The 72,089-nt window shown below is 32.5% G+C and overlaps 1 protein-coding gene across 1 annotated transcript; it reads left to right on the forward strand.

The window, feature by feature from the left end:
• The first annotated feature begins 1,765 nt into the window (after positions 1–1,765).
• Positions 1,766–50,955, forward strand: GABRG1 (gamma-aminobutyric acid type A receptor subunit gamma1). The gene is made up of 7 exons (XM_074227473.1): positions 1,766–1,783; positions 27,313–27,533; positions 32,556–32,638; positions 35,987–36,124; positions 36,375–36,527; positions 42,239–42,450; positions 50,677–50,955. The coding sequence occupies exons 1-7, from the start codon at positions 1,781–1,783 to the stop codon at positions 50,953–50,955; spliced, it is 1,089 nt and encodes a 362-aa protein (XP_074083574.1). The 5' UTR covers positions 1,766–1,780.
• The last annotated feature ends 21,134 nt before the right edge of the window (positions 50,956–72,089 follow it).

Below are 72,089 nucleotides of genomic sequence, written 5' to 3' on the forward strand. Positions count from 1 at the left end.
TGATGGACTCTTTCATTATCAGTCAGAAACCCCTTTTACCATTCTGACTATCTGCATGATGGTAACCACAAGCTCCATTTTAGAATTGTCTCTATATTGTCCAATAAAGTTGTCTTTCCATTTTTCAAGCAATTTCTAATAATTTTGATACATGTATAAAGAATATCAAAGAGATCCCTTTAAGTCAAATCAGTGAATTATATTCCTTTTTATGGCCAAAAAATAAAAACCATAGTCCTATATTTCATGACTTTTAGTTTCTATGCCTTTTAGTCAAATTAATGATATTAAAGATAAATTCTTCTGTATAAACAATCTACAAAAGTCTTCTAATAAATATTTTCATCATTGAAAACAACCTATATGTAGTTTTAAGATCAAGGAGGGCTTCTTGTATTCTAATTCCCTCCATAGAGATCATAACTCATTTGATATTTAAGAAATGAAATAGAGCATAGTCTGAATCCATGAAACTTGATGTTTTGTATAAGGTCTTATAACTACTGAGTTTCCAATGTAGGGTTGGAATTCAACTCCTCTTAACATTTATTCTTACACTCTGTCTCTGTCCTGCTTTTGAAGTTAGATAATTCTATTTTTTTTAAATGTAGAGATAGGAATGTTAGCATATTGATCAGTAACTATGAATATCACTAATCACATTTTTCAGTAACAATAAATTCTGAAGTTTTTGAAGTTGTTTTCCTAAGTCTTCAGCATCTTTCACTTTTTTGCTTACCTTTAGGAGAAATTGATTCTTCAATCTCATTACGATATCATTACTTCTAATCTGAATCTATTCTCTATAGTTCAGTTGTCAAGTCCTTTTGACAATTCCATCTTTGTTTTCTATATTTTTCTACTTCCTCAAGGAAACATATCTAAGTTTGCAACAAAATGTTGTCTACTCTTTATTCAATGGACAAAAATCTTTAATTTAATAATTATTTGACAATTTTTTCATTTATAATGAATAATTTAAGAAAATAGATGTTTTGTGGGGGAAAAGGTAAATTTTTAGCAGAATATTAACACCATTGAATTATTTGAGAGATTGTAATTGAAAAAGAGAATTAGATATACTCCTTTTACTTTTTCTCTCATGGGATCAGAACTAGGATCAGTGAGTTGTAGTTTTCAGCTCCATAGAAGACAAAATTTACTAATAGTTGTCTAGTATTAAGATAGGTTGACTAGACCCAAACAACTCCCTGTCATTGGTTGCATTCAATCAGAGCCTAGATTATCTCCTATCAGAAAGATTGTACTAGTTGTTTCTACATTAAATACATATTAGACTAAGTCACCTCAAGGATCCCTTTCGACACCATTACTATATGAATGTGATACATCCAACAATTTCATTGATTAAAAGTTTCAATTTTGATTTTTAATTTTGCTCTCCTTTTCTGTCAGATTTTCTCCTTTCTTGCAATGTCTCAATTTTCTCCTTACTTCCTTGTATTTCTTCCAAACTTCCCTTACCTTTTCATTATCAAGTTGTACAAGCTTACAATTGGAGATTGTAGAACTGACAGTAAGTGGAAAAGTGTTAAATGATTCCTCAACTAAAGTTAATTTCTGTGGTTGGGTACATAATTTTAATTAAATAATGATGCAATTAAATAATATTATGTAATCAGTTTGAATTTTGTCTTTATATCCTCCCATAGATGATCATCTATGTGACTATTTTTGGTGCTATTATTTTTCAGTGAGACCCACAATAATTGAAACTGATGTTTATGTTAACAGCATTGGACCTGTCGATCCAATCAATATGGTAAGTCATAAATTAATATTAAGAGTGAGAAAGAACTTTCAGTGAAAACTCTTGAATGAAAAAGCTAAAGTAATATATTACTTATTACATATATAATTAATTAATTATCTTACAGTGGAGTAATATAATTAATTTGAAGAAAAACCACTCACAAGTTTGTTTTTTTTTTTTACATTTTCAAGTCCCTTGGTTTTACAAAATGTTTTCAGTACCTTGGTTTTTACAAGAAAAGCTGAATATTGTTTTACTGATTTAGGTAAACATATTTTTAAAAGGTTTTCTTTTATCATTTATATATCAAAACAATTTTTAATTTTTTAAAGTTTTATGCTTCAAATTCTAGCCTTCTGTGACTATCTCCTCTACTCTCTCCTTGAAATGGTAATGTTCAATCATGTAAAATATTTCAACATTAGTAATTTTATACACCAAGATAAAAAAAAGAAAAAGAATAAAAAAGAAAATAAAAAATATCATGTTTCAGTCTATATTCCTTAAGTAATTATTCATAGTTAGAAGACACCTGTGTGATTATTTAGTCCAAGTATTCATCTTCCTGGAGACATCATGGAGCCCAAAAGAGGTTAGGAGACTTGCTAAAGAATACACAAGTAGTAAGTAAGGAATGTGGAACATGATGACAGATCTTCTTATTCCACAAAAGTATTATTTCCATTAAAAAAAAAGTGATGAGGGTGTAGGGGTTTATGAATGACTTTGTTTAAAAAAATTCCTAATATTTATAAAGAAAATCAATAATAGCCAATCAGCAATCATTCAAGCTACTAGAGACAGAAGAATGCTAAATGATGGTTATTATATAACTCAAAAATGGAAAGGGGCAAGAAATGACATCTAATGAAATATATTTTGAAGATTAAAAAGAAAGATAGCAGCAAGTCATTTGCATCTTAATGATCCATAATAATGATGTCATTTTCAATTAAATTTTATGACTACTACATTCCAGAGTGCAATATTTCAAAGGAGACAAAGTTAGTCTTCAGTATCCCATCTTATGTGTCTGTATTAGTAAATTATCTGGGCTTCAGTTTCTTTCATTTTTAAAATGAAGGAGGAAGGACTGATGACCTCTAAATATCCTTCCATTTCTAATGTAATATTGTCTTATACTTACTTTTCATTTTTCTTCCCCAATCTCTCTCTTGGACTAAGTACCTCCTGTTTTTGATTAAAATGTTTCAATTATACTTATAAACTAATGTGATAGTGACAATGTGATATTCATCAAGGTGATATTTTCCTTAAAACTTATATTAAAAGAACCAATAAGAGAGGCCATTATAAAAATCAAATATGAATTCCACAAATTTATAACCACATTGAAATCATGATTCAGGTAATCACTATATTTTAAAATGCATTGTCATTTCTTTTTTAGGTTTTTTGCAAGGTAAACAGGGTTAAGTGGCTTGCCCAAGGCCACACAGCTAGGTAATTATTAAGTGTCTGAGACTGGATTTGAACCCAGGTACTCCTGACTTCAGGGCCAGTGCTTTATCCACTACACCACCTAGTCACCCCTTGCATTGTCATTTTAAAAAAAAATAATGTATAGTGTTTCAAAATACATGATATCTCTTCCTCTTTTTACTATTTCCAATATAAATACTTTTAATGCTTTATAGTAAACACAGTAAGGAGAAAATTTATAAATGTTTCTCTCATGACTATCTATAAAATAGCAGTCATTAATATTGTATTCAGTAGGTAATAGAAAGATGAAATCTATTTTTTTCAAATTCTCAACTTTTCTATGTCTTTACAAAATACTACTATTCCTAATCAGTCTCAATAACTATAGTTATCATCTTTCTTATGCTAAGTACATATAACCTTGAATAAGACTATGACATCAGGGAGGCAAAGTGGATAGATAGAGTTCTGACCTTGGAGTCAGGAGGACAGGAATCCGGATACAGTCTCAGAGACTTGACACTAACTTAGCTGGGTGACCCAGGGTCATCTCTAGACATCTTGATTCATAACTGGCTACTGGACCTAGAAAAATACTCTGGAGGAGAAAGTGAGACTGGTAATTTAGCACAACACTGCCTCACTCAAATCCAATTCATATGCTTGTCATGGCATCACCTCCCTGATGTCATTGTTTTCAAGAATGAAGGAAAAACATTACTTAATCCATTGCTCAAACCAGTCTTTGCTTCTTCACTTGTGTTTTTTAAGTTGACTCTTTTTTCCTGAAGTCAGACATCAGACTAATTCGTAAGAGGTCTTGGTGGTACTTCATATTCATCTTTATCTTCTTGTTCCACCAATATCCCACTACTCTATTCTCTTTCATTGCCTTTTCCACAATATGCTTGCAAAGATTGATGAAAATTTGTGATTATATCTTTGATAAATGACTGATATCATTGATCTCCTAATGACCTTGTTAAACTCTAACAAAGTATATAGATATGTGTATATACAAATACATTTTATATAATGTTTATATCATGTAGACATATGTTTATATTACTTATATAAACATTTATCTGTATGTACAGACTACATATATATATATATATATATATATATATATATATATATATATATATATATATATATATATATATATATTGGTGTTTGTTCAAGAATAAAAATAATTTAATGTGTCTCTTGTCATGATTTTTTTTGCTGTACCTAAGTTCATATCAAGTCCTAGAACTGGAATGGGATATCCCGTTCAAATGTTCCACTGGCTAAAACTTAACTAAACTAACATAATTCTCTTTTATCTTTCCGCCTAAAGCTATTCCTCATTATGACCTCACTCTCTGTCTATAGCACCACCATTATTCACCTAGCTTTCCATTTTTAAACTTCAAGTTGTCTTTGACTCTTGCTCTTACCACACACTTGCTATCTAATTAGTAATCCCCAATTTTTTCACCTCTATAACACTTATATCTTCCTCTCTCTTAACATTCCTATAACACTATTGCAGGTCCTCATTACCATCTATTGTAATGATTACAAGAGTTTCTGCTCATATCTATCTTTAGTTTTCCTGTGACCACTAACTCTCACCTTACTAAACCAAGTCACACTTCATAAGACTGTTAGAATAATTTATATATATATATATATATATATATATATATATATATATATATATATATATATATATAAATTACATCAGTCTGCCTCTCCTGACCTTACTGATTCCCAGTTTCATTTCAAGGAAAATCCAAAGAAAAATCTTTCCTGGTCATATTGTTTTGCATCCATAGCATCTTTTCTATATGTTCTTTCCACTCTACACATTGCCTTCCATTTGGAATGTTGAAATGCCTTCTAATTGGTCTTCCTGCTTCAAGTTTCTTTCTACTATAATCTTTCACCCAGTTATCAAAGTAATTTTTCTGAAATTTAGCCTTTATCATCACCTTCCAACCCAACCAAAAATGCAATGCTGACTTATTATCTACATGATCAAATATACAGTTCTTTGGAACCTGGCATTTTCTGAGTTTTTTCTTATTTTTATACTTCTTCATTATGTTCTATTATATATACTGGCCTAAAGATATTACTTGCTTCCATGTCTATATCTTTTTAATGAAATTTTTAAATACCATATTTAATTTTATTTTTCCTGGTTCTACATCAAAACAAGTTTTAACATCATTTCTAAAACCCTTCACAGTCTCTCACTGAGAAAGCAAGTTATATAGGTTAAAAATGTGTAGTCATGCAAAACATTTTCATAATAGTCATGTTGTGAAAGCAAATATAGACTTTCCCAGAAAAAAAGAAACCTTGAGAAAAATAAAGTTTAAAAAAAAGTATGCTTCAATCTATATTCAGGCACTATAAACCTCTGTTTTTGAGGGTGAATGGAATTCTTTTTCATAAGTCCTTCAGAGTTGTCTTAGATAATAGCATTGCTGAGAAAAGGTAAGTTATTCATTGCTGATCATTCTGCAATGTTGCTGTTACTTTGACATGTCCCATTGAATCTGTTCATTTAAGTCCAGGTTTTTCTGAGAGAATCCTGCTCATTTTTATAGCCAAATGGCCTTCCATCTTAATCACATGTCACAATTGTTTAGTCAGTCCCCAACTGATGGACATCTCAATTTCCATTTCCTTGCCAGAGAAGAACTGCTACAAATATGCTTATTCATCTAGGTCCTTTGCCTTTTTTTTATCTCATCTGTAAAATAGACCTAGAAGCTAGAACTGACATTGCACCTCAAAGTGTATGAATAGTTTTATAGTTCTTTAGGTATAATTCCAAAATGCTCTAAAGAATTGTTGAGTCATTTCACAACTCCTCCAACAGTGCATTAACGATTAATTTTCTCTTCATCCCCTCAACACTTGTAATTTTTTAGCCAATCCAGTAAGAAAAAGTTAATATCTCAAAATTTTTCTGATTTTCATTTATCCTATCAATAATGAGTTAGGAGATTTGTTTTTAATATAACCATAATTAACACTGATAACCTTATCTGAAAAATATTCATATCTTTTGATGATTTATCAATCAGAGAATAGCTTTTATTTTATTTTTTTATAAATTTGACGTAGTCCTCTATTTGAGAAATAAGGTCTTTATCAGGGAAACTTGTTTCAATTTATTTTCCTATAACTGCTATTTCTAACTGTATTTTTCTCCATCCAATTCCATCCAACTCCCATTTATTCTATTCTCTCTCTCTCCTTTCACCCTGTTCCTCCTCAAAAGTTTTTTTTAATCTGTCTATCCCCTCCCACATACTTTCCTCCCTTCTATCACCTGCCCCACGACTCCCATCTCTTCCTATTTTCCTCTGTAGTAAATGGATTTTATACACAAATAAATTTGTATGTTATTCCCTCTCTGAGCCAACTTCTCTGAGAACAGCTCTCTCACTCCTCTGCAAGTCCTTCCTTTCTCTCTATGCTGTAAATTTTTTTTCTTACCTCTTTTGTGTCAAATTACTCCCTTCTACGTTACCCTTTCCCTTTCTCCCTTGCTCTCTCACCTCTTAAATCCCTTTTTTTGAAATATTGTCCCTTCATGTTCAACTCATTCCTGTGCCTTCTATATATATCTTCCTTCTAACTTCCCTCATGAATAAAATACTTCAAATGAAATATCAGCATCATCTTTCCATGCAAGAATAGAAACAGTTCAACATCATTAAATACCTTATGATTAGCTTTTCCAGATTACCTTTGAATGCTTCACTTGAGTCTTATATTTGAAGATTAAATTTTCTGTTCAGCTCTAGTCTTTTTTTCATCAGGAAATTTTGAAAGTCCACTATTTCATTGAATGTTCATCTTTTCCTCTAAAAGAGTTTGCTCAATTTTGCTGGATCATTGATTCTTTAGTAAAAAAAATTAATTTATTAAACACAATGGAGTTTTGAGTGACTTGCCCAAGGTCACACAGCTAGGCAATTATTTAATGTCTAAAGTTAGATTTGTACTCAAGTCCTCCTGACTCCAGGGCTGGTGCTCTATCCACTGAACCACCAAGCTGCCCCTGGGTCATTGATTCTTTTTTGCAATCCAAGCTCTTTTGCCTTCTGAAATATCATATTCCAATCCCTACAGTCCTTTATTGTAGATTCTGCTAAATTTTGTGTTATCCTGATTGTGGCTCCAAAGTAATTGAATTATTTCTTTGTAGCTGCTTACAAAATTAATCCATGACCTGGGAGCTCTGAAATTTGGCTATGATATTACTGGCATTTTTCATTTTGGTAATCTCTATTAGGAGGTGGTTAGTGAGTTCTCGCTATTTCTATTTTGCTCATTGCATCTAGAATATTAGGAAGATTTTCCTTGAGAATTTCTTGAAATTCTTTGTGAATTTCTCTTTTAATCATGACTTTTAAGTCTTCTAGTAAATTTTAAATTATTTCTCCTGGATATATTTTTCTAGATTAATTGTTTTTTTTCCAATGAGATATTTTGAGTTTTCTTTTTATTGATATTTTATTTTTTACAAATACATATTGTATAAGTTTTTCTTCAACATTCATCCATATGAACTTATATATTTTAAGTTATAAAATTTCCTTCTACCCTCCTTCCCAAACCCCTCCACTCAACATTGAACATTGTGCATACACATTCATGATAAATAGGTTTACAGATTAGTCATTTTTGGTATGAGGAATTAAGCTTAAGGGATACATGAGATATGTTTTATAAAGTGTTCATCAGATTTGGCAGGTTGTTTTTTTTTAAATTTGTTTTGTTTTCTTTTATCTATCTTGTTTTCCTCCCTCTGAATGGGGATTACATTGACCATAGCCAGTCTAATGCATTTGTCCTAGCTCTCTGAATTGCTGAAAGGAGCTGCTTCCGTCAAGGTTCATCACCTCACAGTGTTGTAGTTAATGTGTGCATTGGTCTCTTGGTTCTACTCACTTCACACAAAATCAGACCCTATAACTCATTCCATGCTTCTCTATTGTCCCACCATTTATGGTGTCTTATAGAATAAGAGTATTCCATTGTATTCATGTACCATAACTTGTTTAGCCGTTCCTCAATTGATGGGCATGCCCTCAATTTCCATTTTTTTGATACTACATAAAGAACTTATTTGAATATTTTGGAGAACGTGGGACTTTTCCCATTTTTTATGATTTCTTCTGGATATAGGCCTAGAATTGGAATTTCTAGGTCAAAGGGAAGGAACAGTTTTATCATTCTTTGTGTATAGTTCCATATTCCTCTCCAGACAGATCAGTTCTCAACACCACCAGCCATCCATTAAAGTCCCAGTCTTCCCACAATCTCTCCAACATTGATCATTTTCCCTTTTATGTCATTTTAGCTAATCTGATAGAGGTTAGGTGATACCTCATAGTTCTTTTAATTTGCATTTCTTTAATTAATAATGAATTAGAGTATTTTTCACATGATTACATATAGCTTTAATTTCTTGCATTGAAAACTATCTATTCATATCCTTTGACCATCTCTCAGTTGGGGAATGACATATAACCATATAAATTTGTTGCAATTCTCTATATTTTTAAAAAATGAGACTTTTATAAGGACTTCTAGTTGTGAAGATTGTTTCCCAGCCTTCTGCTTTTCCTCTAATTTTGACGGAATTAGTTTTATTAGTGCAAAAGCTTTTTTAATTTAATATAGTCTAAATCATTCAATTTGTAGTTTATAGTGTATTTTTTTCTTGTATGATCATAAATTTATTCCCTTTCTACAGATCTGATAGATAGAGTATTTCTTGGTCTATTAATTTATCTATGGTACATCCTTTATGTCTATGTATAAGGTGTGAGATCGGGGTCATGCCTAGGTTTTTGCCACTCAGTTTTCATGTTTTCCCCCAAATTTTTGTCAAATAGTGAGTTCTTATCCCAGAAACTGATTGATTTTGTGAAACAGTATATTACTGTAGTCATTGACTGCAGGTTCTTTTGAACCTATCCTAATTTACCAATCCATGATTCTACTTCTTAACCAGTACCAGGCAGTTTTGATGATTCCTACATTATAGTATAGTTTTAGATCTTGTGGAGCTAGACCATTTTCCTTTATTTTTTTTCATTAGGTCCCTTGCTGTTCTTAACCTTTTGTTGCTCCAGATGAATTTTGTTACTACTTTTTCTCACTCAGTAAAATAATTATTTGATAGTTTTTTAGTATGGCATATTTTAATTTTCTCCTTTTCATTTTATTTAATTGTTTCATGATTTTTCACAAAGTCCTAGACTTCCCCTTGCTCAATTCTATATTTTAAGGAATTATTTTCTTCAGGGAGCTTTGTAACTCCTTTTCCACTTGATCAATTTTTTTAAAAGTCAATGGGTTTAAGTGAACTTGCCCCAGAATCAAACAACTATGTAATTATTGTCTGATGCCAGATTTTATCTCAGGTCCCCCTGACTCCAAGGCCAGTAGTCTATTCACTAGGCCACCTAGCTGCTCCAGTTTCTTCTTTTTAAGTCATTCACTGACTTTTTGTATCTAATTTTTCCTTTTTTGGCACAATCTTGTTTTTGTGATATTATTTTCTTTTCAGTATTTTTTTGTGTCTCCACTAAGCTACTAGCTTAGTTTCATGATTTTTCCATATCATTCTCATTTTTCTTCTCAATTTTTCTTCCACCTCCATTACTTGATTTTCAAAATCTTTTTTGAGCTCTGTCACGGCCTGAGACTAATACATATTTTTCTTGGAGTCATTGGATATAGGAGCTTTGATTTTGTTATCTTCCTATGAGTGTGTTTTGATTTTCTTTATCACCATAGTAACTTTATATGAACAAATTTGTCTTTTTCTTCTGTTTTTTTTTTTGCTCATTTCCCTAGCCTATGATTTAATTTTAACTCTTTAAGAGGTTGAGGGTATACTTTCCCAAACTTCTGGGATTTTTGCAGCTGTTTTCAGAGGTACTTCCTGGGGTTCTGCAATTCTTTCAAGTTGATATGATCTAAGGAGAGGTATTTACTAGTGTCCTAGTTTTGCTCTAGTCTGTGGGTGCCCACAGCCATTCTTTTCTACACTGGAACTAAAGAGAGTACCCCAGCAAACATTGTTGTGCTGATTCTCATCTTCTTTCTGGGACTATGATGCTAGGACAAATCAGAGTATGGATGTAGCAAGGGAGTCCTGCCTCAGTGATGATCTCATTCTGACCCCCCCATCTGAAGTCCTAGAACTCCTGAAGAAGCTGCTACTGCTGATTAAATGACTCCTGAGGACAGGTCCTACTTGATTGTGGCTAGGTCTATCCTTCTGGGGTCTGAGCTGGACTACCTCTCACCCTCACTCAGCAGAATTTTTCTGCTGACCTTCCAAGTTGTCCTTGGCAGTTTCTGAATTGAGTGGTCTAGATACAATCACTGCCACTCTAGAATTTGTGTAGAGTCGATATTTAAAGGTATTTGTAGTAGTTTGAGAGAGAAATCCACAGAGTCCCTATCTTTAATTTCATCATCTTGGCTCTACTTCCCTTGATAATGTCTTGTCATTAAGTCCCTAAAATTTTCTCCCTACTCACTTTTTTTCTCTTGGCTTCTCTGATTTACTTCATCCCTCCTTTCTTGACTCTCCCACCAGCCCCATAGAGTTAGTGAAACTACCTAATAAGTTTACATAAAACTTCATTTTTTTGGAGTCCTCTATATTGTGTTATTTTTTCCCATTTGGCCTATAAACTCCTTGAGGGGAAGTGGTCAGGTCTTAACAAAACATTATAACTCATTTTTGATATGAATATGGTAGGTTGATAATTATGAATCATTTTTTTTTTGTTTTAATTGGGAGAAAATAAAAGAAAGGTTCAGTTTTTTTCCTTTATATTGTATACTCTAGTTCTTGAAGTTCTGCAGGATTGTTATGATAAGAGAAGTAAAGAAAAGAAAACTGGGGGTGGTAGGTGGGTAATTCAGCTGAAATAATGAATTGTCAGTCCTTCATTTGTTGAAATGCTTTATAGATTTGGTTCACTTTATTGCGCATCAAATAAGATTTTATAGCTGTCTATTCAGATTATATACAGTTGTGAAAGAGACAGTAGGATCTAACAGAAAGAATCCTTGCCTAAGAGTCAACAAACCAGTGTCTTAGACCTGGCTGTGACACTAAATTGTGTGACTGTAGTCAAAGTTAAAAAATTTCTAAGCAGTTCTATTTCATCTGCAAAATAAATTGATCAGAACAGTCTAAAGTAAATTCAGTTTCTATACTCTATGTGCCCAGTTATTTCATAGGATTCTTCTGAGAATATTTGGAGTAAGTAAATGAGAAACTTTTGAAATGTGTGTGTGTGTGTGTGTGTGTGTGTGTGTGTGTGTGTGTTTGTGTGCACAAGGTACTGTGTTTCCTAATGGGAAAACAATATGTCTAAAGCATATAACTTCATTATATCATTTTTTTTTTTTTGCCCACACAGCTAGGTAATTATTAAGTGCCTAAGACTAGATTTGAACTCAGGTCCTCCTGACTCCAGGATTAGTCCTCTACTGGGCCACATAGCTGCCTCTTCATTAATATTAATTAGCAGAAGCTGACCTTTTTTATTCAATTTTGTTTTACAATCCAGTTAATAAACTTTCTTTAATTTGTCTAGTATATCTTCTATTTTAAACTTTTGTTTTTTTGGAAATTATAATAATATACTGCTCTTATGAACTAGTGTATAATTTTTGTTATATGCAATAGGCAATAGATAATATTTTCATTTAATACTAAAAAGATGGTGGCAGATTTTTAAGGAAAAAATGATTTAAAAGAGTAATAGACTTTTGGCAGGAATAAGTATAGATCATCACCTTTGTGTTTTATGCTTTGCAAAATATTTATAGAACAACAAGGTAGATAATATAGTTATCAGTATTCCTATTTAAAAATAAAGGAAACTGAAAGTGAGAGAGATAATATATATTTGGGCAAAAATTTGTATCTAAGCTACCCAATTCTAAACTAAACACATTATCTGCCATATCACATTGCCTTATTTATGACTTTCAGAAAAATTCCAAACTTATCTGCCAGATGAAAGATTCAGCCTATTCAATCCCTTTCCCTACTGTGGAAACTCTGTTTATTTTTTAAATTCTACACCTCTCACTAATAAAGGATAATTTTTAAAAAATTATAATTAATTAAAATGTAATTGGAGATAAATAGTAAAATTGTATAGATATGCAAACAGTGAATTCAAATTATTTTAAATGCTTTCCAAAGCAAATTAATACGAACCATAAAGCAGAGAATATCATGTAATCACTAGGTTTGAATTGATTTCAATAATATGAAAGTTTTTTGAGACCCAGTATTAGGGTCAGTGATTAAATCTTCAAATAAAACAAGATCTTTTATACTCAGAGGATTCTTACTCTGTGTGTGTATGTGTACAGATACACATATATGTCTAGGTTATTAAACTATGTTTATGCATAAATATTGCAAATATACTCATATGTACATATATTTGTATATACCATATACATATAGATGCACATAATACATATGCACATACATAAATATTACCTAATTACCATTGAATATTTAAGAAATATTATAAAATTCAAATATCACTCAAAATTCTAAAACAATTAGCTTAATTTTTATTTAAGGAAAAGAATATTTAGCTAATTCCAGAAAAATATATTAACTATGTAATCCTGGGCAAATCACTTACCCTCTCACACTTAGCTTCTTTATCTATAAAATGGGAATAACAATGCACAGTTTTTAAAAGAGTATTATTGAAGAGAGAATCAGATAAGATGATGAATATACATTTTTTTCCCAATCTTAATGTTTCCTCATAAATATATTGGGTGACTTTTGCCAAATATTCTTACAATTTTATTTGTATATTATTTTCCTTAGTTACAAATAAAACAATTTTTAGATTTGTTTTTAAAACTTTGGATTCCAAATTCTCTCTACTCCTCCCTTTGTACTCCCCTCCTTGAGAAAGCAAGTATGGAGTCATGGAAAAAATTTATATAATACTCAGGTTCTGAAAGAAAATATAGATCAAAAGAGCACTCAAGAAAAAAAAAGAAAAAAATATGCTTCAATTTGCATTCAGACACCATAAATAGCATTTTGCATCATAAGTCCTTCAGAATTGTTGCATTGATGTTATTAGCTAAGTCATTTGCAGCAAATCAACTTAAATATTGTTGTTAATTTGCACACATTACATTTCACATTGCACCTGCTCGTGTAAGTCTTTCCAGGCTTTGTTGAACATATCCTCCTCATCAATTTCTTATAGCACAATATCATTTCATCCCAATAACATACCACAATTTGTTCAGACATTCTCTAATTAATGAATGTCCTTCAATTTCTAATCCTTTGCTAACAGATAGTGGCTACTACAAATATGTTTATACATACATATTCTTTTCTTCCTCTCTCTCTCTCTCTCTCTTTTAGGATATATATCTAATAGTTATTTTTCTAACTCAAAGAGTATGTATAGTTTTATCATTAAGTAATATGAGGAATTATTAAGGGAAATTAACTACTTTTCTTTGATTAAAAAGAAACAAAAAAGAAACCATTTGATTTAATTAATGAAAAGTAGTTTGCTAAATAAGTTGATGCTTCTTTTAATGTTTTCTCATTTGGTGTGATGTACAGGGCAGCCCTTATATGTCACCTACTACTGTCTATGTAATGATGTGTAGATGGCCCCGGGACTGGTTTTATTCCTTCAAACATCTTTGTCTAAAATGCCATGATTTGAGGGTTGTTCTTTTGAGTTTCAAGGCCTGATTCTCTTTCATCTCTCTCATCCTTCCCCATTCAATCTGTTCCCAACTCCTAGCGATTCTATTTTCACAACATCTCTCCTATATAGTTCCTTATCTCCTTTGGTTCTGAAACACCTTTGTGCAGTCCCTTATCACTTCATTCTGGATTTCTTTGCAAAAAGCTTTCTGGTTAATTTTCCTATCTCTCATCTCTCCCTATTCCACTCTATTTTGCAATCATGTATTAACATAGTCTTGCTTTATTGAATGTCTAACTATAAATAAACTCTAGTAGCTCCCTATTATGTCCAGGATCAAATATAAAATCCTCTGTTTGACTGTTAAAGCCTTTCAGAAGTTGTATACTTTCTGCCTTTCCAATCTTCTTATATGGTACTACTTTCTCTCTTCCTCTATGCATTCTAACATGCAGTTACTCCAATTCCCTAACTGTTTCTCACACTCCCTCTGACAACTCCTTTTTTCCCTTAATTAAGCCCCATTTCTGGAGTTTTCTCTCCCTTTATCTCTAACTCCTGGCTTCCTTGGATTCTGCTAAGTCTCAGTTCACAAACTACTTTCTTTAAGAAGCATACATACATAATATCTGTTATACATATGTTTTATATATATATGGACACACACATATGTATATATGTGTGTGTATGTGTGTGTGTGGGAATACACACATGTATTATTTGGGAGCTCCTTGAAGGCAGTACTGTTTTTGTCATTCTTTTTTATCCCCAGCACTTAGTACAAAGTACTACAAACTTCACTCTCAGTTTTGGACCTCAAAGACCTTTTGTTTCTCTCCAGTGTTCTATTAAAATGTGAATATCTCTGGGGGGCAGTCAGGTGGTGCAATGCATAGAGCACAGGCTCTGGAATTCGGAGGACCTGAGTTCAAATCCCACCTCATATATTTAATAGCTCTGTGACTTTGGACAATTCACTTAACCCTATTGCCACAAACAGACACACAAAATCAAAAAACAAAACAAAACAAACAAAATATGAACATCTTGGGTGAACATCTTCATTATTATAATTATTATATTATAATTATATTATGTTATATTATAATTATATTATCATATTATATTATATTATATTATATTATATTATATTATATTATATTATATTGTATTGTATTATATTATCATTATTATCATTATTATTTAGAATTTCTATTATACCTACTGTAGTTCTAGCTTAATACTGAAGGCTTTTCAAATATTTAATTTGATCTTCTTAACAACCCTCAGAAATAGATGTTACTATTTTCACCATTTTGCAACTGAGAAAACCAAAACTACAGAGAGACTTAGAGTTGAACAGGTAGTAAACTTCTGAGGTCAGATTTAAACTCAGTTTTTCCTATGCACTGTATCACTTTGCCATGTCTAAACAGATGGATAGATCAATAGATTGCTAGATCAATCAATGGATAGATAGATCAATACTAGATTAAGTAATTTAAATATTTACTAGCAGTTTATTAAAAAAAAAAACTATGGTCTTTAATAGATTGGAAATACATTATAATTTCAGAATGTGATTAAGACGTAACATATTGTCCAATGTTAGGTATCCAATGGTCCATCTGTACTTTGTCCTGGATAGACATTTTCTAGACCTGGATAGACATTTTCCAGATTTTTGTGGTCAGTGTAAGGGGTGAAATGTTAGGAAAGATTTGCAAGGCTAAAGTGTCTTCAGGGAAAGAAAACCAGCATAGTTTAGGTTCTTAAAGATGGTATACTGGAGGATAGATTGATGGAAGATTAATGGACATCCAGGAGAAAAGAAGACAGAAGAGTCCCTGTTAACTCTCTTCAATTTTTTTTGAAATAAAATTTACGGAAAATCAATAATATTGCTTAGTGTCATCCTAGTTGGAAGATGGGAAGCAGTGATTATCAGTTTGTAAGAGGTAAGTTTAGGATTTCATTTAAAGAGCCTATGAAGTTTTAATAAGGAAAGCAAGATTAAAACAGGACAGTTTATCTCAAAAATAAATGGGTTCCCTCATCATTAGAGGGCTTTAACAAAAAGTAGATAACTTCTTGTTAAATATATATTGTGAAAGGAATTTGTCTTTTTTTTTGAAGTATGGGTTGAATGAGATGAACTTGAGATCCCATTCAACTTGGAAAGTCTTGACTCCTGTGTTTCTCTGTGATTACATGACAATTGAAGAAGAAAAAGATGTGTGCCTAGAGGCATGAAGATGGGTATATGGGCAATGGAGGACAAGGATGGGAAAGAGAAGACAAACTTTGTCGACTTTACACTCTTTTTTTTCTAATGACTGACCCTGTTCCTGTATATAACATTAAAAATAAATTCATTCCCCAGCCAGTGATACTGTAACACCATTCCCCTGCATAAAACATTTAAACCTTGACTGTATGAAAATTTAAAGATGTGTCAAAAAAGATTGGTGTTTAGTAAAAAAAATGTTTCATGAAAGAGCACATTTTCAAGTTCCATTGTGCTCTTATATATAATACTTGTTTAAAGTTACTCAGTTCAATATTAAATTTGTAAGTTTTTGTAGATTGAGTAATTGTTTTTAATGCAGTGTTTCCACTTCCTCCATGGTGGATTTCAACTGTTGTCTTTTCTTTGGAACTTAAATCAATTTGGAAGTCACACTCATTTTTGAATGAAGAATAAATAAGTCTGGTGCTGGAAATAATTTTCAAAGTTCATTATAATGCAAATTGTGTAACAATCCTGAGAATTCTTCAGTTAGAGAAAAAAGAAAACACAGCAAGGACTGTGGTTGTAGATTTAGAAATCAACTTAATCATGTACAAATGTGATATGATCACTCCCCCCAAAGAATGCATGTTACCTTTCTAATAGCCCAGTGAAAGCATTTTATGATTGAAAATACTTTAATTTTCTGCATGAGGAAGATGGATAGGAGGATATTTTTCTCATAGGATTTTAATAACATAAATAAATATAAACATCAGACCATGCAATGTAGACTCTACTGCCAATTTATTTTCATTCATTCATTCATTTATTTATTTATTTGGAGATTTGGGCTTTATCATGCTTCGGCAGGCAGTCTAATTGAGCTAGCAAGGATTGTACTTTGAGTATCATGTCAAAGATACGAAGAAATAGCTGGCCAAGCTTCTTTTGAAACCCAACAGCTATATTAAGATAAATTCAGAAATTATAAAGGTCACATCCACTTAGTTATTGGTATTTTACACAGGCTTTACTGTCTTAGACTGAAAACTTCTTTTGGGTAAAGACTTTTCCTGTGGTGAGTACAGAAAGCTCTTTAGAAAGTAAGATTATTATGATCTAATATATCTGTATATTTTGACTTCATGTAAGAAAATGAATTCATATGCATAGCATTGCATATGAATATTGAAAAGGCATGCTGGAAAATTTAAACCTTGTAAGGTTAATTAAGTGAAATATGGGGGCAGCTAAGTGGCATAGTGGATAGACAACTGGCCCTGGAGTTAGGAGGACCTAAGTTCAAATCTAAACTCGGGCATTTAATACTTGCTAAGCTGTGTGACCTTGTACAAGTCACTTAACTCCATTGTATTGCCAAAAAAGGTAAAATATGGTTATACTTCTAAGTGTTGGGAAAGAAATACGATCTGAGTCTATATCTATGGGCACCTTGATACAAACTAATTAATTTTTTTTTCAGATTCTATGATAAATGTCAAATTAATGGAGTCAGTTTGCAATCTTCATTTCACTAGACAAAGCTAATGTTTTTATTATGAGCATAATTTTGTTATTGGTGTTATTGTTTTAGTTCTTTGTAAGTAAGTCATCAAGATACCCATTTTGATATTATTTTGTTATGTTGTATAATTTTTTTGGTCCAGAAGCATAACTTAATCTAGTAGCTAATTTAGATGCCCAACTTTTTTTTTTAATAATTTAGAGATTGACCTGATATATCCAATGTTTCAAGTTGGGGTCTAGGTTTTATAGTAGTCACAATGTGGTTTAGACTCACTTCCTTCTTTTGGCATGTCAGCCAATAACAGAGAGGACTATCATGTAAACTAAGCATCATATACCTGCCATACATATGTGATCATACTCTGCTTCCATCAGCTTCTTTCTCAGTGGTGAGCTTTTCTTAACTCTATGTGTTGGAATTTCCACATATCAGATCAATGAGGAAACATCTTGCTCCAGGTCCCCCATGAAACAATTTTTAAATGGTTAAAGACTTTCTGGGTAATACATTCATTTTGTTAATGAGGCCAAGAAGCTATTTAAAGAATAGTCATTTTGACTAACTCTCTTAGACCAAAGGCAATCATAGGAGCAAACACAATTTATATAACCTTCAAAACAGTAGAAGGTCCATCAAAGAGCAATCAAATATGATTGATTAATGTGATTTGGAGGTGGGGTATATTAAAATGAAGGACTGAGTATCTCTTGATAGGAAAAGAATCTCTATACCAGACCAGGCATAGCTTTAGGCTTTCTCTTCAAATAAATATATCAGAACCAATTCTGAACAGGAAATAATAGCTTCTACCGGGGTGGGTCCTTGAACATAAGAGAGGAGGGATCATGCCAATTCATGATCAGCAACAAACTTCTGAAGAAAAAGATTGAACTCTTAAATGACTTTAGAAGAAGCGGAGAGCTATGAATCATCAACCAAATTATTGGATATTAATAATCTTTTCTCACACCCATTTGTCCTCTCACACCTATTTGCTATATAGCAAGATAAGTATGGAACTTAAAGAGACACCAAAAGGTATTTAAACTTAGATCTTTTTCCGCTTGAGGAAAATGAGTCAAACAGTGATCACCAAAAAAAGAACTTGAATGAACAGCTACTATTACAGGGCCTGGGTTATTCCACTACCATATGCTGCTGATCATAAAATTTTCTTTGTAATAATAGAAATCCATCTAACTAGATGCTGTGTACAGCTGTTGTGCACTTCTGACTTCAATTGCCTGCATTTGGTGCTCAGAAAATTAGAACAGTCTAAGGTTAGAAGACTTAAGGACCCTGGATCTCCTAGAATGGAGAAGGGGAGATTTTTATCATGATTTTTTTTCATTTTTTTTAAAAAACTCTTTTTATTTGGTTTTCCATTCAAACAGAGACATCATTATAGATCAGCTTATCTATTGCTTTGTAGGCCCAGAATAAATGCTAAGCATTAAGCATGTTCTCAGGTATATGTGATCTGAATCCTGCTTTTCTCATTACTAGTACATTTAGCTCCATTTGAACCCCTTGAATACTGATCACCTGGTAATATAAAGCATTCCACCCTAAAGTCCTTTCTTGAATTGAATTCCCAAGCATTCAAGTTGTACCACAGAGAGAGCAACTCAGATGGGATGGGCTAGACTTATTGTTTAAATACAAAAAATCTGGTCCTATTGTTTTACCTAAAATATTATTTAATGAAGACCACACTTAAGGCAAACACATGGAGGTTAGAAGAAGCAATACAAGAATACTCTAGTCTAAAATTATCTCTAAAGAAGTTTGGTATCAATTGTGATATGTAGGAGACACTGGAATACCACCATGCCTATTTCTTTTTTCAATTAATATTTTATTTTTCCAAATATTTTCCAAATATTCATCAATATGCATATGTATATTTTTAAGTTGCAAAATTTCCTTCTACTCTCTCTTCTCACTTTCTCCCTTCAGTGGAAAACAAATAGGTTAATATTGTACAATTGTTTTAAATATGTTTGCACATTAGTCATTTTCAGAATGAGGAGTTAGGATTAAGGGAAAGAAATAGATGAGATATTTTTTTAAAAAGTGAATGTAGTGGAGTGGTTAGATGGCACAGTGGATAAAGCACCAGCCACGGAGTCAGGAGGACACTCCATACACTAACCCTAAAACACTGACATTTTGGTTATGAAGAAAAGGAACTAATGCTGCATAAGTCAAAGCAAATCCCTCCCAGTCCATAATGGAGATTATTCTGATTATCATCTTCCAGCCCAGAGAGTAGCAAGAAGAAAGGCACAAATTAAATTGACATTTGACAATTATCATTCTCTACATTCAGAACCCATCCATTAAAAACAAACCAAAAAACAAAAACCCAAGCAGGAATATCCACAACAATAAAGCACCTTTCCTTTCCCCTAGACCTTTTCTGTTAACACATAAAATGAGAGACTCTTGTGTTATTTGCCCTCATTCTTTATGAGTCAGTGATGTTAAATTTGCAACCGAAACATTAGAAATGTCTTTGCTACTCTGATTTTCATGAAGAGAAAGTTTCAGTCCATTGAAGCACTACATTATCTTTCTGTCTACTAGTCTTTGATATATTCCCTTACTACAATATCAACATTCAGAAAATTCATCCTGCTTTTATCTCATACTGACCTCCATCTCTGTAATAAATGACTTTTACTTACCATTTATTTTTACCTTTTTTGTGCCTTTCCTAACAGCTTAGGTGGAATTTTGTTCCACGAAACCTATTCTAAGGAGGATATAATCGCTTCAGATTTCCCTTTATCCATTTCTGATAATACTTTGTGTATAACTCCCTTATATATTTATGGTACTTATAGTTAACTTGTATTTCTAATCTTCTAAAGATATCTGGGACTCCATGTTCTCATTATTAAGACTACAAATCCTCTAAGGCAGGGACTCTGCCGTATTTTTTTTTCTTTTAGTGTCTACTCCACAGTAGACTCTTGAGAAATATTTATTGAATTGAATTGAGCATAATTTTCATATGAACTTCAAAAAAATTAAAGACCAGAAATTCTGCCTGTAAGATTTAGCAAATGATTATAAATAGGGAATAACAATGTCTCCAAATTCTATTTTGCAAAATGAAATAATTGAATTAATAGCATAAAGTAAGTTTAAGAAGAATTAGTAATCAAATAAAAATAATATAAGTAAATGGAACCTTTGCTATGCAAATTTTTGAAAGTGTTATTGCTATTGCTCTTTTGCTACTTATGTTAGTACAAATTCAATATACAATTCCTATATGCTAGACATTATGCTAAGCACTGTGGAGCAAACAAAATTATTTGGTTTTTTAGAGGCAGCCAGGTGATCCAGTGGAAAAATTGCTGGGATTGTAGCCAGGAAGATATGAGTTCATATTTGAGCAAAGACACTTTCTAGTTTTATGAAGTGGGCAAGTTACTATGTCTGCATCAATTCCTTAAATCTGAAATGGAGATAAGGATAGCATCTACTTCCTCAAGTACTTATGCAGTTCAAATGAAATAATATTTGTAAAGCACATATCACAGTAACCGGCTAACAGTGGCGGCTTAAGAAATGCTTCATTCCTTCTTCCCTTTCAATTTGATCAAGAAAATATCAGACCCCAAATTAATGTAGTACACAAGATGTTGCAAGATAAAAGAAAATTGCTAGTAGAAAAACAATAATCTAAAAAACCTTTCAGCACAGGTTAAAGACCTGAAGACAATATAATTTCTTCAATTAGATATGTCAGATAACTGAGTAGATGAATGATTCAATATCTTGAACAGCATCTACACTGAGTTTATCTCCTTACTGAGAGAACCATGATATTCTTTTATTCTGCATGGATTTATGTTAATAGATATTTGAAAAGAGAAACAGAGAGAGAGATAGAGAGATTTGGGGTTTCCTGATTTTTAGGAGTTAGAGTTCCTAAAACCAGATTTCATTTATTTAGAACATAATCTGCAAAAAGGCAGTTTCATGTATAGGAAAGAGCCCTGGCTTTGTAATCTAAAAACCAGGTTTTGAATCCTAGATCACTAACTAATTGTGTGATAGCCAGGAAGTCACATAACATTCATGGGCATCATTTTCCTCACTATCAAAAGTTATTGTGAAGATTAAATAAAATAATGCAAAAAATAATACTTTTCAAAAAAAGTTGATCACATATAACTTTTAGCATATATGATTATTATCAATAGTTTAATAATATTTTCTATTATTGTTATTGCCATCATTATCATTGCTGTGCTCTAGACACTGGTGAAGAAAATATGATGCAACCATATTTTCTCAGTATAAATAAAGATGCATTAACTGAGGAAGATTGACAAAATCCATCATGTAAGTCCCTTTTCTAGCAAGGAAGCAATTTATATCTCCTGAATGATAAACAGACTATTATATACATTGAATATAACCAGCTAGATTCTACTGAATAGTAAATTATCTTTGGGGAAAAGAATGAAGGAATTCTATTAATACCAGAACCAGTGAGTGAAGGGGGTGGAATGGTCTGCAGGTGTATTTGAGGGGGAAAACATTAGCGCAGAAAAATTGTTGCAAAGCAGATTGCTACAATAGATAAAGTAAATGAGAATGGTGCAAGCAGGATTGCTTTTTGCTTCATCAGCTTCAAATGAAGAAATTCTTAATGTACATTTGAATTGAATTACATAAGGCTAAACAAAACAATTCTGTTATCACAAGAGGTGCTTCCCCCAATAGAGGTAGCACTTTTATATGTATAACTCCTATTACTGAGAGAAATTCTTGTGGCTTATAAAATGTTCACATCTGATTGCGATATTTTTTTTTCATGAAAAGTCTTATCAACATAACTGCTCCACTGACTTGTGTATTTTAATTTAAAATGTATTCTCTCAACAGTTCTAAAACTCAATAACAAGTCAATGTTATTTGGACAGATTGATTTTAATCCAACATTGAAATTTTAGTTTAAGGGACAAAGAGTAGATCTGGAATAACACTATAGCAATAAAACTATAGGATATTATTTGACTATGAAAAATAATTAATAATTATAATTCAATCATGAGATATTTGATATATTATTTATTTTATGCCTCTCTATGAGTTTGTTTGTGAGTTTGTATGTGTTTGTGTGTTTGTGTGTGAGTGTGTGTGTGTGTGTGTTTAGGGAAAAGGAAAAAGAATGGACCTAGTTAACTCCAATAGTTAACTCAAAAATTAAAAAAAAAACACCTTTCTCTACTGAGTCAGACTGGCTTGGCACCTTTACACTTTGCTGTCTTGGGATTTGTTTAGGGCCTCAGAGCTTAAATTATTTGTTCAGGTTTACAAAACCAGTTGTTATATGGCAGAGGTATGACAAGAAGGAGAATGATACCATTGGAAATCAAGTCATCCTCAAGGTCATCTCTCTATCTAATACACAATATTGCTTCTCAGATATGCAAAGTACATATTATTTGTATAGGATTCATATCTGTACTATACACACTTAAAGTAGCAAGGCTGAGTGCATAGAGAGGTGGCTACAGAGTCAGGAGCACAGAATTTAATGTAGGCTCTTCTTAAATACAAATATACTAGACTGATGAAGCTGGACAAGTGTTTTAACATCTTAGAGCGCTAGGCTTGCTCTCTAAGGACTTTAGATAACTTTAAATCAAAGTGTATTGATTTAGATAGAACAAGGGCTATAATCCTGGCTTTGTCATATGCTCTCCTGATGACCTTGAATAATTTATTTTTCTGAACTGCTTTTTTTCATGAAATTCGAGGAGTTAGAGCTAAGTCCTCCCCATTCCCCAGCCCTAATTCTAGCTCTAAACATCTTATCCCATAATCCTTTGAAGATTGTGTGAAATATGGTCTATAGGATATACAGGAGAAGGGAAGAATCAGGTAACACTTAATGGACAAAGAAATATTTACATTACACTTTAAAGGATGAGTAAGAGTTCATTATGAAAAACTAGGGAATTGAGCTATACCAGGCACAAGAAAGGACAGGAGTTAACTAAAGATCTATAAAAGCTGAGAGTTTGAATAGGAGATGGTGAGTAATACAATTTCCTTGAGTAGTCACTTTGTAATTGCCTTTCAGAACATTCATTTTCTAGTATCATCGTTAGAAAAAACAAGTACTCATTAATTGATCCAAAATCAGTGTGATAGTCCAAAAACATACAAGATGTAAATTAGGCAATTATATGATCTTATCCATGATTGATTGTAGAACAAAAGTTTCAAATGGAATGTAAGTGGTCTAAAACACTCTTGGGTGGGGCACAAACAAGAATAATATGCAATTGCTTTTTGATTTTTAATATGTTGCCATATAACATTAAAAGAAATAAATATATATGGGATTGCAAAATTTTTACATTAATATGCAGCCGCAAGGATTTTTATTCATAATTTAGTGTCTCTAATTTCTTTTTTCTTATTTTTTTAACAAATTTTATTTATTTAAGGCAATGGGGTTAAGTGACTTGCCCAACCCTAGGCAATTATTAAGTGTCTGAGTCTGGATTTGAACTCAGGTATTCCTAACTTCAAGGCCAGGACTCTATCTACTGTGCCACTTTTGCTGCTCCCAGTGTCTCTTATTTCTATTTGAGTTTGACACCACTACTATTTTGCTATTATTTGCTTTTTCAATATTCATATATATATTAGAAATGATATCACAGAATAATATCTCAAAGTTTTAAGTAATCCCAGAGATTAGAAATCAAATAAATATTAACATATATCATAAATACTAACCTGACAATGTCATTATTCAGCTTTTAAAGTTCCCCAATTTAGAAGAGTTCGCTAGGACATAATATCAATGTCCATTATAGGAATTTTTAGCCATAATAACAAAACACAAGATGCCCTATATTTTTTTTTACTTGATTCTTTGGATACATAAGTCTCCAGGAGGTATTTTAAGGAGTATTTAAAGAATTATGATTTTCATAGTGTAGAGTTTCCTTCCACTGATTCTAAGTCAACTGCTCCGTGTTTTAGCAAGTTTTACAAATTACCTTGAGTGTGTTGGGAGAGAGAGAGGGGAGATTACTCTTCATAACTGGGTAGATGACATATCTACAACATATCACCAGGTCTCAATTCCACGCATTTTTAGTTTCAAAGGACCTAATCTGTTGCTAGCATTCTGTTGCATAGCCATTAAGAATACAAAGCCATAGCCAAGTCTTGATAAAGCATCCAAGCAGGATTTCAGTGGAGAAAGTAGGAACATAGAGTGTAAAGATTTTATTACCATGTTAATAAATTGTGTTCAATAAAGAGGATAACTTAATATTTTTTCTATTACATTTGAAATTGAACAAACTAGCCTCCTTAATTCAATGAACCATTAAATAGGGAATACTAATTAGAGAACAAAGAATATGTCTTCTTTGTAGAAATAGCATTCTATGTCCAAGGCTTTTTAAAATGTATTTAAATCACTTTTAAAAATCATACAAATTCATCATAGCTAAATGTTTTCTGTTTCCATTGTAACTATAATTATTTCTTACACGAGACTTAAGAGACATAGTAGAGGTAATACTGGAATAGAAGTCAGGGGCATAACATTGAAATCCTACTTCCAAGTCATACTAAATCTATGATGCTTGACAGATAGTTTAAAATCTCTGTCCCTCATATAATTCCCTAAGACATATATCTTATATTGTAATCAAATTGTTTGTATTAGTAGAGGGAATTCCCTCACTGGAAATTCCTCAAACTGAAAAAAACCTGATTATTCGTATTTAAAATATAATTATCCTACTTTTATCTTACTCTTAGTTCCTTGGTGTGTATTTCTAGTTCTTAGCTTATTTAATGGGAAAGTTGGGTAATACATTGTGGTTTATATAAAATATATGCATATATTCATATAACATTTATATATACATATATATTTATATACACATATAAAAAGTGACAGTGACAAAGAGAGGTAAAGGAGAGAGATTTATAGGTGATGAATATGTGAAAAAAAATTTAATAGCCAGAGGTAATGGAGAATTAGATTCAATATTTTAATCAGATAGCATACATGCTAATTGCTACTAAAATTGACAACAACTCTGAACATTAAATTAAATATGATAGACGGAAGGAGAATCAAGGATTTTTACCCTATATCATGTAGCATTTTTTCATGAAAAACACAAATTTTGGAAATAAACATTTCTTTGAGATAAGGGAATGATATTGGTCATTTCTTGCAATAGATGCTGTTATTTGTAAGAACTTTATGGTTCTGTAATGGAAAGGGAAATAATTTGCTTTAGTTTATAATATTATATACATATTAAGAGACTATATGCAAAGTTTGACATTAGACCAGGATCTTTTAATCTGGATCCACTATGGATTTTTGGTTTGTTAGCTTCTATGGTTGCTTTCATCCTGACATCTACTTCAAAGGGGTCCATGACTCAAAAATTGGACAGGAATTCTAGATCCTAAAAAGGAACGTGGTCAATGTTGGAGGTGATGTGGGAAAACAGGAACATCTAATGCATTGCTGGTGGCATTGTGAATTGATCCAATCTTTCTGCAGAGCAATTTGTAATTGTGCCCAAAGTGCAATAAAACTGTATATACCCTTTGAACCAGCAGTACCACTACTGATTCTTTATCCTGAAGAGATCATGAAAAAAGGTAAAAATCCCACATGTATGATTCATACTAGCTCATTTTTATAGTGACAGAGAATTGAATATTGAGTGAATGTCCATAAATTGGGGAATGGTTGAACAAATTGTGGAATACGTATGTGATGGTACACTATTGTTCTATAAAAAAAAGTCATGAGGGACAGGATTTCAGAAAAGCCTAAGAAGACTTGATTAAATTGATGCTGGGTGAAATAAGCAGGACCAGAAGAATATTGTAAGAACAACATTGAGTGATGTTCAAACACGATGGATATGTTCATTTCAGCAGTACAATAATCAAAGTCAATTTTAAAATACTTATGATGGTAAATAACACGCGAATCCAGGGAAGTAATCTTAGAATTTGAATGAAAATCAAACTTTTTAAAAGTTGTCTTGTGAATTATGTCTGTTTTTCTAATGTTCTCTTTCTTCCATTTAGATTGAGTATTCTCTTCAAACATGATCAATATGGACCCATTTTTAACATAGTCATAAATGTAGAACCTTTATCAGATTGCTTTCTGTCAAGCAGAGGGGGGAGGGAATGGTGGGAGGGAGAAAAATATAAAACTCAAAACCCTTTAATAAATAAATGATTGGTGAAAGCTAGCATTGCATGTAGCAGTTGAAAAAAGCAAATAAAATACTTTTTAAAAAAAAGAACTCTAGATCCTTGGTAAGGTAGAAAATTCTAATAAGCTTTAGTCAATAAAAAATCACTAAGTGGTTCCTGTGCTAAGCATTAACGTATTCACCATTGTGGCATTAGCTTACAGATTGATAGGACAGCTTGGCATCCATGTAAATGAAAAGAAAATGAAAGCTACAATTGTCAAATATAAAAAAATCATAGTATGCCAATATATTTCTGGTTTTCTTTTCAGGAATATACCATAGATATAATTTTTGCCCAAACTTGGTTTGATAGTCGTTTAAGATTTAATAGCACAATGAAAGTATTGATGCTTAATAGCAACATGGTTGGGAAAATTTGGATCCCTGATACTTTCTTCAGAAACTCAAGAAAATCAGATGCTCATTGGATAACAACTCCCAACCGTCTGCTTCGAATATGGAGTGATGGAAGAGTTCTTTATACCTTAAGGTAATATTTTTGTTGTTTTTTTAAAATAGAAAGATATTTATCTTTGTCTCTTTATTAATAGTGATGTTCTAAAATCTATTTTTTCCAAAGACAAACCTATGTTTTGTTTGAGCACATAGGTAATACAATGTATAGAGGGTGGGGCTTTTAGTCAAAAATATTTTTTTTTCTATTGAAATCTGGATTCCGATACTCATTGTGTGACTTTGGGCAAATCACTTAATTTTGTTTGCCTCCATTAACCTGTAAAATGAGCCAATCAAGGAAATGGCAAACCTCTTAAAAGTTCATTTGCCAAGTAAACTCAAAATAGGGTAACAAAGAGTCAGAAATGACTGAACAAAAACATGGTGTTTAATTGGTGCTTGGGAAATGATGTGAACTTTGTCTGTATAATACCTTGCTTTTTGTCCATCATTTATAAAGATTATATACTCAAAGACTGCTTATATCATGTATTCTTGTATCCATGAATGCCTTTCTAAACATTCTGAAAATCCCTTTCTTTCATGAATTTGCATTGCATGGAAACTTTGCTAGAAATATGATGTTTAGAAAAATCATATTTGCACTTTTCATTTAAAAAAATAATGGATTTATGTTTCAGCAAATTTGCATAACTCTTCTCCATCACTCTAATATCTTCCCTCCAGACCACCTACCCCCCTGCTTATCAAGTTCTGTACTTTGTTCATATTAGGCCCTATTTGTAGAATATTTCTTCTACCCCAACTATTGAATATCTATATACCTTTCAACTACTAATCAAATATTACTTCTGAATACTACCCTTTCCTTTTCCATTAAACCTCACATAGTATTTTATTTTATGTCTCTTTGATGTATTTAAAAAGTGAACCTATTGAGTTTCCTTCTCTCTAAAATGGAGGTGAAGTAAATGATCTATACGGTCCCTTTCCATTGGAAAGACATTGCCTCGTCTCATACATATACACAAAATATTCCTTAATATATATATATATATATATATATATATATATATAAATATAAAATATACATATATATATAAATATAAAAACTAATCATTTATATGTCCTTTAACACTATTGCTCTCCAATCTCAACTCTACATATCTTATAAATGGTCTGTTAAAGTATCTCTCTGCCTGTATTACCCATATCCCCTTATAGTCACTAAATTCAACTCCCAGGATATGGCAAGATAATCATAAATGCCAGGCTGAAATTAAAGTGCTAATAACCTCTTGCTCTTTTTAGATGTATATATGTCTATATGTCTTTGTCTATGTATCATTTAATTATGAGCATAAGTCAAGGAGATTTTCAATAGCTTATTCCGACTCTATTGCAAAATTCTAATTCTTAAACCTTGAAAATAATCTACTTCTAGAGGCATGTCTAGCTATAGATAGATTGTTGTAAATCCTTCCCAATGTGTAACCTGTACTTTCTTTGGCAACAAATAATATATTTTACATATTATACATGTCACACATGTTTTTATTTGTAACCTAAAATATTAATAATATATTACACATAGATTTATGATTATGTGGAAGTATGATTAATATATTTTAAGACTTAGTTTTTAAATAATTTCTTCTTCTGGAAACCTAGTAAAACCAGCAGAACCTATGCTCCAAGATATATTTTTAAATGATTTCAACGTCCTTATGAGTCCTATAATTTTCTTAGTTTGTAAAATTATAACATCAAATGTGTATATAATATGTATGGCTTGTTATTCCATGATGATTTCTATCTATTTTCTCCAGAAATGCCCTTCTCATACTTTGCAGGTAGTGCTTGGCACCTCAGAGGTCTTTGATTCACTTGTTTGAGAAGAAATTATTAAAATACTTGAAAATGCCACTTCAAAATGATTCTGGTATCAATTTCAGATCAACTGATAAGGAAAGTTGTTCAATGAACCTTTATAATCAAATAACAAAAGCCTTAAATAGGGTGGTATTTTCCTATTAAATCAAAATAAATTAGCACATTTTGAATATTATGGTTTGAGATAAAATATGCTAAATGTATACTGGGAAGTAATTCTTTATAAGTTCCTGAAAAGTTTTACTTATATTTAATTGAATTTCTTCTAAATTTCCATTTTAACAAATAGAATCCATAAGTTGGATTAAAAGACATTTTAAAAGATAACAGTTAATTCTGGATACATTTTCTGGTCTGCCATTACCAGATATAAGTGGCTGATAATTGTCAGCTGCTGAAAATTTTTTTGTTGTATTTAATTTGTGAAATATACTAAATCTTAAATGTCACCAGTATCAAATAATGTCACTAGTATCAAAGTTGTCAAGTATCTAAACTTCCATTGAACACACAAACCAATTTCAAATCATTTTTAAGATCTATTTCATCTATCTAAAAGTCATAAGATGTCCTTTAAAGTACTTTATACCCATTTGCACCTCAGTTTCTTTAAAAAAGTGACTTTAGGGTGATGCTAGTGTTTAAATTGAGTCTTCTGCTCTTCCCAGTGGAGATAACACCAGTATTGAACACTATTTTAATGGAAATATGGTACTATTGTTAAATCCCTAGATCTGAGGAGGCAGAAAAATAAACTACCTATTAAAGCTAACTAGATATTACAATAGGATTGTTGGCTGATTCACAAAACTACTGATAGCCTGGAGGCTTTTTATTCAGAACACAGGATTTGAACCTCTTCTGGGTTTAGTTCAGTTAAGTGAAGTGAATTCTAACAAAGAGTACAGGTGGGTGTCCAGTTGCTTCCAGCCAATCCTCCCAAGTGTTTTGGATGTTTGAATATCTATCCATTGCAGTTTTCAAACTTTTTGTCTGCCTTACATCACTCATCCTTCCCAGAAACAATTGGGTTTAGATAAAAGTGAAATTGCATATGCTTTTGAACTAAATTACAATTCAGTTCTTTTTAAAAAAAATAATTAATTCAAGGCAGTGAGAACTCAGTGACTTGCCCAAGGTCACACAACTAGGCAATTATTAAGTGTTTGATACCGGATTTGAACTCAGGTCCTCCTGCTAACAGGGCTGGTGTTCTATCCACTGTGCCACCTAGCAGCCCCTGTAACTCATTTCTTAGAAAATAATACATTTTCATTTTTAATACCTCTAATGCATGTAATAATTTGCCATTGGTGTCTAATAAAATGATCTGGTCCTTCAATAGACCTAGTATTATTAACAAAATGAGAAAGTCTCCCAGGAATGATTAATCCATATGTCACTGCTCATCATTTCTGATTCTTATCCATATCTTTTCAAATATTCTTAACAGTCTACCTCAGGTCATTTTCCCATGATCTTTGACATTGTTCTACTAGTAAGGGAGCAAGAGGATCGTCATCAATTATCCTATGTATCACCACCACTCTCCACTCATCCTAGTCATATTTCTTACTGCTGTCATTCTTTGAACTTCTAAGCAGTTCTTTGTTGGTAATAAGGAGTAGTTTGCTCACAACCAACTATTAATCTTTGGATTCATAGAAACTTTAAATTTATGCATATAAAAGTACTTTTCAAACCACAAAGAATTGTTTTGTTTTGTTTTTAGGCAAGTCAATGAGGTTAAATGACTTGCCCAAGGTCACACAGCTAGGTAATTATTAAGTGTCTGAGTCATGATTTGAACTCAGCTTCTCCTGACTCAGGACTGGTGCTCTATCCAATGTGTCACCTAGCTGCCCCAACCTATAAAGAATTGTAAGGTTCACTACTACTACTACTACCATCACTACCTACAACTACCACCACCAATCTTCCTCCTCCTTCTTATCTCTACTCTATTACTATTGTTGTTATTGTCAGCTCATTGTAATCTCCCCGGTAAATATACTTGAATGGTTTGCTATTTTCTTCTTCAGGTCATTTTACAGAGGAGGAAACTGAGGCAAAGTGAGTTAAGTGATTTGCTTATGATCAAACAACTAGTAAATGTCTGGGGTTAAGATGTAAACTCAGGAAGATCAAACTTCCTGACTTTAAACCCATACTATCCTTTGTGTCTTCTAGCAAACATACATCATCATTTACTATACCAATTTCAGATGATTTCTTCTTTGAGATGTTAAGATAGAGAAGAAATGTATTCATTACCATATTACAGTTAGAGAAATTGAGACACAGAACAGTTTCATGATTAATCCAGTGGCAGAACTGGAACTAAAATTCTGATCCACTGTATATATAATCCCCCTTACTCTCCATTAGTGCAATCACCCACCAAATAAACTCTCCGAGGTAGAAGGGAATACCTAAAACTTGAAAATACAGTGCAATAAAAAAAAAAAAACTTTTTTTTTCTTTCATAAGCCCTAAGCAACAGTGGGTAGCATTCACTTTCTTCTTTTCTAAAATAAGACTTTTGGTAGATGATCTTGAATGTATCTTGCTGACTTTGAAACTTTATGATTACATGATTTTCAGTATTGTGATCAAGTTATCCAAAAAGGAAACCAAATGTAGATATAATTCAGAAACCTAAATTTCTTAAATTCATTATCTTTGACCCGGAAAATTAAGAACAAACACTTTGCCTCTGTTATATATTTCCTTTAATACTGTGCTTCATTGAAAACCAGTTTTGAAAATTTATTTTAAAAGCATAGGAAAACTACCTAGGAAAAATACTGGTTAGATAGATAGATAGATAGATAGATAGATAGATAGATAGATAGATATGTATATTATTTCTAAATATTTCTATTTCTAAATATAGAGAGATATCTATATTTCTCTATATCTATATATAATTTTTTTTCCTATGAAGTCTGACTCTACAGTAGAGTATGCACATTAATACTGTATAGTTATTTCCTGAAGGCTTATGGGTAATTATGTCACAATTTGCCAAATGTAAAAATTAATGAGCTTGTTTAGAAAGGCTATAATCTAAATATTGTATTTTATTATATATACCTGCTTATCCAGTGTTAATTTTAATGTAAAAAACATTATATCTCATAAATATTTCAATGTTTAGATTTTGTTTGTTACTTATCAGCTCTTTACTTCTTTGAATTAGGTTGACAATTAATGCTGAATGCTATCTTCAGCTACATAACTTCCCTATGGATGAACATTCCTGTCCACTGGAGTTTTCCAGCTGTAGGTGGTAAAATGCTTCATAACTTTATCTAATTTTAAATTTAGAGATTTTTCATTTAATTATTCCAAAGAGGAAATTATGATCTTTGAGTTCCATAAATGCATGTTGTTTTTCTACTTTAGCTCAAACTATATAAAATACATTAACTACTTAGTCTTTTTTTAATTTTAAAAAATACACGAATTAAAGCTAAATTGAACATCTCAATCATCATACATTGTAAACATAATAAATATTTAGGTATCAACTATTCTGACACAGTTGGACAATGTTTCAGAATTTGTAATGTGATATCTCAATAACATAAAAAGATACAAATGTCAAATCCATGGTCAAACTTTCTTACAAAGTTTTAGAGAACTTTATTAGAAACGTCTACATTTTGAAAAAAGCAAGATTTGACTCTATTACTAGGATTTGTATAAAGAACACAATTCAACAATCTCTTTTAAGACTATTTATATGGAACATATTGTATTATAATTGATTATACAGATACTAGGATCTCAAAGAGTTTATATTTTAATGTATAACATCAACCTTTTCCTAATAATCATTTTGGAGTGACTTTAGGGAGATTGTAATTTAGGAATTATTTTTTAATTAAAACTTAATAAGTTAAATTAGAAAAGACAGAAAATGTGTGTGGGGGTCAGTTATTTTTGTTAATAAAGAATGAGAAAAATGAGAAGTTAAAATTAAATGATATAGATATCATTTTTAAAAATCTATATACTCAGCTGTGCATGTTATTTATTCAGAAGACTACAAAATCCCTGAAGGTTGGTTCTATGTTGACTCTGATCCTGTCCCCATACAATGTATATATATATATATATATATATATATATATATATATATATATATATTCATTACTTAATAAGTATTTAAATTCACTGATAACTGCAGCTATGAAAATGTAACACAATTATTTACTATATTTCTTCCCAGAAACTCAGTTTATATTTGCATTTATATTTTCATTTATAATCATTTTAATATAAATGTTTTATTTTGTTGATTTACTAATAATAAGGAATTATTTACATAGAATTTTCATTCTTTACATTTTCATTGTTTTTCAATTATTTTTTTCATCAAGCACCTTTCAGGATCTGTTTTTTATTACCAAATTAATCATCATAAATACTATCCAATCTAAGAAAAATTATAATACATTTATCATTAAGTAAAATTTTAGTTTATAGGGATGATCAAGAAAGATATGATATGTAAACATGGTAAAAGTTATATTTAATGTGTTTATGAAATACCTACTCTATGTAGTAGACTAAGACAGATGTGTATTTGTGTATGTCTGTGAGAGTCAAAAAGAAACAAAATGAGAAAGATAATTAGAGTGAGAGAGAGAGAGAGAGAGAATTGGAGAGGGGGGTAGAGCGAGGGAGAGGGAGAGAGGGAGAGGAGGGAGAGGGAGAGGGAGAAGAGAGGGAGAGAGAGAACAAATACCTATCTCTGCTTTTAATAAGCTTTTTCATCCTATTAGGGAAATGGCACATATCCAGATGTGATTATATTGTAAAACCAGACAAGATTTCCTTTGAGCTAAAAAATTAGGTAAATTCAGGTAGATTTCATTGAGGAGCTAAATATTTTGGGGGGCCTGAATGGAAGGAAATAATTTCAAGAAGTGAATATTTGAAACAGATGGGGAAATATTGGTGAAAGCACAACAAAAGCAAATTACATAAATATATATTTATATGTGTGTATGTATGCATGTGTGCATGTGTCTTTGTGTATGAGTGTAAAGAAGATTTATAGCTCTTTGGGAAGGTACCTAATTGCATCTCATAGAGTACATATTTCATAAATGTATCTAGTGTGACATTATGATATTTTGTAGCATGCTTGAGAAAATCATGAAACTGTGCTGACTCCAGCCACTAAAAATTTGTGTCACAAAACTTCAAGTGAACCCTCACTGATGCAAGGAGATCATTTTACTTCCCTCATCAATCAGTTCATTATCTTACTCTTCAAAAATGGATTTTTATATCCTTCCTCAAATCTCTCATAGGATCACTTCCCTCATCCTTTCAGCTGAAAACCTTGCATTTTATTTCATAAAAAAGAGACAGTTTATTGAAAATTCACTGTAAGTCTCTTTATCTAAGAGGATACAAATATCTTCCCTTACTATCTTTTTCTCCCCTGTCTCCCATGAAAAGGTCCTTCTTCTCTTCACTAAAAAGACCACTTAAAATATACTCTCAATTTCATTCCATTCATCTTTTGCATCATATTGCCTTCTCCTTCATTTTCACTCTCTTAATACTCATCTCTCCCTGACTAGTTGCTACTTCCCTGATCCTAAAAACAAACTCATGCCTCCCCCATTCTAGGAAGCTTGTTGGGGTGATGGAGTCAGGAAGACTTGATTTCTAATCCAACCTGAAACATTTTTGAGTACTGTAACAGTAATCAAGTCACCTCATCTCTCTCAGGTTCAGTTAGCTTATGTATAAATTGAACTTAATTATAGCACTTAACTCACAAGTTTGTCATGGGGACATATGGAAAGCTTCACAAATTTCAAATCACTATATAAATGTCATTATTATTGTTATCTTTTTAAAGGGTAATACTTGCTTGATGTGACCATTTTCACTAACATGTTAGAGGAATGATCAGTGTTCTATATTAGCTTTTAAAGGAATGAGTATGTGAGTGATAGGAATATGAGACAAATCCACGTAATTGAATTAATACCCATTTGTGAAGATCATAAATACTGACTTAATGGGTTAGGGATTTATTGATTAGGCAATAAAAATTCCTTTTAGATGGTTTTTGTTCTTGTTCCCATAGGATTTTATCATCAGATTTAGATATTTGAAATGAGGATGTATTAGATATGGGTAGCCATATAAGCATCAGAATTGCTAAGAACATATTAAAATAATTTAGGTGAAAAGCTATTATGATCTAATTCTTAGAGTGAAAGAGGAAAGAAAGAGAAGATGGGGTAGATCTTAAGCAAGAACCAACAGAAAATGGTTTGTTCTTGGATGTGGGAAGAGATTGGAATAAGTGATTGATAATGCATGTTAGAGATTTAAAAGTTTGAAGTCCCTCAAACATCAGGAAATTCTTATAATATTACTTTCTAGTTTAAGGCAGCATTAAAAAAAGAAAAAAGTCAAAAGTGAGAAAACTGATATGGGTGGAAAAGAGGGAAAATACGGGGAGGATAGGAAATAGAGACAGACACAGAGAAAAGAAAAATAGGTAACATTTTCTGCTACAGGTCATTTTTTTTTTTACACAAAGTTATGGGCTACTGGGACAATTTGATTACATATATTTCTATGATTTTTTTTCAGATGGATACCCTAGAAATGAAATAGAATATAAATGGAAGAAAACCTCTGTGGAAGTAGCAGATCCTAAATATTGGAGATTGTACCAGTTTGCTTTTGTGGGGCTACGGAACTCAACAGAAATCTCACATACACTATCTGGTAGGAAAAAAGTAAAAATAACCAAAAAACAGACATCAGTCATACATTTAAAAATTGGGTTATCTTTGAATTTTTCAAACACTTTATGCAATTTTTAACTGTAAAAATAAATATGCTGCTTTGGACATGCATTACAAAGGGATTTCTTGTAAAGGAATAGTTTGGTATTAGGTCTTTCAGGGGTCCCTCTCAATTCTGTCTTTTTGTAATATTGTGACTAAAATATTCCTTTTTTTCCCTTTTCTTTTAGGGGATTATATCATCATGACAATATTTTTTGATCTGAGTAGACGTATGGGATATTTTACCATTCAGACATATATCCCATGCATATTAACAGTTGTCCTTTCTTGGGTGTCATTCTGGATTAACAAAGATGCAGTGCCTGCAAGGACATCATTAGGTATGAAATATTAAAATATATTGTGCTGCAATATGTCTTTTTATGAATGTATCACTGAATATATTATAGTCTATGCCATTTGGACCTAAATCCATAGCATCTCAAAGCACCCTTTTGCGGTATTTTGATTAAAGGGGCATGAGGAAAAAATAGATTTCAAAGTGATTAAATTTTAAGCAATTTCATACTGATTTGTGTAAATGAGGACAAAGGAGAATAGAACCAAAAGAAGGTTAGGTAAATGAAATTCTCCAATTCCTAAACCTCATTTTATTTCATAATTTCTGACATTTTTTCTAATAAATCTTTTACCATAGTTACAAAGAATAAAATGACTGCCTTGTTTGTTGTTAGTTGTGGTTGTAATGATAAGCAATAGGTCTAAGAGGCAGGGAAATGGAGAAAGAAAGATGAGAAGCCAGGATTAAATAATATATAAATTGAGTAATCAGTCAAGGGGGACATTGAGTGTGTCTGGACAGAAACAATGATTAAAAATGTGAATTGTTATTCACAGTTGATATATTTGTTTTTTGCCATTATTTTATGTTAACTTTTTTATTTATAAATCAGTCATTTACCAATAAACAGTTATCTTCCTCACAAAATATCTTCTACTGAAACAGTTAACACCAACAATGTATTTAGTATTAATTTTAACTGCCATTTTTGCATTTTACTGATCCTTAACAGAAAGGATGCATCTTTGAACATTGATAGCAATAAAACAGCCCTGACTTTTGTATAAGTTCTACTTCTTTTTTGGAGACTGTTTATTTACAAAGTTGTAGTCATTGTTATTTTGTTTTTATTATCTTCTTATCATTTTTAAATAATTCTTCTAATGTTCACTGATTTTGTCCTGTTCACTAGTCACAGCACAAGGATGTTATTTTATATTAATGTCTCACAATTTCTCCAATAATATCACAATCATTGAACACACATTATGATTCCATCTTTTGTTATCATAAAAAAACTACTTTTGTAAAAAATTTGTGTACAGGGGGTCTTCTATTGCTTTCAATAATTTTTACTGTATATTTTATAGGCAGAATAAAACTATTTTGAAAATGAAACAATTATTCTTTTAAAGTCACATAGAAACTACCTCCATTTGTACAATTCATTTACAAAGATAGCTTATTGCTCAATTGATTCACTGCAATAAAAAGTATAGTTCTCTGACTCCTGATATTCATTTCGTAAAGAGACATAAAAACCTAAAGGCAGAATTTCTATTTTTAATCACAAAGGGCTTCATGTGGTTGCCTGAGATGACTGGTGAAGATCTCTTTTTAATAATGTATAGTAAAATGTAAATCACTTGGAACCATCAATATTAAAGCTCAAGGCATTCCATTCTGCAGCTTGAAAAGAAATTGCCTTGAGAGTCTGACAAAGATGTAGATGTTGCTAATAGATTTTATTCTTTACCTATCTTTACTTGCTTTTCCGTGATGATTATTCCTTTAACATGAAATTCATTGATGTTTCCAATATACATAGTATTTTACATTTTTTTGTATTATTGGGTTTGCTATTACTCAAAAAAAATATAACCAACATGATAATATGAATTTTAAATGGTACTGATAATTTATTATTTTTCTTGAGTTATTATATGAGAAAAAGAGTATGAGAATTGGAAGCTTCAATAATCTGGATTAAAATCTCACTTTTAATTAATAATATGGTAATTTTATAAGTCAGTTAGCCTTGAAAATCCTCAGCTTTGCCTTATGTAAAGTGGGGGAAGTAGTGTTGAGTTTACATGGCAGTAATATGGAACAAATGACAAAATAATTCCAAAGCAATATTTTGTAATCCTTAAAGCCTTCCATAAGTGCTGAAATAGATACTGTCTTTGGAGGACATCAAAGCCTTTGGAGGTCTTCCTAGGAGTTGAGTGTGAAGAGAGACATGTCTCCTATATTCATGGCAAAGTGCAGTTTCTATAAAGTGTCCCTGGAAAACTGGTCCATGGAGAGGTATGGAAGTTAGATGTGGAGCTTAAAATGATTGACGTTTATGGAAGAATCTATTTCTATCAGATGTGATTTGATTCAGATTATGCAAGGTATAAGACTTATCCAAAGAAGGAAATTCCAGAGGACAGAAGATGAAGTTATGTATAATCAGTGCCCATCTATGTGGAATGAGACAAGAGGAAATCCCCAAAATGATCAAGCATCTGGATAAGCTAGATGACAAAATAGGCTATGGCAAGGTGTGGCAATGAAAAATTGTCTTCAATACAGGGTGATAATCTTGAAGATAAACAGGGGAGAAGGGAATGAGGGATATAAGAAAAGATTTTCTTTGCCTTGAGGTAGCCTAATATAATGGAGAGAAAGAGCTGGTCTTGGAGCCACCCTGGCCTGAACTATCTGACTCTGATAGATAAAGACTCTAAGGACAAGTTACTGAGAAGACATTGATTTGTGAAGATTTAAGGAAGTTTCCTCATCTGGAAGCTCAGTTTAGAAAGCAACTAAGTGACATAGTGAATAGAATACTAGTCTTATAGCCAGGAGGATCTGAGTTCATATTCTGCCTCAGACACAATTTGTATGATACTGGTCAAGTTACTTAATCTTGATTGCCTCCAAAGGAGAAAAGAAGAAATAAAAATGCAGGATAAGTACCTATGCCTAACTTTATCTTAGATCTGAAGGAAAACCAGAAAAAGGAATGTAGAACTCTGCTTTTCCTGAACATCCCATACTTTTTCACTAATATATTCACAACCTAATTAATAGAAAGGAAGAGGAAGGCTAACAGAGACCTAAGAAACCGAAAAACATTAAATGCACTTAGGGAATTGCCACAGCAAATGTCAATGCAGTAATCTGCTTCTTGAAGTCTCAATTGCTTTCAAGTTATCCCTAAGATCATATGACACAAATATATCTGGAATGTTTCCCTCTTTTCTCAATTCTCTCTGTTTCTCTTTAGATAGATAGATATGGATGGACAATATATATCTATATCTACATATATGTATTTATACACACACACGCACATGCACACACAAAGAGATAGACAGGAGAGATACACCAGTAGATAAACGAGACTGAGCTACTTGAGAATCCAGGCCTCTGAGTTTTGTTTTTATTTTTATTTTTGTCTTTGTATTCCCAGGGCTTAATATAATTCCTAGAACATAGTAGACACTATACTCTTTTTTAAGGTTTTTGCAAGGCAAATGGGGTCAAGTGGCTTGCCCAAGGCCACACAGCTAGGTAATTATTAAGTGTCTGAGACTGGATTTGAACTCAGGTATTCCTGACTTCAGGGACAGTGCTTTATCCACTACACCACTACGCCACCCCTGACACTATACTCTTGTTGACTGACTGCAATACTTTTTTTCACCCTTTATCATCCCCTGCTTTCATGTTAGCTTTCAAAAGACCTCATTTTAAAAGACCTGTAAAATTTTGTTTACATTATGAATTTCTTTGTATATTTCTTTCTGCAAAAATCATTAGATTATTCTATATTTGTTTACATATGTATTTTGCATTATGAAATAGCAAATATGAATTATGGAAACATATTATGTGAATATTTGATATTTGGAAATATTTAAGCACAAATGTAATTTTTCAAAGAATTTATATTCAAAATATAGGCTGAAGTAATATTTTCTGGCAGAAAATCTTCAGATAATAAGAATGTGATTGGACTATCCATTGGACAACATGGTGTTACCTAGTTTTGAGGCCCACCTGCAACACATATTCATTGTCTTACCCTATGCAAATTGTTTAACTGTGCAACATAACTTTGTATTTCCCACATCAATGGCAGTGCCTCAAAAATTGAAGCTGTATAATGAATACTTCCGAAATAAAAATAAAAATTTATCCTTCCCAATCTTGATTTTTCAGTATGGGTCTCATAAAGATGAAGTTTTATTTTTGCCCACTGAATAAATTATCATTTGATTAACACAAAATGTGTTTTATGGAAGATAATTCTTTCCTGTAAAAGATCTGGGTTCAAGTTCTATCTTTGACAACTATTTGGCATCTCAGTTAAACTTTTAGTGCTCCAAATAGCTCTCCAAAAACAAAGTCTTGAGAAGAATTGCTGTTCTTTATTGGTAAATGGATTTTCTTAAGAGGGTGATGACCAATGAAATCACAGGTCCAAACAAAACAAAACAAAATTTTGAACATTACATTCTTTTTTAATATATACAAATTAGAGCAAACTCTTTTGTTAAAATACAAACAGGATTTAATTAGATTGTGGTTGATATCAAGGTAGTGATCTGAGTAATCTTCCTTTGAATGCCCTAGGTTGACTTATAAAGAACATATTTAATTTATTAATAAATAATTAAACTAGATAAGCCTTTGCCTTTCTTTTTTTAAGTTCTAGAGGATGATGGAAAGTACTACATAATAACTGAGACTTAATATCTTGGTAGTATCAAAAGGAGATTTGTTTATCTGTCCAAATTTTTGAAAATATGGAACAATAATTATATAGATAGATATTTCTATCCATGTTATTATATATGCTTATTTGTTCAAATGTAAATATGTATCATATGTAATAATTGGTTCTTAATAAACAAATCAGTGTTACCAATATAACATGTATAATCATTCACTCAACTATTTTTAATTTAACTTTTTATTTTACATTAAGTATGAAAAGATCATGTAGATCATGGAAGGACAATTTGGCATGTGGTTAGAAGATTTAGAATGCTGGCATTCACATAAGAAAGACCTGGATTACATCTTGATTGACATTCATAAGTGATCATGGGCAAGTCACCTAACTCATCTTCAGCTGAAAGTTAACTGTTATTGATAACATTCATTTTTCTGTCACAGATTGTTATGGAGGCTCCTGTGATAGTGTATATTCACCTCTGTTGTAAAAGTTTTTTATGGGTATATATATGTATATGTGTTACATGTATATGTGTACATGTATGCGTATTGTGTGTATATAATTATATAAGTATAATCTACACATATTGGGCTATGAGCAAGTTTTTAATAAGCACTTATTATATATCAGACAGTGTGCTTAAATCTTTATAAATATCTCATTTGATCCTCACAGAAAGCCTGTGAGATAGATGTTATTATTATCCTCATTTTATAATTGAAGAAATTATACTTAATGATATTCACAGGATAACATAGTTGCATACAATATTCCTCAGTCTTTGGGTGCTCCACATTTTTTTGAGTGAAACAATTTGTTATCTACTATTCCACATTGCTTTTCAAAGATCAATCAATATAAGTTGATTTTTATTTTTTTCAAGCTTTTGAGATATCATCACATGTAATAAATAGCATAAACAATTTGAATTTCAATAATATTATAAAAATGGCACCTATAAGCATATGCATCAATGAGGTATCAAAATGACTAAATGTGTAGTAATGTTACAATTATATTATTAGGATATTAATTTTACTTATTTTAAAATAATTTTTGCTATATTAATGGTAGGCATAATGTGGTCTAAACACTTTTAAAGACTTTACAAAATTGGACCATGTTATAATTTTAATTGTGACTGGCTGTTCCTCAAAATAAGCATGATAATCAGAGTAATTTTATTGAATTTTTTATTGATTCATTCCTAGAATATGTCTTTAAATAAAAAAAAAAGAGTGGTCTATTAAATGACCTGACAACTTTTCCTTCTCTTCCTATTTGTCTGAATGTAGGTATAACCACAGTGCTGACCATGACAACACTGAGTACTATTGCCAGGAAATCCCTCCCTAAGGTTTCTTATGTGACAGCTATGGATCTCTTTGTTTCTGTTTGCTTCATCTTTGTTTTTGCGGCCTTGATGGAATATGGAGCCCTACATTATTTCACTAGCAACAAAAAGGGGAAGAAACCTAAAGATAGGAAGTCCAAAAATAAGACTAGGGTATGTTGAAATTTGCATTTTTGTCACTCCCAAATACGCCAATATATAGATACAGTGTTAAGTTATATAGATACATTATTAAGAAGCATATCTATATTATTTTGTTTATAATAAAATGATTTCTGAGGTGTGGGATATAATAGAGGCTGACCTGAGAATGAAAGGAGATGAAAAATACCAGTAAGCAGTCCTCTAATGAAAAATTATTTTGGAAGACCATCCTATACAGGTATATATTTCATCTTTTAATTTAGTACATCTGATCTTCTGAACCTTTTTTAATGCTAAGATTTTACCTTTTCTATTTGAAATTTGTTGTGAGATTGCAGGTTCTATCTGAACTTGATGCACTCTACTAAATGGACTTTTCCAGTGAAGCATGTGTTGTTTTGTTGGGTTTTTTTTTAAGATTTTATGTATTTTGCATTTTACAATTTCCCCCAATCTTGCTTCCCTTACCCCCCCACAAAATGTAGTCTGTTAGTTGCAGCATGTTTTTTAAAAGATGTGATGCTACTTAGTTTTCATTTGAAAAAATAAGATAAAATTTTATTATTCCTTTCTCACCAACTCCCCTTTCTACAACATACTTTCTTTTGTTTGGCATGAAATGAGAAAGTTGAAGCAAATAACTTCAAAACTACAGATATTGATATTTTTGATGAGATTTAGAATTATAACCCTCATTTTTTGTTGTTTTCCCCTATGCCTTTTTTCAAATACTCATCTCTAATAAATATTTAAGAAGTAAGACAATATTTACTAAATGATAATTAAAAGGGGGAAAAGTCTATAAGAAATTGTGCAAATGTCCTCACTTCCTGAAACAAGGAGATTGAAATCCCAGATCATCATCCTCTTCCTCCTTAAAATGCTTCTTTTTGGGGGTTTTTTCCTCACCTCACTTTGCCTCTTTCCTCTTTTCCTTTCCACTCTCATTTACTTCTGGGATATTTTGTAATTCATTTAAATGAAAAACCATTTATACGAATCTCAGTGCAGGAGTCTGATTGCTTTGTATTCTTTCATGGGCATACAGATTTATGCAATTGTCTTACTAGATCCCTTGGGAATCAATGAGATCTTCCCACTGAAAATAAGAGATACATCCCAAGAGAATGAAGCCCATTATCCCTCATGCAGCCAAGTAAATTTGCATTTCAGAATTAGCTTCTGACTCTGCCTTTACTTGAGATTATTTTAGTTTATCTCTCATAAAAAACATAGTCAATAAATGAAACAGCTCCATAGAGAGCTTGCAGGGCATGCAAACCATTCCCAACTACATTTTGAATGGAACAAAAGCAACTTTACCACACTTTTTTTAATAACTCAAGTTAAAACTTCCCTTCAATGTCAATTTTCCCCATATTTTCATCAGTAGCCACATTCAATTGCTCTTTGAAAAACCAATATGTAACAAGGTTCTTTTTAATGGGAAGATTTATCTAATATTTCTCGACATTACAATTGAAAGAACTTAAAAACTGAAAAAGTTCATTTTAAACGGGCAGTATCTGTCAATGATATTGATCTATATGAATGGGGAAAAAACACATAATTATATCCTAAGACATGTTATCAAAGAATTTACAAATGAGAATCAATATGCAGAATACAGAGGCATTTTGGTGATAGAGATCTAACCTGAGAGTTTGTGAGATGTCATTGTGAAATTCTCTTACTTTCCCAATTCCTCCATGCAACTGTCTAATACTAATACTCTCATATACTAAATTGACATTCAGGAACTGATGTGGACTATTCTAGGGAGTTTCCCCATTAGGAAATGAGGTGAAAGATAAAGAAAAAGAGGGAATTTGGCATAGGGCACAAAGTGAGTTCCAGAAAACTTTGATTCCATTTCGGCCTGTGATACTTATTGGTTGTAGGATCATGGACACATCATTTATCTTTCTGGTACCTATGAAAACACTAAGAGTTAAGTATTCAGGTATAAGTGCGTTCTGAATAGCTGTACTGATGGGTATCATCAGTATATGGAGATGGCAAGGTTTAAAAGTTAAAGGTATAAAATTTCAGCTATATGATTTTATTTTAAGGTGCCTTTGGAGCACCCTATTATAAATGTCAAATTTGGTATCTCTAATTTTATTTTGTGCTCTTATTGGGGATTTAAAAAATGTGAAAATAAAAAAAAATGATTTCCTTTAGCACCTTCTAAAAACTGAGAGTAGGGGCGGCTAGATGGCTCAGTGGATAAAGCACTGACCCTGGAGTCAGTACCTGGGTTCAAATCTGCTCTCTGACACTTAATAATTACCTAGCTGTGTGGCCTTGGGCAAGATACTTAACCCCATTTGCCTTGCAAAAGCCTTAAAAGAAAAACTGAGACTACCTAAAGAGATCAGTCATTTTTGGTTTTTTCTTAGTTTGGTCCCTTACCAATTCTTTCAACCCTAGATGGCAAACTGAGTGAAAAACTGAGATCAGTGATCAAATCTGACCCCCCCTCCCCATGGTTCATTGTTCAGCCATATGGTCTTCTTAATCAGGTGGATTGTAGCATATTTCCAAGGTGTACAGACAGCTGTGCATACTGCTGTCTGCAAATCATATATTTGAAATCCTTGTGGAATCTCTGTCTCCTTTCTGTTCCAAAGTAAGCAATCAAACAATAAGCTCAGTGCCAGAAAAATCCTCCCTTTATCTGGCCATCACATCTATTCATTCTGTTGTCTTTCATACATTTCCCCCTAAAACATGGACTTTTAAAAACCTAATTTCATTCATATACACATATGTGTACATATATATTTATATACATAAATTCACACACATTATATACATACCTATTTACACTCATATGGATACACATACATATACATATATAAACATAAACATATACACATACATATACATACACATAATTATAGGGATAGATAGATAGATAAATAGATAGATAAATAGATAGATATTATTTTTCTCATTTCTTCATGGCAATACTAGAGCCTGAAGCCACAGTTGTTGGGTCAGAGCAACTCAGAGATCAGGAGATCTTCCTTGAAGCACAGAAAACATATTATATAACACATTTAGTGGAAAAATAGCAACCTCTACTCCTTGGATTCTTTGCTTAAGGAATAACCAAATCTTTAAAATATTTGTTTATCGCTGCAGTGAGACCTGACAAGATATATTTTTTCAAGCGGTCAGTTTCTCAGAGAGTAGGAAAAGAATTGTTCATTTATAGTAATTCTTTTGAGCCACACATATGATTACACTTATATAATTACAGTGTCATTTCCACTGTTCCCTAATTTTTATTTTAAATATTGGGTTTTCTTTATTTAAGGAAACTCTATATGAATTAAATAAAGCATGTTGAACCTAAATAAAAAGATATCTGTATGGTGCAGTCAAAAGCTATTGGGAAACAACTGCAGATAGTCATCAGTAGGTTTCTTTAAAAGGGGATTCTCACCTACAATTACCAAGTAAATTCCCCCCAATTTTTTTTATTCCACATCTATCTAATTTCCACTACCGAGTTATGTATCTAGCAAAGACCCAAAGAAAATGGTCAATAATAATCAAGGGGATCAGGAAACTTTCATGGAAGAGGTAGCATTTCTAACTTTAAAAGAAAAGTAGAAATTCTACTGGAAAATCAATTACACTATGACTTGAATGGTTCATGGAATACTGGAAGGTTACAACATGAAATAAGGGCAGAAAGGTAAAACAATCACAAATTTTGGATATCTGTGAGTCTTTTTAACTTGGTAGGTAGCAAATAAACTGTCACCAAAGATTTGTAGATGGGACAATGTGGAATTGAATTAATGAATAATGAAGATTTTTCTTGGAAAAATAAAAAAAATGATAGTTCAGAGGGCAAGAAATTAAAATAAAAAGAGGAAATTATTTCAAGTTTCTAACACATACTGTAATAAGGGTCTTTATTACCATGATACTAGTAGGAAGAAGAGAAGGGGATGAGTAGGAAAGATGATCTATCAGTAGAATTGATAGATGGATTCCTGATTATGGGAAGTAGAAAAAGAGAGGGAAGAATCAAAGATAAAATTAAGTTTTTTGAAAATAGGAAATTTAATAAAGTGATGTCACTCAGGGAATTAATTAAATAAAAAGTAGGAGTAAAATAAGCAGTAAATATAATAAGCCAAGTTTTGAATATATTGATTTTGAAGTTATTAAGGAGCACCCAGGTAGAAAGGTCTTGTAGGGGTGAAGTCTTACATCAGAAAAGAGAACGAGGAAGATCTTGACATGGAGGTTATCTTCATGGAAGGAATGAGTAATTTTAGTAATTTCTCTAATATTCACTTTTTATCTACTCTAAAATAAAGAGACTGAAAAAGAGAAACTCAAAAATCTTGAATCATTTTGTCTTGAATCATTGTATTGTTAAGACTATCTAAGCTGGTACCAGCTGCTTATCATAAAATAATGCTGTTACTGTATGCAATCTCCTTCTGTTTCTGCTCCTTTCATTTTGCATCAGTTTATGTAAGCCTTTTCAGGTTTTTCTGAGAGCTTCCTGCTCATTATTTCTTATAACCCCAAAGTATTCCATCATAACCGTGTATCATAACTTATAAAGACATGCCCCCCAAAAGACATTCCCCAATTGATGGGCATCCCTTCATGCTCTATTTGTTTGCTACTCCAAAAAGAACTGTTATATTTTTGTAAAAGTAGGTCTGTTTCCTTTTGTTTTGTTTTGTTTTTCTCTCTTGTGAATATAAACCTAATAGTGGTTTTGCTTGGTCAAAGCTTTGTATGATTTTAAAACCCTTTGCGAATGGGTCCAAATTATTCTACAGACTGGTTAAATCAGTTCACAAATTCACCAACTGTGCATTAATGTCTCAATTTTCTCACATCCCCTCCAACATTTATTATTTTATTTTTCTGTCATATTAGTCAATATGATAGTTCAGAATTGCTTTAAATTGCATTTCTTTAAACCAGTCATGATTTAGTGTATTTTATATGTCTATAGATAACTTTGATTATTTCTTCTGTAAAGTGCTTGTTCACATCCTATGACCATTTATCTCTTGGAAAATGGCTCTTATTTCTATAAATTTGACTTAGTTCTCTATATAATTGAGAAGTGAGGTCTTTATAAGAGAAACTGCTATATTTTTTATAATTAATATATATTTCCCTTCATCCATTTTCCTTCCTATTTATTCTACTCTCTACTTTCCTCCTGTTCAATATCAAAAGTGTTTTCCCTCCAATTTACCTCCACAAATCTGCCCTCCCTGCTATCAACCCTACTGTACCCTCTTCTGTTATCTCCTTTCCCTCCTACTTTTCTGTATGGTAAGATACATTTCTATTTCTAACTGAATTTATATATTATTCATTCGTTGAACAAATTCTGCTGAGAGTACAAGTCATACACTTCCCCATTTTCTCCAACTCGATGAAATTTAAAGGAAATATCTTTAAAGGGAAAATTAGTGGACCATGAAGAGAGGATAAGGGAGACCTACCTTAAGAATTTAGAAAGAGAACAATGTAGCAGCAAAAGGGAAAAAGGAGGATTTATAAGAAAAGTAGAAAAATATTTTATCTTTTGATTCAAGGGAGCAAAGAAAATCATTCATTTCAGGCATAGATAAAAATATAGAAATATGAAGAGTTCAAGCAGAAGGAAGAGTAAGAAAAGAAGCTTGGATTTGGTGATTAATTTATTAAAAGTTTCTTTTGAGATAGCAATCTTTTTTTTTTTTGCAAGGCAAATGGGGTTAAGTGGCTTGCCCAAGGCCACACAACTAGGTAATTAATTAAGTGTCTGAGACCAGATTTGAACCCAGGTATTCCTTACTCCAGGGTCGGTACTTTATCTACTGCGCCACCTAGCGGCCCCGAGATAGCAGTCTTGAATGATGAATTAGAAACTAGGTTTCAGCAGGTTAAGCAGAGTATGGATGGCAAGGAAATGGAGGATCGATTATAAATAAATTATTCCCAAATTGTGACCATGAAAAATAGGAGGAATGAGATAGATTATGAATTAGAAAGAAATATATTTTTTAATGACTGAGGAAAACATGAAAGTATTTGTTGGCATATGAAAATGAAGAAATGATGACAGTAATTGAGGAAACTGATGGACTTATCAGATTAGTCATCTATCCTATAAAATGTTCCCCTGAAGGATCTCTGTGCCTAGTCATACTGCCATTGCCAAAGCTTTATGACAGAAAGTCATCAAAGTTTTATCTTCTCAGTGTTCTCTATGTCCAAGATCACATCTCTCTCTCTCTCCATATATATGGAGAGAGAGAGAGAGAGAGAGAGAGAGAGAGAGAGAGAGAGAGAGAGAGAGAATATTTTCAGAAACTCTCCATCTCTCTTAGGAAGACAACTCTCAAGCAAGGGGTGGAGGGTCCTAGAGAGTAATTGAGACATTGCCATATTCTTTTCATGAAGAAGAATATTAACCTTGAATAGAAATTTCAGGCATTTCGAAAGTTTCCATGCCAATAACATTTGGTGAATATCCCAGGAAAGATTACGTAACAGTGGCAGTAGCAAGTTGCTTATTTTATTAGTTATGAAGCTTCAGGGTACTGACTATAAAATTAATATATTTTATAGTTACTATTTTGTAAGACTATAGTCCATTACTCTAAGGTCTGTTCTGTTACTCTAATGTCTGTTCCACAGGTTAAGCAGTTGCCAGAAATTATTTTTAAAGTGATAATTAAATAGCACTTGGGATGTGATTTTCATTTCAGGTTCAAAGAGACTCATTTCTGAGCACAAGTTTCCTACTGCTATCAGGAAATGTTTTTTAGCCATAAAAGTTGTTATTGTTATTGCAAGGTAAAAAAAAAAGTAATAGAAATCCTGAGTTCCACTCCTTTCCACCCTTTCCACAGTATTAAAGCATTCATATGAAATTCTCTCTCTCTCTCTCTCTCTCTCTCTCTCTCTCTCTCTCTCTCTCTCTCTCTCTCTCTCTCTCTCTCTCCCCCTCCCTCCCTCCCTCCCTCCCTCCCTCTGTCATTATTAAGTGTGGCTAAGCTTAAGAGAATTTTCAAAGTGCATCTTTCTTGCTTGCAGCTGAGATAAGCAAATTTCCATGGGGCACATTTCTCTGCTTAATACTTTCAGTAGTTTCCAAGATATAAATCAATAACTCTCCAATACTCTATTCTTTTGCTGGAATGTCAGCTATTGGTCAGTTAGGTAACTATGTTTAAATATGTATATTAAAATTAGCACCATTATTTGAAACATGCATTTTATTTTCCCTTTTCAAATTATTTAGTATTTACCAGTTATATTAAAATGTTTTATAATTATCATATAATAGTCATAATAAAAAACTTTTATATCTTCTAGGTAGATGCTTTGTAAAATTTTGCTGCAAAAATATGATATCCTTAAGGGGAAATCATAGAAAACCACTTCCACTTAAAAGACTTTCAAAACACTTACTTATGGTCCTCCACTTCATATTTCTATACTTTTACAATGATCATGCCCCAGACCAGGAATCCTCACTTCTACCTAATATAATATCCCAAAATCCTCAAAGACCACTTTTCTCCAGTTGCTTTTCTAATCCTGCAAATAATTGATACCTCCTCTCACCAACTACCTTTTCTTTAGTTACCCTATATATATCAAATTTATTCCATGTATATTTATTGAATTTAAAATTTTATATGCACATGTCTTTCCCCATGCAATAAAAGCTCCTTAAGAAGAGAAATTATTTCATCTTTTGTTTTTGTATATATTTAGTACTTATCAAAGTGTCTCACATAGAGGTTCTTAATAAATACTTGTGGACTGGTTGATTATTCATTTGAATCTTACAGAAAGTCTATGAAGTACCTACTATTTATAAAACACTATTTCTAATACAATTTGAGCTCTAAAACTGCAAAGAATCTTGGATTGTCGAATATTTCCCATATCTATATCTATATCTATATCTATATCTATATCTATATCTATATCTATCTATCTATCTATATCTATCTATCTATCTGTATCTATCTATCTATATGTGTATATATATATATATATATATATATCTGGATTCCAGAAATAAATTATGCAAAAAGAAAAAAATATCACGTACAAATATATCTTTATTTGGGGGGTGAAATAAGGTAATATTTTTAAACTTTAAAATACTACACAAATGTCAATTGTTACAATAATTATTAATGTAATAAGAAAAAATCAATATATATTTTTATTCAGAAATCACCTGCAGTTGCAGTACGCCCTGGTTCTACATTGATTCCAATGAACAGTATTTCTCATCCACAACAACGAGATGATGATTATGGATATCAGTGCTTGGAAGGAAAAGACTGTGCTAGCTTTTTCTGTTGTTTTGAAGACTGCCGGACAGGATCTTGGAGGGAAGGAAGAATACACATCCGTATTGCCAAAATTGATTCGTATTCTCGTATATTTTTCCCAACAGCTTTTGCTCTATTTAATCTTGTTTACTGGATTGGTTACCTTTACTTATAACTTCCCATTGCTCCCAAAATTGACAAAGTCAAACTAAATATAGATATTGTTCGATGTAACAGCATCATGAACTTTATTTATTTATTTTTTAACCAATGCAGAAAAACAGTGTTACCTCGAACATTCCATCACCACCTTTCTGAAGCTTCTGGAGTTGGAGTATTTAGACCAAAGTTAGTTAAGCACATATAAATTACAGCTGATGATACCATTAGCCCTTACTAAAAAAGAATATCAAGATGCATTTATTTTACTTACACACTTATTTTTTAAATTAATTTACTTTCTAAAAGCATAATTTCAAAGATGTAAGCACTCTCTTGTGTTTGATGTTTTGCTGAAAAAATGTATTAACAATTTTTGTCTAAAATCAAATTCTAGAAAAGTAAAATGATCATCCTTTTTTCTAACCATTTCTTCAAGGTTGGAGGGGTTATTCTCCTAAATTTACTGAATGTATTGAATGTAATGAATTTGATCAATTCCAAGAATTTAGTTTTTCTTACATCTACCCACTTCACTGAAAAAAAAAGTTGATAATCCTTAAAACAATATGCATAGTCAAAATTTTTAAAAAATCTTTATTTTGGGGGCAGGAATATGTTGGAGAGAGAGAGATACAGTAATGATCGAATACCATTTTTCTTTGTACATCATCTATGTGGATTATTTAAAGAACTTTATGAAAACAAAATTAAATTAATTATCTTTCTAACATGACCTGGGTTCTTAAAGTCTAAGCCAACTGAGAATAATCTCTAACAGGTTTTACCTAGCTTCAAGTTAGGAAAGTTTTGAGTACAGGCCTAACAACACACTATTTCTCTGAGCACCGGCTTAAAAAATTTAGATTTATCTTTCATGACTGAATTGGCTTATTTGTTTATAATTGTAATATATGTACATGTATATTTACACATAAACCAACCTGTATGTTTATGTGTATACATATATGTGTATATATGCATATGTGACTCACAAATTAGGTAATGTGTATATAGTGCTGTTTATAAACTGTGAAATACTGTATGTCTTTGAGGAAAAAGTTCATTTTCATTCACTGTTTACTATGTGATGGAATCAATCTCTTCATGACAACAAGCCTCTGAAGGGCCAAATTCTAACTTCTAAAGAATGATAGAAAATTATAACTGTGCCTTTGTAGATCACAGAGCATGATACCCTTCTGACCTGAATATTGTCATATTATGCTTTTGTGTGAGTGGAAACCAGGAATAAATCCATTGGAGGATTATTTTTTTGGTAAAAGCAAATTTAAAGGGTATAAGTCTAAAACCATTACATCTTACAAAAAATGAGTATGTTAACATATAAATATTGAAATCATTAACCATGGAAATAAATGTAAAAAAGGTAGCAAATATCTTTACATTACATAAATTTGATGTTAAATTTTTCTCAAAACTAAGAAACTGCTTCTAACTTAGCAACTGTATGTACTTATTCATCTATTTCCTTGATTCTCAAAATGTGTCTACAATATTCTGAGTGATGAGTAAAATGTCTTTTATTTGTATAGGTTATTTAATTTATTAAAAAAAATAAGAACAAAGATCTTGTATGTGTAGAATTATATTGTCTCAATTTTTTTGTGGCAGAAAGGGTATGTATTACTATTCTCATTTAATAAATAAGGAAACCAAGTCACTGAGGTCTTGAGTGGATTGCTCAAAATTGCTTAGAGAGTTGATAGCTGAATTGTTACTGAACATTATTTTGTTTCATTTCCATTAGCCAATTATGCTGACCTAATGAGATTTTGAATATTAAAACATTTAAGGGTTCCTTATGTAACTCAAGTCAATGAGATTTAGGAAATACTTTTTTCAGTATCCTAATTTTACTTTATTCTCTGCTTAATCCTAATCTCCCCTACATATAAATTAAGGGAAAATATTCAAATGATTGGGTGAATCCAATTATACCACAACCTTGCTAGCATTTCAGGTGGATCTAGAAAGAAGACTTTCATTTAAGTAGGAAATTTTGTGGAATTGCAAAATTTTTCATTTTTAGAGACCACAGATAATTATTAATTTCCTAGGAGATGCAAGGCAGTGTCTCTAGGGCATAAATTTTACTGAGTGCACATAATGGAGTTTGTTTGTTAAGTGGCATCTACATGAATAATAATTTATTATAGTATATTACAAGCTTGAATGGTATATATGTTGACTTTGATAACTGCCATTTTGATATCTCATACTCTTGGGGCCCATTATTTTGATTTCTATTACAAGAAGTCTTTCATGAATTGGATTTTACTGGAAGCAATATTATTAAGTAGAAAAGCCATTCTGGATTTCTAAGATCATGGATTTCTCAATGCAACTACTTCAGTATCATTTAAATCTTCAAAGGAAGAAGTCTTTAAAATGGTGAATCCTGAAAACTAGACCAACATTTTTTTTAGGTTTTTTTGCTAGGCAAATAGGGTTAAGTGGCTTGCCCAAGGCCAAACAGCTAGGTAATTATTAGGTGTCTGAGACCGGATTTGAACCCAGGTGCTCCTGACTCCAGGGCCACTGCTTTATCCACTATGCCACCTAGCCACCCCAAGACCAACATTTTTTGAAGTACTTTTTCCCTTGTAATATTTTTAAAAGAATTGATACTCCAGTAATATTCTACTTATGGATTTAAAACAAAAATCAAAGAAATAATAGTTTAAAAAACAATTCTTCGATAGCATTTATATTCTGCTACAAGGAAAAACACAGGGGGTTGGGTTTTTTTAATGGTTAGTAAGTAAATATAGTTTGAAATTATCCTTAAAAATGTTTGATTTCTCTCTTGGTAACCCAGCATTCAGCCTAGTGTATTATATGGATAATGTTTAACGAATGTTTGTTGATTGATTATGAGAAATGAATATGAGCAACATGGGTTTTCACTACTGTCTAATTTTGGCCAGGTGAAAAAGAATATATTTTTCATTTGTTGACATCATTTTTAACCACCATAATCATAGAATTGAATCAGAATGGACCTTCAAGGTGATCTAGTTCCATCTCATAATTTTATAGAAGAGGAATTAAAAATTAAGAAAGAGTAAATGATTATTCAAGATTACTCAGCTAGCAAAGATGGAATTTGGACCAACTTATTGTTGCTTTTAATTTGTTAAAAATTAATTTGTTAAAAAAGCATTTCTTTGTAATAAAATATTAAATTCAGGAGGACTCTGTAAAATCTATATTTGTTACTTTGTAGTAATGACATTTCCATTAATAGTCTTTAACAATATGTTTATTAATATTTTCATAAGATTTGAGGTTTAAGAGATTTTAAAGTGATCTTAGAGATCATTTTTCATTTTATCAATGAGGAAACCAAGATAGAACAAGGTGAAAGTTTCACCCAAATTCAGCTGGATATAATAGAATTAACCTGGAATTCAAACCTAGGTCCTCTTATTTCAGGGAAGGAATATCACATGTATTGACTTAATGATTGTAAACCATTAATATTTTATTTCAAATACTTTTTATATTATTTCCCTGCCAAAACGTTATCTGGTTCAAAGAAGTGCAATTGATTTTGGATTATTTTGTTCCCTAACCAGAATTAAAACAAATAAATATTGCTGGTAATATTAGTATTTTAGTATTTTTTAAATTTTTTTGGGGGGGTGAGGGTGAAACTATGTTCTCATTGTTATAATGAACTATGGGCCTGAAAACTCCCTCCAGAGGTACATATTAGAAACACATCTCTCATGGATAGTCTTTGAATGAAACCTTGGTCACTATTACTTTCAATGAAATGACTTGGATTTATCAGAAAGAGGTTTTGAATCTAGTTCTTCCCTGACACTGTTACATTTTCTATACATCATGCTTACACAAATATATAAGCACAAACACACTCAATTTTAGAAGTAATATTTTAGAAGGAAAATTCATAATGTTTTGGTTGCATATCAAATGGCAAAACTGGTAATCATTTATGAATATGATATTTAAAAGAATAATCATATCATTTACTCAGTTTTTGCTTCACTCATTCCATTCAAATATTGTGAAAATGAGACTAAAGTTCTGAGAAGATTCACCGAGAAAATCTTTTAAGACTACTTTCAATAAAATTAAAAGCTTGCTAAATACATACTCTAAACTTACTTGGAAACAAATGAAATAAAATCACAGCAAAGTTGGGTAGATTTGATTTTTAAATGAATGCTACTTATTTAATGAATAAATTTGTTAACAGTGATGCAATTCAAACCTAAAAAAAAAACAAAAACAAGCAAAAGGGGCAGCTAGGTGGTGTAGTGTAGTGGATAAAGCACTGGCCTTGGAGTCAGGAGTACCTGGGTTCAAATCAGATCTCAGACACTTAATAATTACCCAGCTGTGTGGCCTTGGGCAAGCCACTTAACCCCATTTGCCTTGCAAAAACCTAAAAAGAAACAGTGATGTAATTCAAATCAAAGATTAGAACAAAGTGTGCATAGTTTCCATGCTATTATCACTAGAAATAAGCATAAAATATATTGTAACAAAGTAGATCAAGCAAGTAGAAAATTCCTGAAAGTCTTAGTCTCAAGAGTTCTGGCCAAGATGGAAGAGTGAAGACAGGCATTGTGCTAAGGACTCCTTGCTTATTTTCATAAGTAATATGAAACAAACCTATTAGCAGAAATTTAATTGACAAAACACAGAAAAAGAAGCTAGGAGAAGAACATCTACCAACAAGGTCTGTCTCCAGGGATCATGGGTGAGCCAGGGTCAGAGAGCAGAGAGCCAGCTGGGCAGGGTGAGATCCAGACTAACCTAAAACCAACCATGGAGGCTTTGATTCTCTGGGAACCTTGATCCACAGACCAACCAAACCATGGAAGCTTCATCTGTGGGAGAGGTGGTTTGGGGAGTTCCAGCAGGGCTGTGGGGTGGGGGGGGTGAGTTCCAGCACAGAGAGTTACAGAATGAAACTAGACAGTGATCTGTTGGGCTAAGCCGGTCTGGAGGGCCATGTACTCCTTAGTTTCATTTCAGCAGAGTCCTCTTCCTTGGAATACAGCCAAGAATTCACTATCTGGTAAAACTGAGCCTTCTCTTCCAGGGGAAAAGATGGACATGCAAGGAAATAGGAGATTTCCAACTTTTTATGATGAAAAGATCAGAGCTTAATAAAAAAAACTTGGACTTCAAACAGGAAACCCAACAGACACATGAAAAGATTAAAGAAAAAGGGTAAACACAAAAAAATGCTATCCAATAAGATGAAACTGGTTATATTCCCACCTGGTAGAAAGACTCTCATAACTCTCGAGAATTGTAAGTCTATTAGAGAAAATATACTTAGAAATAATGGACGCTTATGATTTAACTGTGACTCTGATAGAATGATTTAAAAATGATATCTCCTTAAAAGGGGGGACAGTAAAGAGACTGGAGGATGGAGGAGATTGGAAGGGGTAAGTCACATTACACAAAGACATACAAAGGACATATTATGATAGAGGGGAAGAAGGGAGGAGGTGAGAACCACCTGAATCTTACTCTCATCAGACTTGGTTTAAAGTTAACACACACACACTCATTTAAGTTAAGAAGCTTATCTTACCTTTCAAGTATTAAAAAGGGAAAGGAGGAGGGGGGGAAGGAAAAGAGGAACTAAGAGAAAAAAGTGAAGGAAAGAGGGGCAAAGGGAAAAGGGAAGTAAGGGGGGATTGGGGTTGGATAAATGGGAGAAAACACTGAAGGTGGTGTGTTCAGAAATAAAATACTGGAGAATATGGATGAAGTAAAAAAGGGGAAAAAAGGGGAAAAATACAAACAGAAGGAAGATAGCATAGAGGGCAATGAAGAGTTAATAATTGTAACGCTGAATGTGAATGGGATGAACTCTCCCATAAAATGCAAGCAAATAGCAGAGTGAATTAAAAACCAGAATCTAGAAACTCATTTGAAGCAGAGAGATACATATAGAGTAAAGGTAAAAGGTTGGAGCAAAATATATTTTGTTTCAGCTGAAGTGAAAAAGAGAGGCATAGCAATCCTTATCTCAGACAAAGCAGCTGCAAAAATAGATAGCATTGAAAGAGATAAGGGAGGAAATTATATCCTCCTCAAAGGTACCCTAGACAATGAAACAATTTCAATACTAAATATGTATGCACCAAGTGGTGCATTCTTAGAGGAGAAGTTGAATGAGTTACAGGAAGACATAAACAGTAAAACTCTGCTGGTTGGAGAATTCTAGCTATGCAGTATTATGTTAGATATGTTAACTTCAGCTATAACAGAAGAAAAAGAAATTGAAGGAGTTACAATTGGTCAAGAAGAGACAAAACTCTCACTCTTGCAGAGGACATGATGGCATATCTAGAGAATCCTAAAAATCATCTAAAAACTACTAGAAACAATTAGCAACTTTAGCAAAGTCACAGGATATAACATAAACTCTCATAAATCCTCAATATTTCCATATATGACTAGCAAGACACAGTAGAAAGAGCTAGAAAGAGAAATCCCATACAAAGTAACTTAAAACAATATAAAATATTTGGGAATCTACCTGCCAAGGCAGACTCAGTAACTTTATGAAAACAATTATAAAATACACACAAATAAAAGCAGATTTAAATAACTGGGTAAATAATAACTGCTCATGAAAAGGCCTAGCTAATATAATAAAAATGACAATTCTACTTAAATTCTACTACTTATTTAGTGTCCACCAATGAAAATTCCAAAAAAAAATACATTGATGTGTTAGAAAAAATTGCTAATAATTTCATATAGAGATATAAGAAGTCAAGAATTTCCAGGGGTTTAATGAAAAAAGTGCAAAAGAAGGTGGCTTAGCCTTACCAAAATACTATTATATTTAATTTAAAAAATATCATTATCTTATTATGTAATTTTGCTATCTCTTATATTTTATTTTTTTCTTAAGGATATGATTTCTCTCTCAACACATTCAATTTAGATCAATGTATACCATGGAAACAATGGAAAGACTATCAGACTGCCTTCTGTGGAGGGAGGGCTAGGGGGAGGGAGGCAAGATTAAGGGGGAAATTGTATAATTCAAAAATAGAGAAAAAATAAAAAAAGATGAGGGAAAAAGACAATCTGGAATCAATCATTGATCAGTACCAGAAAGACAAAGGTAATATTTCCATCAACCTCTAAAACAATTAGAAATATGAAAATTACACTAACAAATCTTATAAAATGCATATTGTATTATACTTATAACTTGGTTGAGGCATCAGAAAGTACTGATGTATATATTTATATATTTAAAAATACTTTCGGGGGTGCGGAGAAAATGGGGACAAGAAGGGATCGAGTCTTAGGAGCTCTCTGATAAAACTCATCAGCTAAGGACTCTAACTAAACTTTCAAGAGGCAGAACCCACAAAGGGACCCAGTGAGGCAGTTCTACTTAAGGTAACCTGGAAAAGAGCAGAAAAGCTCTGCTTCCCGGGATCAGAGAGGCGGCCTGCCAGAGGGGTGGCCCACCTGAGCCAAAGAACCTCAGCCTCCAGGAGGCAGCCCCAGGACACTGGGAGCCATGGCTCACAGCAGTGGGGGAGTCTCCTGAACTATACCCCAAAGAGCACCAGGCACAAAGTGGGGGAACAGTGGGGGACCTCTGCCAGAGCAAGCACCTGGAGCCCAGCCCTCAGGGCAAACAGGGAGCAGCTTGGTCTTTTGGCAGCCCAGAGCAGGGACCAGAAGCAGAGGGAGCCAGTAAGCATGAGCCCCCAGGGCATGAGCCCATTGAGCTGAGGGAGAGGAGTGAAGAGAGACTGCTGAGCTCTGTCCTCTGCCCCTGGAACAGGACTCTGGGGCTCTGACCACATTCAGATCCTGATCTCAGTCTAGACACCCCCATAGAACAGCAGGGCCCCCCCACCTCAGCCCCGTGGCAGAGGGAGGTGCTTATGGTCATTCACAGACCAGGAGGGAGGACAAAGCCTCACACACTGAAACCCTTGTGGGAGTGTCCGAAAAGCTCAGGAAGCACCCCCAAACCAGGCCCAGCCTGGGAAAATGAGCAAGCAGAAAAACAAAAGGAGGACTACTGATAAATATTTTGCAAATGAGCCCAAGAAGGATCATAATACTCAGTCTGAAGATGAGGAAGCACAAGCTCCTGCATCTAAAGACTCGAAGAAAAACAAAAATTGGGCTCAGGCTATGACAGAGCTCAAAAAAGACTTTGAAAATCAAATGAGGGAGTTAGAAGAAAAACTGGGAAAAGAAAGGAGAGAGATGCAGGAAAAACATGAAAATGAAGTCAGCAGCCTAATCAAGGAAATCCAAAAACATGCTGAAGAAAATAGCATGCTAAAAACCAGCTTAGGTCAAATGGATAAAACAGTTCAAAAAAGTTATTGAGGAGAAGAATGCTTTAAAAAGCAAAATTGGCCAGATGGAAAAAGAGATAAGAAAACTCTGTGAGGAGAACAAATCCATCAGACAAAGAATAGAATTCAGGGAGATTGATGAATTTACCAGAAATCAGGAATCAATACTTCAAAACCAAAAAATGAAAAATTAGAAGAAAATGTGAAATATCTCATTGAAAAAAACAACTGATATGGAAAACAGACTTAGGAAAGATAATTTAAAAATTATTGGAATACCTGAAAGTCATGACCAGGAAAAGAGCCTTGACATCATTTTCAAAGAATTACTACAGGAAAATTGCCCTGAGATTCTAGAAGCAGAGGGCAAAATAGAAATGGAGAGAATCCACCGATCCCCCAGAGAAAGAGATCCCAAAAAAACAACCCCTAGGAATATTATAGCCGAGTTCCGGAACTCAAAGAGAAAATATTACAAGCAGCCAGAAGGACACAATTCAAATATCGTGGAGCTGCAGTCAGGATCACACAGGACTTAGCAGCAACTACATTGGAAGCTCGTAGGGTTTGGAATACAATATACCTGAAGGCAAAAGAGTTTAGAATGCAGCCAAGAATGAACTACCCAGCAAGGCTGAATGTCCTCTTCCAGGGAAAAAGATGGAATTTCAATGAACCAGGGGAATTCCAAATGTTCCTTTTGGAATGGCCAGAGCTGAAGAGAAGGTTTGATCTTCAGATACAGGACTCAGGTGAAGCATAGAGATTGGAGGAGAGGGGAAAATATGAGGGACTTAATGAGGATGAACTGCATGTATTCCTGCATAGAAAAATGACACTGATAATACTCATATGAACCTTCTCAGTTACTAGAGCAGGTAGAGAGAGCTTTTATAGTTGAAGCACAGGAGAAAGCTGAATTCGAAGATAAAATATGGTGTAAAAATGGAGTCAATAGAAAAAAAGGGAAATGGAATGGGAGAAAGATAAAGGAGAGGGGAAATAGTCCAAGATATTTCACATAAGATTTTTTTTTCATTACAATGTGCTATTGCAATGATATGGAAGGGGGGAGGCAAGGGGGAATGAGGGAACCTTTGCTCTCATCAGAGATGGCTAAGAGAGGAAACAGCATATATACTCAATGGGGTATAGACATCTGGAGTAAGAAGGAGGGCAGAGCAGGGGGAAGGGGTGGGGATGTGAATAAAGGAGGAGAGGATGGACCATGGGGGGAGAGTGGTCAGATCTAAGACATTTTCTTTCTTACTTCTTGCAAGGGGCTGGGATTGAAAGGCCTGCCCAGGACCATAGGGCCACGGTAGATTCTGGGCCTAAGGGGTTGTATGGGGGCTCAGGGCTTCTTGGCACCAGGACCAAGGATCTGTCTGCTGAGCCAGTCAATGACCCTACAATAGAGTCAGAGTGAAAGAAGAGAGAAAATAGAGTTCATGGTAGTGGAGAAATAAGAAAGGAGGGAGTCAAGATCAGCAATGGAAACGGTGGAAAAATATGGAAGTAACTTTTGTGTTGGGCACATCATAAAGAATGATATCCACCCATGACAGAGTTGTTGGTGTTGGAACAAAGACTCAAGCACATTTTTTGTTATTATTATTTGGGGGAGGGTGCAGGGCAAGTGGGGCTGGGTGTCCTGCCTGGAGCCACATAGCAGGGTGATCTTCGGGTGTCTGGGGCCGGATTTGGACCCAGGTGCTCCTGGCTCAAGGGCCAATGCTCTGTCTGCCACCCAGCCACCCCTACTATTATTACTATTTTATTTTATTTTGGGTCTTTTTTCCTTCTTTTTGTTTTTTTGCAGGGCAGTGGGGATCCGGGAGCTGGCATGTCACACGGCTGGGTGATTGTTGGGTTTACGAAGCTGGATATGGGTTCGGGTGCTTGTGGCTCCAGGGCTGGTGCTTCTTCCATTGCGCCACCTGGCCATACCTATAATTATTACTATTATTTTTTTAATTTTAATTTTTTCTCTCCCCTTTACTTTTTTTACCCAAGCAAGTCTATCTATATTCATGTAGGAAGAGGGGTATTTTGTTTACTTGTAAACAAGAATATTTTATTAATGTAAAACAACATTTGTACAAAATGAGAATAAAAAATAAATTAAAAATACTTTCTTCATTCCAGAGTTGACCTAAAATATATGAACAAGCACATAATATGTGCCTAATATGTTAAAAATTAATAGATTAGGAATGATAATATTTGCACAATTGTTTAAAAATAATTTTACTTCCAAATTGAGAAAAACTTTTCTATCATGATTAAGTAGCCTAAGACTATAAAAGATGTTTATGAAATGAATTGATTTTTCCTTCTATATGTATAAATTTCCCTTTAGCAACCTTTCAGACTCTTTCATTTAACATTAGTATTCTGCTCAGAGTTCTGTATAGTAGAGATCTAATAAAAATTTGTTGTTCTTGATGGAATGACCCAAATTTTCTTTTCCTACCTTTTTATTACTTCTGCATTTGTAGATGAAATTGCTTCATATTGGACCAAATGAAAGCCACTAGAAAACAAATGGTATAAATCTGTTCTTCTCCCATTCTTCACTTTAAAAGAGTCAATTTGACATTTTGTTGCCTGCTATAGAGCAATTCTAGCTGCATTGAAGAGCCATAAAAAACAATTACCAAGCTATTAGCATAGCCCAAAAGTCTCTTCTGAAAAGGGTTTCCAAATAACTTCCTTTGAATTACCAAAAGAAAATAAAGATTGATGTTGGCTCTGCATTTGTTTTTACCTTTCTTTGACTTGATATTCACTTCAACTTAACAAATATAGAACGGAGAAAGAGAACTTGATATTGTGGCTACAAATCCAACTTCTTAGCCAGGAAGATAAAGGATCAAATCCTCCATCTATTAATTACTAGTATGTGATCTTGCCATTTAAGCTCTTAGTGCCCCATGGTGAATCTATAAGTAACAGGGTATAGATTAATGTAGTTAATAGTTATAATATCCCATGCCAATGAAATCACAGTTACATTTTTTTTTCAAATGTGTAAGAAACTGTGGGAGCCACTGTATACAGATATAAAACAGCCCTTACCTTTAAGGAGTTTATATTCTACTAGGGAAACAAAACAATATATATACAAATTAGACCATAAAATTCAAGGCCGAAGAATATGTGCTAACCTGTATAGATCTTTTCTGAATATTCTCTGTAGCAGAGAATCCACAGGTCCAACATGGAATCTGAGATTTGAACAAAACACGGAGCTCTGAGAGAGAGAATTTCCTCTATCAAGGAAGATAGGTGGCCTCTCTGCAACTAATAGACTTAGAGAATAGCCAAGGGTTTTGAGACATTAAATGACATAAAGCCTTAAAGCCAGTGTTTGCTAGTGACAGGACTTGAAGTCAGGACTTTTCGACTGTATTTAAATAAAGCAGTGAATGCAATGTCACTGTGGTGATGAGTAAGTCAGAGAACTAGGCAAAGCCACCTGTGGCATATATTGCTGGAGTTGAACCTTGAAAGGAGCAACATCTTCCAATATGCAATGGCAAGATTAGTAGAGAAGAGTATTCCATTTATAAAGGACAATCTGTGCAAAGACACGAGGAAAGGAATTATAATATTATAAGCAAGGAATTATCCAGAAGCTGGTTTAGCTGGAAAATAGAGCATGTAGATTGGATAAGGGAAGGAATGTATAATAAAATGAGAAAATTCAGTGGAATCCAACTTATAAAGGATTTTAAGGGTCATAAACAAAAGTTAAGCTAAATCTGTCAAAAATGGCAAAAAATAAATGAGGGTACTAAAATAAGGTGTAATTACCTAAATTACCTGCTTAACCATTATGTACACTTATGTGGAATTTCTTTTGAAAAAATGCTCTTCAGTTCTTGGGATGAAGAGATTTTATTTCTATTTAAAGGAAAAATGAGGGGGGGAAGTAAAAATAAAATGATTTTCTAATCAACTTTTTTGGAATTTCAGTAAAATAAAATTTAAGGGAAATTTTTTTAATCATATTCATTCCTGTTGAATCTTAACTGCCCTCAGACAGAGAAAGGAAATCTTCTGAAGTGAAATCAGACTCAAAATTCTTGTACAACAGCACATCCATTGTCCTATGTTTTGACAATGTGCACTTCTATGCTTCTGTCCTTCACCAAGTGGGTTTTCCTCAAAAAGGAAAAGCTCCAAGTTCCAAGAAAATTATCTGGACATAGGATGAAAATAGGGAGAAGCAGCTGTCTATTTGTAAGTATGCTTGCTCTCACACACTAGAAACTTTGTCAGTATAGAAATAATATGTTGCCTTAATTCAATGCAACAAATACTCACTTTCACTATATAGAGTGAAAAGAAGACTTGAGAGGGATAAGGAGTAAGGTGTAATAAAAAAAATAAGAGCCAAAATAATATAGATGAAAACAACATTGAAAGACATCAGAACTAAAATCAATACAGTGACTATTTCAGGCTTCAGTGAATTGTTGTTCAAACATGCCTCCCTCCACTGGGCAGCGAAGTGAGCAACTGTAGGGGTGAAATATTGTCCCAATCTTCAGCATATTGATTTGTTTTTCTTAGCTGTAGTTGGCAGTAAGGAAGGTTACTGAGGTGAGTTGAAGGTATTGAGAAGTGACAGCAATGTGAAAACAAAAACCATCATTAAAATATCAATTAATTGCTTTTAAAAAGAGAAAATCAAACTACTTTTAGTTAGCCTCATGTCAGATTTGAGATTTGATTAAACTATAAAAAAACAGCATGGAGTAGTAGATGACACACTGGAATTGAAATCAAGACCTGGGTCAAAATCTCACCTCAGACATGCACCAGCTGAGTTTAGGCAAGTAATTTATCCTCTCTCTACTTTAGTTTCCTCCTCTATAAAATGAGAACCCCTGACTCAATGACCTCTAAAATTCTTGATGGTTCTAAATGTATGATACTGAAAGCTACTTCACCTCTGTAAGCATCAGTTTCCTTATCTTTAAAATGGGGATAAGAACATTTGCACAACCTACCTCATAGAGTTCTAAATAGTCTTATAATGCTTTGAGTCAAGTAATTATTGGATTATAAATTTCAAAATACTTAGAAGTATGAGGTGGTTAGATATAAGCTAAGCAGAGAATTGGGTCACGTTTATCTCTTGAACCTGTCAAAACATACAGAATGGAAAAAAAGTTTTAAATAAATTTTAGATGGTATAAATATGTCTGATATAAATAATTCTAACCAAACTTTGCAACTGTTGTCTTAATATGGTTAATAAAATGAAGTTTTGTAGATTGAGAGTGTAATGGTTTTTGACTGACAAATAATTTCCTTATTATTCATCACATTCTTGGAGAACTTTTTAACAATAAAATCCTGAAATTATAATCTTCTATGAGTACTTTCAGGTCTGGAAATATCATACTCTGTAACTTGATGCAGCATAGGAGGTAGCTTTCTAAGTGTTTTCCTTGTGTTCTTCGGAGTGGAGCTTTAACTTTTTAATTACAAACTAATAATAGAACTACCTAAAGAAATAGCTAATATTAATCCTGGATATTGGAATTTGGAAGTTGTTTTTTAGACTCTTAAGCCCACTGAAATATTTACCCAATTTTAGGGAATTTCATTGATCTGTACTACCTCAAAATTGCTTAGAAAAGGTCATTGAGATGTCTCCTCTACTTCATTAAGAAGGACCATGTAGGCGACAGCTAGTTGGTGCAGTGGATAGAGCACTGGCCCTGGAGTCAGGAGTACCTGAGTTCAAATGTGGCCTCAGACACTTAATAATTACTTAGCTGTGTGGCCTTGGGCAAGCCACTTAACCCCACTGCCTTCAAAAAACTTAAAAAAAAGGACCATGTAATATGAAACTGTGGCTATTGAAGAGCTTGGTATAAGAGCATTTATCAAGTGCCTGTGTAGTAACTACCAAATTAGGTAACAAAAGTTATTAGTTAATTTTCAAAGTGTGTGTTATAAAATGAAAGTACTTTATTGGGAATTAACTATAATGTGGTATGTTTCTTTAGGGAAGATTAATATATCTGTCTTTGGAGAATTCTGTTTCCATGCTTTACCACTCTTTAACTTTAACATAAATAAGCAATATTAATACTTTTAATATTCAGGAATGGACTTCCCCAAGTCCAGATGGCATTCAGGAATGGAAGAAATATAACTGACAGCTCATGCCTTATACTTACACTAATACTCCCTTCTTCAAAAACCTCCAAATCTTAGCTCCCTTCAAAAGGATATGCACTTGGAAAATGAAATGTTGGGTCCCATACCAGAGTCTTTAAACTTATATGAACTTTAAATAGTGCAAATGGTTTCATCAATATGCATTAAAATTAGGTATCCAGGCTTTTGCTGTGCCATTATTTAACATTTTACTGTTTCTGAGGATCCAAGAATACAATAGATATTAGTCACATTGAGACAAAAGACATAAAGGCACTAGAAAGTGAAAATGTTCTAAGAGTCCCATCAATTTCAATTCAAAGCAACAAATCCTTCAAATAACTACTATGTGCTTAACTCTATGGTAAGTTCTAGGGTAGAGTCATGGAGCAAATAATGTACAATCTCTGTGATTATTTAGTTGGAGATAATTGGAGAATCTCTCCTTGTGTTTGGAGTAAAAGGTAAAGTGTAAAATACTGTGAGCCATCTTGTCACATCTTCAATTAACTTTGCTAGTCTGTGTATGAATTTATGAAAACTGACTTCTGTTTAAGTGTCTATGAATATTCAGATGTTGGATTTATATTACTTCGATTGTAAACTAATACTGTTTTAATTGACCTTCTCACAGACATTCAAGGAAACTTCCATGTTATTTGTCATTTTGCATACTTAAAATATTTTTATCTTTGTATTTGAATTGCAAACTTTAATTAAAATGCACATACTTAAATATGGTAGTAAAACACATGAGTAATGTGAGAAATGAATTAAATATTTATTAAAAGAAAATTATTCTGATAGCACTGCTTAATTTCTGTGGTAAAGTATGTATTCTTGTATTTTTGGCATGCAACATAATTCCATCTTTTATAGGAAAAAATTTTATTGCAATTAAATTATTAAAAGTAACTATCTCTTACACTGATTACCTTCCTTTCACTTAAAGCATCTTGTGTAAATTTCCCTGTTAAGAGCAATGATCTCTTCCTACTATCTTAACACACTTTATTTCTTGTGCTGTTGAAATGATTATGGAGAAGCATATTTTCATTATAAAAAAAAAGTTTTACAGTACTAAATTTCTTTGGCAAAGGTCATTTGAAGAGACAGTCTGAGATATAAGGGGAAATAAATGATTGCACAATTATACCTCAACAAACTTTCACCAAGTCCAGTTTTTATTAAAAGTTAAAATAGAAAAGAATAAAGATTTTTTTCCTCTTTCCATTTCATTTGACATATGCATCCTATTTTGACATATGCACTCCTATTTTAAAGACTCAATCTTTTCTTCAATGTTTGATGAAGTCTTTAAAGTTATTTTTAACATTGTATTTGACTTGTGTCCATCCACTGAAGTATAAATGACAATGGAATTAAGTAAATGTTATCACAAAGAGCATGTCTTCATTGAAGGAAAGATGTATTTCTCTTCTTATTGAGTAAAAACAGCTTGAATTATGAGCAACTAAAAGGATCTTGAATTCAGGGGGAAGAGGTGATTTGGATAGGTACAATGTATAGATTGGAAAGAGTACTCACTCTGCTTTTAGTTACCATGCTGAGCATCATCTAAAAGGAAGTACATTCACATTCAAGGTATTTATAGGGAATTTACTTGTGAAAAATTTAATCAGGACGATATTTACTTGTATTAAAAAGGTGGCATTCTATTTCATTTTGTATCATCTCGTCCACTCAGGCTCCCATTATGTGCAAGGCACTGTTCTTGGAGAATATGAGAATATGACAAATTAACATATATATATATATATATATAGATATAGATATATATATAGATATGTCTATATATACATATACGTGTGTATACATATATATGTAAATATTCTTTGTCTTCAAGTATCTTTCCTTCTAATAACATCCAGAAATTTATTGTATGAAGACAAATCATGAACGATATTACTTAAGATATTACCAGGGGGTGGATAGTTTTAGAAATGGTTCCACATTTTTTAAGTGAAATATAAATCTATTAAGAGGGTATTTTATATTATTCTGAAACAGCTACCTCAAATTGTGGATAGCTCAGCTTCCAGCAATTGAGAAAATAAATTCGTTTAATAATTGTAGCCTTCCAAGGGTCATCAGATCTAAGTGACTTTCAGTTAAAAATATTTTTGATCTTTGGAGCAGAAACAAGAAGTGTTCAATAAATGAAGAAAATGTCATCAGGCATTAAGGGATGAGATCACAGAATTTAAAAGTTATTCTCGCAACTAAATATGCCACATTCTTTAGTCTTTTGAATGTTTTTATAATTTAATTACAGATTAAGTTAGATGCAGAAATGCCTGCCTGTAAAAGGGAATTTTACATCATTAATGTTTAGGAGACATGCAAACAAAGTTTTAAATATTTGAAAGGAGCAGAAACACTCCTTAGAGCCAGCTATAGGGCTAAACTTTGATTCAGATATTTATCCAATTTTTAAATCAGTTTCTCCTGTTTCATGATAATTTCCAGGGTATCCAGAACTAGCAAGCTAGATTACTGTTATTAGGAAAGTCCTCCCAGGAAGAGATCCCTCTTACTATTTTCATCTACCTGACAAACTTTATCTGAATCTATTGTTATTCATCAATCCCCACCCAGATCTCTTAAGTATTATGGTTTTTATTGAAATGCTTTATACTTGGCACTTCTTTCCCAACGTTTGTGCATTAATAAAGGTTTTTCTTTAATAAAGTTTTTCCATGGTGGCACTAAAGATACATGGAAGGGTATATCACAGATAATAGACAAGCTATTGATAGAAAAAAGGCAATCAAAACTCATTTTATAAAGATAAAGTAATCCAGAGAGTCAACACAACTATTGCCCAGGGTCAAATAGGAACTGTCTTTGATTAAGGATTATAATTTTGGTCCTACAGTAAATCAATCCATTCCTCTTTTCACCTACATCAGAGGATATTTTATGATTTATTTAAAAAAGGAAGAAAAGGAAAACCCCACAATATTTTTTCTGTGAAAATTACGTCAACACAATATTTCAACACAGATATAGTAGGGAGTATATTGGATTTAGGACCAAAGTAGATGTGTTATGTGTTGGAACCCTTTGGCTATCAGGTGACATACTATCAAAATAAAGTCTTTTTTTAAATGTATAAAATTAATAGAATTACAAAATAATCATTTTATTATTATAGTTACTAAAATGTTAAAAACTATAACTTCAATTATGAGAACCCCCAAATTTTATGATTATAATTTAATGATCATGTGAAAACTTTACTAAAATCAAGGAAAACATTCATACAAAGCAAGTATTACAATGACTATCCTAGATGCCACAGTACTATAATCAATCTAAAAAAGTAGCCAAAGAAATTTTTATTGTTGAGAAAATACGAACACATCTCTAATTTTCTGCAAAGATGTAAATGGAATCCATATCTAACTATGGATAAAACAGTATGTCACAGAATGAAAAACTTTGAGTATAAAAGCAGAAATTATAGCCACCAAAAAATACTTTACTGCCTAGCATGTACCCAACACCAAATTTAGCATTATTTTTTCACTCAATTGGTATTTTATTTTTCCAATCACATGGCATGAAAATTTTCCAGAATCCATCCATAAGCATAGGTATATTTTAAGTTATAAAATTTCCTTCTATTCTCCCTTTCCTTATCTTTTCCCATGGTGATGAATAGAATGCTGAATATTGTATATCACCCGCAATAGCTCTAATATGGATCTGGATATGAATTTGAGAGTCAGGTCAGATAGACAAACATATCCAAACATGAAACTTTAGGAAGTGAAAATCTACCAACTTTATTTTTGGAAACTCAGACTTTTGTAGCAAAAACTTATCTCAGGAATGACCAGTTAAAGGAGACCCAGTTTTCTATTACCTGGGTAAATTTAAAATATTTGTTCTTAGAAATATGCATACTTCTCTATCAAAGAAACCTTTTACAACCACCTCCAGAGCCACAGATTATCCTAGGTCAGGGTTCGCTGGTGAGCCAATAGATCCATACAATGAGCAATAATCCACCCCTTTCTTTAATGGAAAAAAGTCACCAAGTATATGTGAATATCACTCCCTGGGACTGGCCCTCTACAATTGTACATATATTTAACATATTTACAGATTAGTTATTTTCAGTATGAGCAATTAAGATTAAGGTAAAAGAAAGAAAACCATGAGATAGGAAAGAAATACATAAGAATTTTTTTTAAATAAATGAAGGCTGTGTGCATTCAGATTCTGTAGGTTTTATTGTTTTATTTTTTTTTTTTTTTGCTCTTTGTGCATAAGTTCCATATTGCTTTTCAGAATGGTTGGATCAGTTCACAAGTCCACCAACAATGCATTAATTCTCCCACAACCTCTCCAACATTGATCTTTTTCCCTACCAATCTGATAGGTATGAGGTGGAATCTCATAGTTGTTTCAATTTGCATTTCTCTAATCATTTATGATTAGGAGAATTTTTTCATAACCTTATAAATTTGATGTAATTCTCTGTATATTTTAGAAATGAGACTTTTATAAAAACCCTTAGTGAAAATTGTTACCAGCTTTCTGTTTTCCTTCTAATTTTGGCATCATTGGTTTTATTAGTGCAAAAGTTTTCTTAATTTAATATAATCAAAATCATCCATTTTGCAATTTATAATGTACTCTATTTATTAATTAGATATAATTTTTTTCCCTTTTCCATGGATAATAAAGATAGAGAATTTCTTTTTCTGTTAATGGGACTTTGGTGTCACACTTTATGTCCAAATCCTGTACCCACTTTGAACTTATTTTGGTATAGGATGTGAAATGTGGGTCTATACCTACTTTTTACTATACTATTTTCCAATTTCCCCAACAATTTTTGTCAAACAGCTTCTTAGGCCAGAAGCTAATGTTATTGACTTTGTCAATGGGTAGATAGTCATTTGCTACTGTTTCTTTTGAACCAATTCTAAGCCACTGATTGATTACTCTGCTTATTAAACAATACCAAGTAGTTTTGATGACTGCCACTTTAGAGTATAGTTTTAGATCTAGTAGAGCTAGGTTATGTTCCTTTACATTTTTTATTCATCAGTTCCTATTCTTGACCTTTTGTTGTTCCAGAGAAATTTTGTTTCTGTTTTTTTTTTTTTTCCTAGTTTGAGAAAATAGCAGCTAGGTGACTCAGTGAATGGAGCACTGGCTTTGGAGTCAGAATGATGAGAGCCCAAATCTGGCCTCAGACACTTGATTCTTACTAGCTGTGTGATATTGGGCAAATCAGTTAACCCTGATGGCCTCCCATCCAGGACCATCTTCAGGCCTTCTGATTCACATATGACCACTAGATCCAGATGGTTCTGGAGGAGAAAGTGAGGCTTATGAAAGCACAAAATCCCCTTACTGAAATTCAATTCATGTGCTTGCCACAGCATCACCTCCCTGATATCAAGGTCTTCTTCCAGAATGAAGGAGAAGGAGAACCAAGAGAACAATGTACACATTAGCAACAACATTGTGAGATAATGAACCCTGATGGATGCAGTTGCTCTCAGTATGTCAAAGAACTAGGATAACCCTATTAGATTGGCTTTGGATATTGCTATCCCCATCCAGAGGAAGAAAACAAAACAAAACAAGAAAAAACATTCTTCAGAATCTGATGAACACTACATTCATTTAAAAAAAAATATATATATATATATATACATATATATGTGTATATATATATATATATATATATATATATATATCATGTATTTCTTTCCCTTAATCCTAATTCCTCATTCCAAAAATGACCAATCTGTAAACATGTTTAATGAAAATGTGTATGTACAATATTAACCTGACTCTTCAATGTTGAAGAAAGGTGGGGTGGGGAGGAAGGATGGAAGGAAATTTTTAACTTAAAAATATACATAGCCATTTGGATGAATGTTTAAAAAAAACTTTCATAACATGTATTTGGAAAAATAAAATTTCAAAAAAAAGGAACTGCTTTTGGGCTCCCCTGAAAAAAATAATTGAAGGAGAAATATTATTTGGTAGTTTGCTTGTTATGACAATGTATAAGTCATTTCATTTGGGTAGACATGGCATTTTAAATATGTTAGCTCCACTTAGCCATGAGCAACTGACTATTTCCAGTTGTTTAGATCTGACTTTAATTGTGTGAGAAGTGCTTTGTAATTTTGTTCATACAGTTTCTAGTTTTGTCTTGGGAGGGAGATTCCCAACTATTTAACATTATCTACAGTTACTTTAAATGGCATTTCTCATTCTATCTCTTGTTCTTGGGCATTATTCAAATATAAAAATGTTGATGATTTGTGTGGGTTTATTTTATAACTACTATTTTGCTGAATTTGTTGTTTCAAGTAGTTTTTTAGATGTTTCTCTGATTTTATTGGAAATGATTACAGTTCATCTATATTGCATATAATATTTGTTGGTGGCTTTAGATAGATAATGCTAATTATTTTAAAGAAAACTCCATTTATTCCTGTACTCTCTACTCTTTATAATAGAAATGGATGCTGTATTTTATAAAAGGCTTTTTCAGTATCTATTGAGATAATCTTATGATTTCTTTTCTGAGCATATTGATATGCTC

Source organism: Macrotis lagotis, chromosome 3 (assembly GCF_037893015.1).
Source record: "Macrotis lagotis isolate mMagLag1 chromosome 3, bilby.v1.9.chrom.fasta, whole genome shotgun sequence".
Taxonomy (NCBI): Eukaryota; Metazoa; Chordata; class Mammalia; order Peramelemorphia; family Peramelidae; genus Macrotis; species Macrotis lagotis.

Coding starts and splice junctions, on each gene's coding strand:
- GABRG1 (XM_074227473.1), top strand. Junction 27,534..32,555: donor AGAGTTCTTTATACCTTAAG/GTAATATTTTTG, acceptor TCTTTGAATTAG/GTTGACAATTAATGCTGAAT. Junction 42,451..50,676: donor AGTCCAAAAATAAGACTAGG/GTATGTTGAAAT, acceptor ATTTTTATTCAG/AAATCACCTGCAGTTGCAGT.